We start from the raw sequence: 72089 nt of genomic DNA, 5'->3' as shown, positions 1-72089 counted from the left end.
CTAAAATTGTTGATGCAATGGGCAATGGAGAACGTTATTTCACTGTGCAGCGTGACTTTGATCAGATGGGCCAATGGCCAGAATAGGCAGATGGAATGTAATTTTGAAAATATAATGTGTTGCATTTTGGAAAGGCAAATCAGGGCAGGGTTTATATACTTGAGGGAAAGCTCCTAGAGAATTCTACCGAACAAAGACACCTTGGAGTGCAGTTCCATAGTTCTTTGAGCGCGGAGTGACAGCTAGACAGAATAGTGAAGAATGCGTTTGGTTGGCTTGCCTTTCTCTGTCAGTGCATTGACTATCGGAGTTTGGATGTCATTTTGCAACCGTACAGGTCGTTTGTTCGGGTAGTTTTGGGATACTGTGTTGAATGTTTGCCTCCCTGCTACAGGAAAGATGTAGCCTAACTTGAAAGTGCAGAAGACGTTTAAAAGGATGTTGCTAGAATTGGAGAGTTTGAGCGATAGGGAGAGGCTGAACAGGCTGTGGCTGTTTTCCCTGGAGCGTCTGAAGCTTCTGGATTACCTTCTGTGTGGAATGCTCTGCCCCAGAGGGCAGTGGAGGCCCAGTCTCTGGATTCATTTCAGAAAGAATTGGATAGAGCTCTTAAAGATAGTGGAGTCAAGGGTTATGGAGATAAGGCTGGAACAGGATACTGATTGGGAATGATCAGCCATGATCATATTGAATGGTGGTGCAAGCTCGAAGGGCTGAATGGCCTACTCCTGCATCTATTGTCTATTGTCTATTGTCTACCTTCAAGTGGTTCATGAAATCATGATGGGGGGGGACGGGTTAAACTTACCCCAGTGGGAATCAACGCAGCAGGTTCACATCTGGAGGGGTCCCTGGAAAAATACGAAAGAATGACAGGGTAGGAGAACTCAGCTTAGACACAAATGGGACAGTGTTTGGAAAGGGTTAGAAATCAAGCACACTGGACAAACGAATGACAATGGGAAGAAGGTATTATTTCTGAGCACACGCAGTACAGGAGCAAGGTAAATGAGCTAGTGGAGCAGATCGAAATTGGCAAGTCTGTCGTGGTGGGCATCATGGAACCGTGATCGCAAGGGGATCAAGAGTTGGGAGCTGAAGTATGTAATCCAATCGAAAACATAGGCAGGTGGGGAGAGTGGGCGGGGTTGTCTTAATGGGTGAAAAAGGAAATTAACTCAGTCGTGAGAAATGAAGTTGGGTCAGATGGTGTAGACTCTGTATGGGTAGAATTGAGGAAACGTAAAGGCAAGTAAAAATATAGTTGGAGTTAGGTACAGGCCTCCAAATGTAGTCAGGAGCCGGGGGGGGGGGGGGGGGCAAGATACACCAAGGAATAGAAATGGGTGTGTAAGAAAGGCCAAGTTACAGTGATCATGGGTGATTTCAATATGCAACTGGACTGGGAAAATCAGGTTAGTAGTGGATTGCAAGAAAAGAAATTTGTGAAATGTCTACGAGATGGCTTTTTGGAGCAGCTTCTGGTGGAGCCTACTAGGGAACAGGCAATACCAGATTTAGTGTTTTGTGATGAGGAAGAGCTGATAAGGGAGCTTAAAGTGAAAGGATCCTTCGGAGGCAGTGCACATAATACGATTGAGTTTAATCTCCAATTTGAGACGAAGATAGAAACAGAGATAACGGTATTACAGCTCAATAAAGGGAACTACAAAGGCATCAGGAAAGTGCTGGGAAGAATTGATTGGTCGGTAGCCATACCAGGAAAGACATTGGAACAGCAACTGCAGGACTTTCTTGGAGTAATTCGGGAGACACAGCAATAATTCATTCCTAGTAAAAACAAGCATACAAAAGGGAGGATGAGCCAACCATAGCTGACTAGGGAGGTCAGGGATAGTTCAAAAGCAAAGGAGAATGTGTATGATGTAGTGAAGGGCAGTGTAAAACCAGAGCCTTGTGAAGCTTACAAAAAGCAACAGTGGGCAACACAGAAAAGAAATTAGGAGGGAGAAGATTAAATATGAGGATAAGCTAACCAGTAATACAAAGGAGGGTTGTAAGAGTATCTTTAGATATACAAAGGGCAAAAGAGAGATAATCGTTGACATTGACGCTAGAGAGATAGCATTGGGAGCAAGGGAATGGCTGAGGCACTGAATAATTACTTAACATCAGTTTTCATGGTGGAAGTCGTGAATAATATTCTAATCATTCAAGAGGGTCGGGAGCAGAGCTGAATACGGTGGCCACCACCAAGGAGAAGGTGCTAGAAAGACGGGAGAGACCAAAACTGGATAAATCACCTGAACCACGACACCACAGGGTTCTCAAGGAGATAGCTGAAGAGATAGTGGTGGAAACACTAGAGTGAGGAAGGTCCCAGAGGACTGCAAAATTGTTAACGTGACTCTGCTGTTTAAAAAGGGAGTAAGGCGAAAAGATAGAAATTTACATGATGATTCATCTAACCTCCATCAGGGTAAAATTTTAGAGGTCTATTGTGAAGGATAAGCTTTCTGAATACTTGGAAGTGTGTGGTAAATAGGGCAAATTCAGCATGGTTCCATCAAGGGGAAGTCATGCCTGACAAATCTGCTAGAATGCTTTCAGGGATGTATAAAACAGGTTAGACCAAGGAGAGCCAATAGATATATCTACCTGGACTTCAAGAAGACCTTGACAAGGTGCCTCCGTGACAAGGAGGCTGCTGAGTAAGATAAGGGCCCATGATGTTAGAGACAAGGTATTCCATGAATAGAAGATTGGCTGTCTGGCAGAAAGCAGAGAGTGGGTCTGTTTTTGGATAGCAGCTGCTGACAAGTACTGTTCCTCAAGGGTCACAACTTTTCACTTTATGCATTAATAATCTAGATGAAGGAACTGAGGGCGCTCTGGCTAAGGTTGCAGATGACACAATGATAGGTAGAGGCACAGGCAGCATCGAGGAGGGGGCGGGAGGCTGAAGAAGGTTTTGGACAGGTCAGGTGAGTGGCCAAAAAAGTGGCAGATGGAGTACAATGTGGGAAAGTGTGAAGTCATGCAATTTGGTAAGAAGAATAGAAGCATGGACTGTTTTGTAAATGGTGATAAAGTTCAGAAGTCTGAAGTGCAAACAGACTTGGGAATTCTCGTCCAGGATTCTCTCAAGGTCAACTTACAGGTTGAGTCAGTAGTTCAGAAGGCAAATGCAATGTTGGCATTTATTTTGAGGATTTGAATTTAAAAGCAGGGATGTATTTCCAAGGCTCTAAAAGACTCTGGTCAGGCCACATTTTGAGAATTGTGCACAGTTTGGAGCCCCACATCTCAGGAAGGATATATTGGCCCTGGAGCAGAGGAGGTTCATCAGAATAATCCCAAGAAATGAAAAGTTCAACATGCGAGCAACATTTGAGGACTTTGGGACTATATTCGATGGAGTTAGAATGATGAGGGTAATCTAATTGAAACCTACAGAATACTGAATGGCCTGGACAGAATAGACGTTGGGAAGATGTTTCCATTGGTTGGAGAGACTAGAATCGGAGGGCACAGCCTTAGAATAAAGGGAAGACCATTTAGAACAGAGATGAAGAGAAACTTCTTCAGCCAGAGAGCGGTGAATCTCTGGAATTCACTGCAACAGAAGGCTGGGGAGGCCAGGTCACTGAGGATATTTAAGACGGAGATAGATAAGTTTCTGATTGTCAAGGGGATCAAAGGTTATGGAGAGAAAGCAGGAGCACGGGGTTGAAAAACCTATCAGCCATGATTGAATGGTGGAACAGACTCGACTGGCTAAATGGCCTAATTTCTGCTCCTATGTCTTATGGTCTTGTGAAAGGGTGAATAGCTAAAGTCTTTATTCTAGGGTAAGGGAGTCCATAACTCGAGGACATTGGTTTAAGCTGAGAGGGGAAAAGTCTAAAAGGGACCTAAGGGGCAACGTTTCCACACAGAGAGTGGTGCATATGTGTAATTAGTTGCCTGAGGAAGTGATGGAGCCTGGTACAATTACAAAATGTAAAAAGCATCTGGATGGGTACATGATTACAAAGTACTTAGAAATATACGGGCAAATGCTGGCAAATGAGTTTAGATTAATTTCTGATAATTGGGTGGAATGGATGAGTTGGACTGTTTCCTTGCTGTTCAACTCTATGACGCTATTTCAAAATAAAATGAGTCACACCTCCAATCAGTCACTTCGGAATATTGGAATTTTCCACCCCATAGAATTCGGATGCTCTGTCGTTGAGTACATTCAGGACAGAGGTTTGGGTTCTGTCAGAAATAAGAAATATGAGGCTGATGCAAAAAAACCTGATGTTCAGGTACCCAGATCAGCGATTGTTGCAGTGAATCATGGAGAATGTTAGAGGTATTGAATGGTCCGTACTGTCCCTATTCCCAATATTCTTACTTCCTTGATTAAAGGTTTTCAAAATGAATGAGGGAGGAAGGCATCTATGTCTATGAAGTTATGTGGAACATGCTGCAGTAGACTAGCACTTAGGGAAGGTAAAAATAATGTCTGCAGATGCTGGAAACCAGATTCTGGATTAGTGGTGCTGGAAGAGCACAGCAGTTCAGGCAGCATCCAAGGAGCGTCAAAATCAACGTTTCGCGCAAAAGCCCGATGAAGGGCTTTTGAACGAAACGTGGATTTCAAAGCTCCTTGGATGCTTCCTGAACTGCTGTGCTCTTCCAGCACCACTAATCCAGAATAGCATTTAGGGAACACTGATTATGATATCATCCGGTACTACGGTGCCATAAGAATATGAATGAGAAGCTCAAGCCTTAAGATACTGAATCCAAGATACTGAATCCAAGAGGGCTAGCAGTGGTCAACTGGAAACAGGTCTTACCTGAGAGAATCGGAGTGAATAATTTGGAGGCAAAACCGTAACTAGACAATGAAAGCTCTTCAAAGAGGAGATTGTTCAGCTAAATAGCAGGACAATCACCTGATGAAGGAGCGTCGCTCCGAAAGCGAGTGTGCCTCCAATTAAACCTGTTGGACTAAAACCTGATGTTGTGTGATTTTTAACTTTAAGGAAGAGGATGACAGCCAAGTCTGGTAATCACCAGATCGCAAAAAGGGGTGCAGTGGAAAATAAGAAAGATACTAATGTTCAAAAAAAAACGCAGAATGCAGTCGGGAATCGAACTGAATGCAGAAAAGAAGTGCAGATCTTCAAATCTTTGATTAACTCGATTTTAATTGTGCGTAAGGACAGAATCTGAGGACATGAAGAAAAGCAGGTACAATTTATTGAAGGACATCAGGAAATTTCACAGGTTCCAAATCAAGGGGAAAACCAACACTTGCAATGAATGAAAGAAAGATACTGATTGTTTGGCTACGGGACTTTGAGTGATAGGTGCAGAGAATACACACACTGATGGCGATTGACAGTTAAAGGCCAGGCTTTGCTAAATTTCAAACCAGTCCAGTTGACTCTGATCATTGAGGCCATTGCCCTCAGCACTGAACAAGTAAATAGCTGTCACTTCTGTCGAATTGAATCACATTCAGTGCATCCATGTGTCCTTCCTGCCTGCAACGAACAGCCATCTGTGTGTTATTTTACAGACCATCCAGCACACCCATGTGGATTTGACACTGAACCCAACTGATCCTTAATTGGTTGTCAACATACACTCAGATATCCCTTTAGCTGTTTATAATAAACAAGGTAATAGACTCAACCAGCCAGTGTTTGTGAAACTTGAAATACTGTTGTTGGCATCAGATGTCATTCTGCAACTTGACAGCGTTTTCTGGATATGAGAATGTGAGAAGAATTACACTGACAGCCAGGTTAGCATTCAATTCCATGAAATGAAGAAGACAGGGCCAGCATTTACATTAAATGGCTGAAAGAACAGAAAACAGAAAGATTGCTGGATAAGCTCAACAGGTCTGGGAGTAAACGTGGGAGGAAAAAACGAATTTAAAGTTTCGAGTACAAGGTGGAAATGTGATGGCATTTATGCTGAAAAGGGTGAGTGCATGTGAAAAGAAATGGAAGGTCAAGGAAAGGTCATTTAGTGAAGGAGATGAGAGATCAAAGTTGGTGTAGAACAAAGGCAAAGGGAATGTTAATGGCTGTGAACAAGGGATAAACTATTGATCGAGAACAGGAGTTAAGAATCGAACTAATTCTCTCAGTTATGCTCTCACGCCTTTTTCTCCCTCCCTCAATACCGATACGGTCCCCTTGGTCCTCAGCATCCGAATTGGGAAGATCAGAAGCCAGCATCTCTACAACTTCCAATTGGATGCTAACATCAGACACTCTTCCCTTCCCTCCCAGTCAGCCTTCTGCAAGGATCTTTCCCTCCTGGATACCCTAGCCCATTCAAATCCCACTCCCAATATCTTCCCACAACCCTGTGGTACCATCCCTTGCAATCTCAAAAGATGAAGTACCTCACCATTTACATCTGTCCTCTTCACAGTTACGTTGATCAATTTACGTTCTCAGAAGTATTTTGTTGAATGTCTTTAAGATCACTTTGCACACTGCAGATGAATGCACTCTAAAAACTTGATCAACTTATTTTTTTGGCTTTAAACAAATGTGTCCCTTCGGGGAGCAGACTCTTTGTATATCCTTCGATAGGAGAACTAGTTTTCCTTTATTTTGTATCTCAGTGTGCACACAAAATCTTCTACAGTTCTCCACCCTTGATTGGTTTCCATCTTTTATCAACATATCTGGCAACTTGTTCATTGCCAATAAATGTCACAATCGCAGGTGGAGAATGCATGAGGACATGGCAGCAGCATCAGACATATCAAAAGTAAGATGTTGACCTAGTGAAGCTAAGAAACATCTCTCATGCCAAACAGCATAAGCAGCAAGAGATAGACAGGGCTAAGCAATTCCACAACTAATAGATTAAATTTAAGATCTTCTGTGCTGCCACATCCACCAGTGAGTGGTGATAGACAATTGTCACGAAGCTAGTCCCTTTTTTTTCTAAAAGCTGTCTCCTTTTAGAGATTCTGTCCTTGATTTTTCTCAGAGGGGCAATAAACCGGGCCGGACTCTGATCAGTCTGGTTTGGTACAAAGACAGGCCTTTTGCTTATATGTAAACAGATCAGACTTCAGGCCAAAGTGGTCATGTCTTAGAAGTGACCTGTATAATGAAAGAGGAGTGGTCAGTTTTCTAGCTAGCTGAGCTGAGCTGTTTTTAGTTGAGTCTTGAACTGGGATGTTTAACAGGGAGCTGTGTGGAAACTCTCTCTCTTTTCTGCCCATGAACATTAACCTGTCAGCATGTGTTCCATTTATACTGTTTTGTAAAGGGAGTTTGCTTATTGGGACTGTTGTGTATATTCAGAACAACATAATTAAGTCTAGTTGGATAGGTTGAGTTCTGCAGGGGTTCTTTATTCTGTTCTTTCTGTTCCATTGTGTAATTTTGTGAATAACTTTTTTGCCTGTTTTAAAATCTAGTAGTCAACCTAGCTACCTTACTATGGGTAATATTGATTGTACACTTACTGAAACAAATTGCAAAGTTAGGTCTAGGGCTGCCTGCTTAAGAATGTTTTGAATGGTCTGGCGTAGTCCATAACACAATCAATCAGTTTTGGAGAAGGCTTCACAAATATTGCTACCCTCAATAATAGAAGAGTGAATTACATCAGTGCACACAATAAGGCTGATGCATTTGTAATTCTATCTCAGCGTCTTCCTGAGATCCATGATATTGCAGATGCCAGTCCACAACAAATTCAATTCACTCCACACTGCAAATTGTATGTGCCCTGACACCAGTATTACTGAAGATGTGTATCTCAGAAGTGGCTTTTCCCCCTAGCAAGGCTGTTCCAATACAGCTCCTGATATTTCCCTGAAACTGGAGCAGATTGTCCAAGTAGGTCCTGTACACAAAAGAGAAAATCTCAGGATAAATCCAATCTGCGTGTCAACCTTCCACCATCTGTAAAGTGATAGAATGTGTCATCAACGGTGCAATAAAGCAGTGTCTGCTCAGCAATCCAACAATTGAGTCGTAGAGGTTAATAGCACAGAAATAGACCCTACAGCCCAACTTGCTCATGCTAACCAGCTTTCCTAAACTTTAATAACCCTCTGCTCCTGTGTTTGTCCCACATCCCTATCAACTTTTCTAATCTATGTATGTGTCCTAATGTCTGTCAAATGTTGTAATTCCGCCCGTCCCTGTCACTTACTCAGGTAGATTCTTGCATTTACAGATCACCCTTCATGTGAAAAGTTGCCACTCAGATTACTTTTAGATCTTTCTCAGAAATATTTAGGATTAGGGTTAGGGTTAGGGTGATTTTATAACCCTCTATAAGGTCATCCCTCGACCTCTTGTGCTCCAAGGAGAAAGATACTAGCCTATCTAACCTCTCCTTATAACTCAAACCTTCCAGTCCCGGTAATGTCCTTGTAAATTTTTGTTGCACTCTTTGAAGTTTAATAACATCTTTCCTATAAGCCTGGCAACCAGCTTTGCACGCAGTACTCCAAATGTGGCTTGACCAATGTCTTGTACAGCTGTACCATAACATCCCAACTCTACACTCAATTCTTTGACTAATGAAGGCAAATTTGCGAAACAATTTCTTCACCAGCCTGTCTACCTGTGACGCCACTTTCGAGGAACCTGCACCCCTAGGTCTCAGTGCTCGACAGCACTCCTCAGGGCTCTATCATTAACTATGCAAGTCCAGCCCTAGTTTGTCTTACCAAAGTCCTACCTTGCCCTGCCTGCCCTGACTGTTTGACTCGCTTCTGTTCTCAACTATATCAGTCTCATATTGACCTCTTTCCTCACTATCTCCCTGGGTCCCACCCCCCACCTTACTAGTTTAAATCCTCCAGAACAGCTCCAGCAAATTTCCCTGCCAGTATATTAGTCCCCTTCCAATTAAGGTGCAATTCATCCTTCTTGTACATTCACTTCTACCGCAAAAGCGATTCTAATGATCCAAAACTCCTTCTTCCATACACCAGCTCCTCAGCCTTGATTTCATCTTCTGTATCCTCCTATTCTTGCCCTCATTGGCTCGTAGCACCGGGTTTAATCCAGATATTACTACTCTCGAGGATCTCCTTTTTAAATTCCTGCCTAACTCTCTGTAATCTCCTTCAGACTCTCAACCTTGTCCCTTCCTTTGTCGTTGGTTCCAATGTGGACAATGACCTTTTGCTGGCCCCTCTCCCCCTTGAGAACATTCTGCACCCTCTCTGAGACATCCTTGATCCTGGCACCAGGGAAGCAACACATCATTCTGATTTTTCGCTACTGGCCACAGAAACGTCTGTCTATACCTCGGACTAGACAATCCCCTAACACAATTGATCTCTTGGAACCCAACGTTCCACGCGTTGCATTATAGCCAGTCTCAATACCAGAAACTTGGCTGTTCGTGTTACATCACCCTGAGAATCCGTCCCCCCGCCCCCAACATTTTCCAAAACAGGGTACTTGTTTGAAATGGGTATAGCCACAAGGCTCCTGCACCAGCTGCCTCCTCTCTTACCCTTCCTGGAGTTAACCCATCTATGTGACTGTATCTGAGACTTTCCCCTCTTCCTATAACTGCCATCCATCACATACTGTTGTTGTTGCAAATTCCTCATCGCTTCTAACTGTCTCTCCAACTGATCCACTCGATCTGATAAGATTCGCAACCAACAGTATTTACGGCAGATATAATCCGCAGTAACCCTTAAACTCTCTTTAAACTCCCACATCTGACAAGAAGCACATTTTACTCTACTAAAGGCCATTTTTTGCTTCTTCACAATCTACAGACCCAGAAAATAATACCCTCTACAAACACTGCCCCAGGTTGAATTAATAGTTTTGGCTTATATTTTAAGTTTAATCAAGACACATATCTCCAAAAACATATAGTCAAGAAAGAACTCACTCTACTCACGACTGCAGCCTTTCTGTAGGTCACACTTAAAACAACAATACACTTATCTGTTTCTGTGCAGTGAAATTCACCCAACTTTTCCTCCAAGATCAGTTGCGAAATTCAATGTTTATTAATTTTCCCAGACACACTCCGATGTCCAGCGATCCATGAATTCAAACAGCAAAGGCAGCGTCAGTTTCTTTCTTTCTCTCTCTCTCCTGCACTGACCTCACTATGTGCTTCCTTTGTCTGTCCTTCTCCCTTTTAAAACTGCTGTTGTTTTGAATTTTTTTCCAAAGTTCCAACACAATGCGACAGCATATGAAACAGTAATTGCTGCTCCTGGAATTCGAGGAAATCACCTCCAGCTCCTAAAATACCTCCAAAAAGGGAGCAGCTGTTACAGTCAGAAATTTTTCCCGTCCTCCATCTTGGATTACCCAGAATCCTTTATCAATGCAAGGGGTCGAACAGGGAAGGCAGATGAACTCAATGCATGGGTTAGGAACATGGGACTGGGATATCATAGCAATTACAGGAACATGGCTCAGGGGTGAGCAGGACTGGCAGCTTAATGTTCCAGGATACAAATGCTTCAGGAAGGATAGAAAGGGAGGCAAGAAAGGAGGGGGGGATTGGCGTTTTTGATAAGGGATAGTGCTGAGGGAGGATATTCCTGGAAATACATCCATTGGAATTATTTGGGTGGAACTGATAAATAAGAAAGGGATGATCACCTTATTGGAATTGTATTATAGACCTCCTAATAGTCAGAGGGAAATTGAGAAACAAATTTGTAAGGAGAGATCAGCTATCTGTTGAATAATAGGGTGACTATGGTAGGGGATTTTAACTTTCCAAACTGTGACTGCAATAGTGCTAAGGGTTTAGATGGAGAGGAATTTGTTAAGTGTGTACAAGAAAATTTTCTGATTCAGTATGTGGACGTACCTACTAGAGAAGGTGCAAAACTTGACCTACTCTTGGGAGATAAGGCAGGGCAGGTGACTGAGGTGTCAGTGGGAGAGCACTTTGCGGCCAGCGACAATAATTTAATATATTTCAATTAATGATGGAAAAGGATAGACCGGATCTAAAAATTGAAGTTCTAAATTGGATAAAGGCCAATTTTGACGGTTTTAGGCAAGAACTTTGGAAAGCTGATTAGGGGCAGAAGTTCACAGGCAAAGATACAGCTGGAAAATGGGAAGCCTTCAGAAATGAGATAACGAGAATCCAGTGAAAGTATATTCCTGTTAGGGAGAAAGGAAAGGCTGAGAGTTATGGGAAATGCTGATGTCTAAAGAAATTGAGGGTTTGGTTAAGAAAAAGAAGGAAGCATATGTAAGGTATAGACAGGATAGATCGAGTGAATCCTTCGAAGAGTATAAAGAAAGTAGGAGTATACTTCAGAGGGAAATCAGGAGGGCAAAACGGGGACATGAGATAGCTTTGGCAAATAGAATTAAGGAGAATCCAAAGGGTTTTTATAGATACATTAAGGACAAAAGGGTAACTAGGGAGAGAATAGGGCCCCACAAAGATCAGCAAGGCGGCCTTTGTGTGCAGCTGCAGAAAATGGGGGAGATACTAAACGAGTATTTTGCATCAATATTTACTGTGGAAAAGGATATGGAAGATATAGAATGTAGGGAAATAGATGGTGACACCTTGCAAAATGTCCAAATTACAGGAGAGAAAGTGTTGGATATCTTGAAACGCATAAAGGTGAATAAATGCCCAGGACCTGATCAGGTGTACCCAAGAACTCTGTGGGAAGCTAGAGAAGTGATTGCTGGGCCTCTTGCTGAGATATTTGTATCATCGATAGTCACAGTGAGGTGCCTAAAGACTGGAGGTTGGCAAACATGGTGCCACTGTTTAAGAAGAGTGGTAAGGACAAGCCAGGGAACTATAGACCGGTGAGCCTGACCTCGGTGGTGGGCAAGTTGTTGGAGTGAATCCTGAGGGACAGGATGTACATATATTTGGAAAGGCAAGGACTGATTCGGGATAGTCAACATGGCTTTGTGCGAAGGAAATCATGTCTCACAAACTTGATTGAGTTTTTCGAAGAAGTAACAAAGAGGATTGGTGAGGGCAGGTTAGATTGATTCTTCCTCACGAAATACAGGGAGAACTAGCCATTTGGATACAGAACTGGCTCAATGGTAGAAGACAGAGGGTGGTGGTGGAGGGTTGTTTTTCAGACTGGAGGCCTGTGACCAGTGGAGTGCCACAAGATTCTGTGCTGGGCCCTCTACTTTTTGTCATTTACAAAAATGATTTGGATGTGAGCATAAAAGGTAGAGTTAGTAAGTTTGCAGATGACACCAAAATTGGAGGTGTAGTGGACAGCAAAGAGGGTTACCTCAGATTACAACAGGATCTGGACCAGATGGGCCAATGGGCTGAGAAGTGGCAGATGGAGTTTAATTCAGATAAATGCGAGATGCTGCATTTTGGGAAAGCAAATCTTAGCAGGACTTATACACTTAATGGTAAGGTGCTAGGGAGTGCTGCTGAACAAAGAGACCTTGGAGTGCAGGTTTATAGCTCCTTGAAAGTAGAGTCACAGGTGGATAGGATAGTGAAGGAGGTGTTTGGTAAGCTTTCCTTTATTAGTCAGAGTATTGAGTACAGGAGTTGGGAGGTCGTGTTGCGGCTGTACAGGACATTGGTTAGGCCACTGTTGGAATACTGCATGCAATTCTGGTCTCCTTCCTATCGGAAAGATATTGTGAAACTTGAAAGGGTTCAGTAAAGTTTTACAAGGATGTTACCAGGGTTGGAGGATTTGAGCTATAGGCAGAGGCTGAACAGGCTGGGGCTGTTCTCCCTGGAGCATCGGAGGCTGAGGGGTGACCTTATAGAGGTTTACAAAATTATGAGGGGCATGGATAGGGTAAATAGACAAAATCTTTTCCATGGGGTTGGGGAGTCTAGAACTAGAGGGCATAGGTTTAGGGTGAGAGGAGAAAGATATAAAAGAGACCTACGGGGCAATTATTTCACACAGAGGGTGGTATGTGTATGGAATGAGCTGCCAGAGGAAGTGGTGGAGGCTGGTACAATTGCAACATTTAAGAGGTATTTGGATGGGTATATGAAAAGAGGGGTATGGAGAGATATAGGCTAGGTGCTGACAGGTGGGACTAGATTGGGTTGGGATATCTGGTCGGCATGGACAAGTTGGACCAAAGGGTCTCCATGCTGTACATCTCTATGATTCGATAACTCTAATTCTATCTGCTATCCACCAGCCCACTGGCCCAGGTGATCAATATACCATTGTACTCTAAGATGACCTTCTTCCCTATTTCCTATAGCATCACTTTTGCTGTTAGTGGCAAACGTACTATGTCTCCTATATTGTAACCTGTTCGGTGATGCTCACTTTGGGTTTCACAAGGATTATTCAATTTCTGACTTCAGTACAGCCTGCATAAAATATAGACAAAAGTGTTCAACTCCAGAGGCAATGTGAGGGTGACTTCCCTTGATGTTAAGAAAGCTTTAGGTCTAAAGTGGCATCCAGGCCTCCAGCAAACTAGAGAGTCAATTGGGAAAACTCATCGCAGGTTGGAGTCAACCAAGCACAAAAGAAGATGGTTGTTAAGAGATTGGGCAAAATCTTGGCAGATGTAACGTAATGTGGGAAAACATTATGTTATGTGATTTGGCTGGAAGAATAGAAGATATTAATGCGATTTAAACGAAGAAAGCTGCAACACAGAGCGATTTGGGGCCTTCCAAGTTCATTGGATAACAGACAAGTTTCACTTTTATCCTTCAGGGGTGGAAGTGTGCTATCCTTACTTGGCCTGACCACTACGTGACTGCAGACCAACAGCAACGCGGTTGACTCTGAAGTGCCCTCTGAAATGGCCAAAAAAAAGCATTCAGCTGTATCAATCGCTACTATGTCTCCAAGAAGACATGAAGTTGGATGGACCACCTGGCGTCGACCAATGAATCAGCAAAGAAAATTGAAGAAACAGCCCTCTAAGCGGAGCCTTCAAAGCCCTTCTTATAAACATTTACAGGTAAGTGCCAAAATGAGAGAGTTGTTTCGCAGACTACTCGAGCAGCAGGCTGACATCGGCACACTCACGGAATCGAGCAGACAGACAATGTCCCAGACACCACCATCACCATTCCTGAAAATGTCCTGTCCCATCGGAAGGACAAACCAAGCAGAGATGGCTGCACTTTGGTGGGCAGCCGAGAAGGGGTGCTCAGCATTGAACTCTGGGCCCCATGAAATCTCATGGCTTCAGGTTAAATAAAGAATAGTCCTGATGATTACCACATACTGTCCTTCCTCAGCTGAAGGATCAGTACTTCTCCATGATGAAGAATACTTGGAGGTAGAACTGAGGGTGTCAATGGCGTAAAATAGACTCTGGGTGCGGTACTTCAAAGCCCAACACCAAGAGTGGTTGGGCAGCAACAGTACTAATCAAGCTGTTTGGGCCTTAAAGGACAAAGCTGTTCGACTGGGTCTGTGGCAGGTGATGAAGTTATAATATACATTTGACCAAATTCCTACTAATCTGCATTGACAAGAGTGACTATCACGACCATCAAGTGCCAGCTTCACATTGACAGGACACTCCGTCAACTTGTGAGCTACTAACACCACGTGAATGAGCCAGATTTCGAAGAGATCTAGCAGCTCAAGTCTGGCCATCTGGGAGCTGCTGTTGGTCATCAATAACTGCACAATTGTACTTGACTACAATGTGCAAACACATGGGCCAGCCTATCACCCACTCAAATATTAACACTAGAAGCAGCACTGGGCATACTAGAGAATGAGGGGTCAACCTGGGGAAGCCACCAACTACTTCCGTGCCCAACGGCATGAACACCAAGTGACAGGCAAAGTTAAGGCACCCCACAGCCAATGGATCAAATCTAAGCTCCTGCCCCATCCAGTGCTGGGCAATTAAATAAGTCACTGGAGCAAGATGCTTCACAAATATCCCAGTTTTTAATGATGGAACTGCCCGGCCAATCAGTGCAAAAGATAAGGCTGAAGCACACATTAGGGACATTTTAGGGATTCTTGGATAGGTACATGGAAGTTAGTATAATGAAGGATGTGTAAGTTAGTCTGATCTCAGAGTAGGATAAAAGGCTGGTACAACATCGAGGACTGAAGGGCCTGTACTGTGCTGTGTTCTATGCTCGCACACAGCAATCTTCAGCTGGAAGTGTCAAGTGGCAAATTCATCCAGTGGTCCTCAGTGTCACAGCCTTCAGCCAATTCCATTCACTCCATGTGATAACAAGAAACGGTTGGACACTCCGCATACAGCAAGGAGTTCGGACCCCTGGCAAGATTTCAGCAATAATACTGAAGACTTGTGCTCCAGAACCTGCATCCCTTCTCGCCAAGCCATTCCATGGCAGCGACAACTGACACCTGCAGGACAACGTGGAAAATTGCCCAGGTATGTCCTGTACACAAAACAAAACAGACGAATTTAACCCAGTCAATTATGGAATTACAAATCGACTCTCAATCAGCAGCAAAGTGATGGAAGGTGTCAGCAGTGCCAATGAGCATCACCCGCTCAGCAATAACTTGGTCACTGACACCGAACTTTGGTTCTGCCAGTCCACACAGTTCCAGACCTCATTCCAGACTTGGTTCAAACATGGTCAAATGAGGTGAATTATAGAGGTGAGATGAGGGCGCTGGCCTTTGACATCAGACTGCATTCAACCAAACGGAGCATCAAGGAGCAAAACTGAAGTCAGTGGGAAACGAGGAGGCAAACTCTCTGTTACTGGGAGTCAAATCTGGCACATAGGAAGGTGGTTGTGGTTGCTGGAGTCGATCATCTCCAGGCTCCAGGATATCTCAGCAGGAGTTCCTGAAGCTCAACCATCCTCAGCTTCTTCACAAATGACCTTCCACCATCATAAGGCCAGAAGTATGGATGCTCGCCAATAATTGCATTACATTAAGGATCTTTGGGAAGTTTTCACATGCTAAAGCTGGACACGTTCAAATACAACAAATCCTCGACAATATCCAGGCTTGGGTTGACAGAGTAACAAGTAGCATAGGCGTCACACAAATGCAAGGCTATGACCATCTGTAATAACAGACAATCTAGCCAGTGTTCCTTGACACGCAACCGTGTTACCAAAACTGAATCCCCCAATATCAATATCTCGGGGAGGGAGGTGACCATTGATCAGAAACTAAATTGGAATAGCCATATAATTACAATGGTTTCAAAAGTAGGTCAGAGGTAAAGAGAACTGCAGCAAAAACTTCACCTTCTGAAACCCCAACGCCTGTCTTAGAGTCAGGGAATTCTACAGCATGGAGACAGAGCCTTTGGACCAAACTAGCCCATGCCAACCAAAATGTTCATCCACACTAACCCCATTCCCGGCACTAGCCCTATATCCTTCTCATTCTTTCCTAACTATGTACGTGTCCAATGGCCTTTTAAAAATTGTTAATGTGCCCACCTCAACCATCTCCGCTGGCAGCTCATTCCATATGGGCAGCACCCTCTGTGCAAAGTTGTTGCTCCTCAGGTTGCCTTTTAATCATTCCCCGCTCATCAGGAATGTGAAGGAATACTCTCTCCTTCCCTAAAGCTTCACACCATAAAGGCCAAAGCAGCCCACTTCATTGGCACCACAGCCACACGCAACTACTCCTTCTACTACTGATACTCAGTAGTATCAGATTGTAACATCTGCAAGACACAATGCAGATATTTACCAAAGCTCCTTCGACTCTTTCCAAATCCACGACCACTTCCATCTAGAAGGACAAGCGTGCAGCATTTACATTGGAACATCACCACCTGCATGATCCCTTCTGAACACCACTCTGACTTGGAAGTATACTGCCATGCCTTCAGTGTCACTGGATCAAAAGTATTGAATTCCTTTGCTTCTAGGATTGAGAGTCTATCGACAGCAGGTGGGCTGTAGTAGCTTGTTACAACAAGCTTGGGAACTAAGACCATCAGCAAAGTCCACTCACTCTGGCTTGGTTCAATAATGTCCTTGTCGCGCATGGCCTCCACCTCCATCTGGACCTGTCCGGCTTTGAAAGGATTAAGCCGATAGGTGTGTTGTTTTATCGGAACAGTATTCCCTACGTGTACTTCATGTACAATAACATTGGTGCTCCTCATTGGATTCTTACATATGCCCTTATACTGCAGTAAAAAATCTTTCAACTGCATCTATTCTCCTGAGTCAGATAGCTTACTAACCTATCCTGCTACTCAAGGACTTCTTCATATTTTATCTATTTTGGGGCACATCAAAATCCACATCATCTGGATTTGATTCCTCACTCTGTGGGTCAATAACTAACACCTGTTTCTCCAGTTCTTTCTCTCTTGTGTAATACAGTTTCAACATGTCCACATGACAGACCTGATACCATTTTTTTTTCTATCTGGCATCATTACTAGGTAGCTCACCTGACTCAACTTTTTTCTAAATTTGATAGGGACCACAAAACCTGGCTTTGAAGGGATCACCTATCACTTGTAACAGTACTAACAGGTCATCCCTTCAGGAAAATGTCAGAGTCTCAGAAGTTTTATCTGTTACCTGCTTCATTCTACACTGTGCTCTCTTCAGGTGCTGTTTAGCTAACTCACCTACTCGATTTAGTCTCTCCCTCGCCTTCAATACAAAATCTAAGTGTGAGCTCTCCGACTTCGGTCCTGTCAATTTTTCTTTAATTAATTTCAAAGGGCCGCTCATGACCGAAAATTAACTCAAAGGGAGTGAACTAAGTAGATCCATTTGGGGTGCCTCTAATGACAAACAATACGAATGGGATAACTTTATCCCAACCATTCAGGTTGTGCTGACAGTGTGCTCTCAACATGGTCTTCAAGGTCTGATGCCACCATCTTTCTAAAGCTCCCTGAGATTCAGGATGATATGCACTAGATTTAAAGTGCTGTATACCTAAGCTATCCATAACCTCCTTAAATAGCCTAGCAGTAAAATGTGACCCCTGGTCCGACTGAATCTCTCTGGGTAGCCCATACCGCATGAAGAAAGCTACTAAATCCTTTCCTACCCTTTTTGCCTTGCTACTGTGTAGTGGAATTGCCTCCGGAAATCTGGTAGAAGTATCCATTATAGTTAACAAGTACTGGCTCCCACTTTTATAACCCATGTGAAAGGTTCTTCAAATGCAGGAATTGGCAACAAACGGGCTGGTTTTACTACCACCTGTGGCTTATCTACCATTGGCATGTATAACACATACGGCAAATGTTAACCACATCCTTGTGCATTCCAGGCCAATAAAAATGTTTTTGTACCTTAGCCTGAGTCTTTTATACCTCTAGATGACCTCATGTACTACCCATAATACCTCCTATCTCTCTGCTGCCGGCAACACAATCTGGTGCACTTCTGCCCATTTCTTTTCTGCACTAACCTGCCGTGGGCTCCATTTCTGCCTTGGGATTCTATCTTTCAGATAGCAACCCTCCGGAATGTTGTGTGCCTTCTTTTCAGAAGACACATCCACATATACATCTTTTATTGTCTTGTCCTGCTGTTGCAAGTCCCTCAGCCTTTCAGGAGTAAACACTACTGTCTGACCCTCTGCCTTTTCAGGTTTTTCCTGTACCATTACGCTAAACAGGGTATCCGCTAACTGAAGCTTAATCCCTTCATCTTTCTCTTTACATTTCACTTCATGCCATGACTTATGACAGTGGGATCTGGTTACCACACAGTTTCTTGGTCTTCCTTTGGCTGCTCCACAACAAAGGGTGTCACTCCCACCTTGTATCCTGCCAAATTATTCCCAAGAACAAACTGAATCTCTGAAACTGACACTCTGTCAAACAGTCCCACTGTAACGTCCCCAGTCTTAAGATGGCACTCCAACCTGATCTTACATAGGGGAATGCTAAATTTATCCCACAAATATCTATCTCACAAATTACCACACTCTGGGGTAACAGATCAGAAACAGAGCATATTTGGTCATCTCTTACTATCAGCGATTGGTGAGATCCTGTATCTCTCAAAACTCTGTAACACTGTGTCCTTCTCCCCCTGTTCTTTCTGAGTAAATGTTACCCACAGAGGTGAATTATTTGTCGAGATCAGGTACTAACTCCATACCCAGCCCCTGCCTAGGCTGTGCATTCCCCTGCAGCTCCTCAGCTCTTTTTGGGGTCTCCTTTACTACCTTCACTAATTGGCTTATCTTCTTTCACCACATCTTTTTCCTACAGCGCCTTTCTTTAACGACCGGCACTGTGACTTTACATGTCCCACTTTCTGGCAGTGAAAACACCTTTTTTCCCAGTGATCTTCTGAAACCACCAGCACTGTAATTTTCTGTGTCCCACTCCATTACAGTGAAAACACCCGTGGCCTTTCACCTCCTTTCCACCCTCTTCTTTTTTTATCCTGTGGTAAATTCTTACCAGTGCTCTCAACTCTTGGTTTAGTAGTGTAGGATCTCCCCTTCTCCCAACTTCTAACCCTGACAGGACGAAATTCTGGCCGGTAGCTTGTCTTATGCAGCAACATGTCCTCATCTGCCAATTCTGCTGCACTTCTCCCTCCTTGAACTTTGTGTTCCGCCGCGTGAATTCTTACCATCTCTGCAAGTGAGTTTTTAAACTCCTCCAGCAGAATAATGTCTCTTAGAGCCTCAACGGTCTTATCTATTTTCAAACCATGTACCCATTGATCAAAATGACTGTGTTGAATTCGTTAAAACTCAACATATGTCTGACCTGGCTCCTTCTTTGTGTGTCTGAACCGCTGTCTATATGTTTATAAGCACATAAATTAGCTTGTTTAACCTCTTCATAATCCATTAACACTTCATCTGACAGTGCAGCAAATACCTCACTCGCCTCTGCCTACTCGATAAAAACAATGACTGCAGATGCTGGAAACCAGATTCTGGATTAGTGGTGCTGGAAGAGCACAGCAGTTCAGACAGCATCCAAGGAGCAGGGAAATTGACATTTCGGGCAAAAGCCCTTCATGAGGAATAAAGCTGCCTACTAGATTAGTTTGAACTCACATTACCCATAAATCCTCGGACCACACCATCTGCCTAGGCAATTTTTCAAATTAAATAAAGAAGGCATCAGCATCTTCCTCATCAAAATGTGGCGGCGTTTTGACATATTTATATATAAAACATGTATCACTATCGTCTTTTTAAATTTCCATCCTGTTAACTTGACTTTGCTGACTAAGTCGCAATTTCTCAAGTTGAAATTCTCTCTGTTTTTGCTCAGCTAAGAACTTTCTCTCTCTTTCTGTTTCTTCTCTCTTTCTCTCTCCTCTCTTTTCTCTCTCCCTTTCTTCTCTCTCTCTTTACTCTGCCAAAAACCTTCTCTCTCTTTTTCCTCCTTCTCCCTCTGTTCTCCCTCTTTCTTTCTCTCTCCCTCTCTCTTTGTTTATCTTCTAACTCCATTTTCATCAATTGTAATTTAAGTTTTTCTACCTCAACTACACTTGTATGTTTCTCTGACACACCTAAGTGTTTGAGTAATTTCCTGACAATTTCAGTTTTACTTTTGTCCTTGATTAAACCCAAATCTAACTTATTTGCTAATTCTAAAAGTATGGCCTTTATCTTTCCTTCTAAACTTTCTTGGCAAATTTGAGATACATCTTCAAATCCCAGAACCTCTTGAGCAATTTTAAGAGCCATTTCTCTCACTTTTAATTTACTCAACCACAAGTCACCGAAAGTCAACAAATTGCCTCACCTACATTTTATTTAAAGATCTATTACACTAACCTGCAAGTGCATAAAATGCTGGGATCTTTCATACTCCCAAATCTATTCAAATCTGTTTAAACATGGTCAAATGATGGTGCCAGCCCCGCCCCCCCAAACTGTAACGATGTGCGGTAAACTCTCCTGCTTAATTTAAAACCAGCAACACAGAAAAGATTTGTCCCATGCAATAATCAGTGAAAATTCAATAGGTCATGAACTAGTTATAGTAAAAATTAACAGCTTTAAAAGTATAACAGAGAATAAGTAATTAGCCAATATCTACAATTCCTTCATCTAACTTATCTTTTACCTTCCCTTCTATAATACTAGTCAGATAAAACTCCCAATTAAGATTTACAAAACAACACTTATCTCAAAACCAGGCAACTTTTGTTTCTCCTCTGCATTTCGGTCTTCTTTTCTTCTCCATGGGGATTGTGCTTCACAGTTATTGATCGATAAAGTTACCTTTTAAGAGAGCTATTTTCCTGGGAAGTGTGCAGATGTTATTGGCTTGGCAGTTCTCCTCTCAACTGTTCAATTTTCCCCAGTCTTACAGCCCCTAAAGCATCAGATTGTGTCATTAGCTTTTAAGATTGTCAATATATTAAATTCAAACTGATTTGGAGTTTGGTATTTTTCGGGTACAATTTAACCTGATTTGCCTAATTTGAATCTTTTTTTTGTTTCCAGGCAACCAGCAATCCCAGTAGCTGGAGCACATTTTACATTGTGTCTTCTTGAGAACACTTGGTGCTTTAACTGCTAGCTTTTACTCTCTTAAAGGTACAATACACCCACATCTTCATAACAGGCTCAGGAAGGCAGCTCAACAGTCCCTTCTCAAGCGGCAGCTAGGGATGTGCCATAAATGCTGGCCCAGTCAGCCATGTCCATGACTGAATAGAATGAAAGGCAAATGGTAGCATTTATTTCAATGGGAATGGATCATAAAGATGGAGAGGTCTTGCTAAACTGAGTCAAGACAATAGTCAGACCACAGCTGGAATACCGTGTGCAGGTTTGGTCCCTTTCTAGAGAATGATATACAGACATTGGAGGCAGTAGAGATAAGGCTGTATTGGTGGATCCAGTGTGTGGAGTGTGAGAATGCAAACTTCATAACTTCATTAACTGTTCATGGATTGGAAAAATCAACAAAGTTAAACTATTGCACATGGATTGAAAGAATCAGCAATCACACTTTTGCCAGTGAACTGTTTCTTGAGGTGAAAGGGACAATGAGAAACTGTCATACAGGACTTACAGCAACATGTGAAGTTACCACTTCCAGGGAGAGTGTGAGATAACACTGCTTGATAATCTGCTGCATCATGACAAATGTACAATTAAGACCTGCCTGCAGAAGCAATGTTCTCAGGTAAAGGGGTTTAATTGCAGCGAAAAGCTGTGTTTTAAACAGGCAACTAACACCAAATGCAAGAAGGAACAAAGGAGTGATATTGGACAAGAAGCAAGTTACAGATTTGAGGTCTCCAAAAGGTGTAACCAACGTTGGGGGTGAAAGGATCTACTGGATCGTGAATGATGTCACACTGAAATCTTGAAAAAGAGAAAATTGTATAAGAATCCAACAGCAGAATAACTCAACACCAGAACTTAAAAGAACAACACTGCACAAAGACTGAGCACTGAACATTTACAGAGACAGATCACCGTCGGCTGAAATCATAGCCAGATGTCACCATTAATCAGGTAATAGCTACGTTGGCTTGCAGGTTTATAGTTGCTTACTTGAGGAGTCTGAAGAAAACCTTTAAGTCAGTGTTTCAGTACTTGGTTCTCTGTGAAAATCCTTAATAAGTAGGCAAATTAAAGGTAACTTGTGGTGATTCACCCACAACAGGAAGGATCATCGTACGAGAAGAGGTTGGGTAGGCTATGCCTCTACTTATTGGAGTTTAGAAGAACGAAAGGTGACTTTATTAAACAGGGTAGGTGTGAAAAGGGTGTTTCCTCTTATGGGAGAGACTAGGTCTAGGGGCATCATCTCAGAGTAAGCAATTGCCGATTTAAAACAGAGATGAGGAGAAATTGCTTCTCTCAGAGGGTGGTAATTCACTGGAAATCTTTACCACAGAGTGCCATCAAGACTGGGTTGCTCAGTATATACAAGGCTGGGATTGGCTAATTTTGAAACGGTAAGTGAGGCAAGGCTTATGGGGCAGAAGCAGGAAAGTCAAGTTAATGATTATACAATCGACCATGATCTCATTGAATGGTGGAGGCCAGATGGTCCGAATGGCCCAGTTCTATTCCTGTCCCTAACTGGCCAGAGGGCAGTTAAGAGTCAACCACTTTGCTGTGGGTCTGGAGTCACATGTAGGCCAGACCAGGTAAGCGTGGCAGCTTTCTTCCCTAAAGGGCATTCGTGACCCACATGTCCTTTTTTCAACAATGGATGCAAGGTCATCATTCAACTTTTAATTCCAGGTGCTTGTCATTGAATTCAAATTCCACCATCTGCTGTGGTGAGATTCAAAGAAAGGTCTCCAGAAGATTGTCTGGGTCGCTGCATTAACGGTCTGGTGAAAAAGCCGCTAGGCATGCCATCTGCCAGACTTTTCCCCACTCACTTTACCTCTCCCAATACCATTAACGTGTCTTTGCATCCTCCTGACCACTCATGTGCCTACCTCATTTTGGGTCATCTGCAAACTTCGAAATGCTGCATTTGAACTCCACATCGATATCATTATTACATGTTATGAATAACTGGGAATCCTTGCAATATCCAACTCGTCAGATCATGCCTATTTAAAACTGATTGATTTATTGCTACTTCCTGTGTTCTGTTAATAAATTGTCAATTCATGCTAGAATATTTCTCATGGTCCTATGTACTCATAATTTGCTTCTTAATGTACTGCATGGACATTTATCAAAAGCTTTCTGAACATTTCAGTATACCAGCTCCTTCTATTTTTCCTTACATATATAGCACATTTACATCCACAATAAAATATGATTATGAAAGAACTGAAACCAACATGGTCATTCTAAACGATGAGAGACTTAACAAAAAAATCAGTCTTTTTCAATATATAATTTCAGTTACATCACGCTGTAAACGTTTGCTATGAATTCTGTGTCTTACAATCTCATTCTCGACAACTTCCTAACGAAGGAGCAGTGCTCCAAAAGCTAGTGCTTCCAAATAAACCTGTTGGACTATAACCTGTGTTGTGTGATTTTTTAACTCAATGAAATAAATATGTCAAACATGCATTTCCCTATATATATTATATATAGAGAGTGTTGACTCTACCCAGTCCTGTTCTTATTTTTCCATTGTCCTGCTATCACTTCTTATATGATAGATTCTAACATCTCTCTATGACTAACGTTAGTGAACAGTTCTGCAATTGCCCGTTTTATTTCTTCCTCCTTTCTTTAACAATGTGATTACATTTGCCACCTTTTAATCTGTAGAAACCATTCCACGGTCTGTCGAGTGAAGACAGGGAGAAGAGTTTTGAATTACTTCAAATTTATAGAGGGTACAATGTGCCAGTCTGACTCGGAGTATGTTAGAATGGTTGCAATCTTAAAGGTTTCAATGAGGTTTCCAGCAGGAACTGGAAAGTGGCAATGACATCTGGTCAGAAGCTTTCAGGTTCGCCATAACAGTAAGATACCAATCAGTTTGCTTCAACACTGGAGAGTTGCCATGGTCATTTCGTCATCAAGAATAGTCTAATCTTGACTATCTCTTCCTTATAACGAAACGCCCTCATCCCAGAAGATATCTCAGTATTGGCAGGGTGGAAATTTCATTGGATCAATAATCTGGAAAACCAAGTTACAGTTTTGGGCTTGGATTCCACAATGGTGGATGGTGAAGCTTGACCTCAATTTATTAAGGTAATTTGGACTAAATAGCCAGCCTAATGGCATCTGCGTAACCACTGCTGATTGCCGTAACAAACCATATGATTTGCCTGCCTTCCAGAGAAGAGAAATCTGCCATCTTCAACTGATTTTGTCTACACTTGACTCCAGACAAACAGCAATGCAGTTTTACTCCTAAGTGCCCTCCAAACAATGAGGGATGGGCATCACAAAAAGAAGGGTGAGAGGGGAAAGGTATAAAAGAGACCTCAGGGGCAACTTTTTCACATAGAGGATATGTGTATGGAATGAGCTGCCAGAGGAAGTGGTGGAAGCTGGTACAATTGCAACATTTAAATGGAATTTGGATTGGTATATGAACAGGAAGGGTTTGGAGGGATATGGGCTGGGTGTTGGCAAGTGCAACTAGATTGGGTTGGGATATCTGGTCAGCATGGACGAGTTGGACCAAAGGGTCTGTTTCCATGCTGTACATCTCTATGACTCTATATACACCCAACAACTTAATATCTTCCTTCTTATATAGAGAAAATAAAATGGCAGAGACCAAACTAGTGATTTATAAAGGTTTGGTATGAACTCTTGGCTTTAATATTCTATTAAGACACCAGTACACCCAGATACATTTTTGACCACCATATCAACTTCGTTGAAATATTTAAGGATTAGTGTATATAAATACCAAGATTGTACTGCATGTCGATGTGAAATCATTTCATTTAGAAGATTTTTTTAATCTAATTTCTCCCACTTACTACTGATATTTACCACTTCACCAAATTTAGATTACCTGCGATCTTTGGTGTGCTGTTTCCTATCTTAGTGGAGGCCATTCATAAAAAATATTTCAAAGACTATTGAATAAAGAAACAAATCACCACAAGATCAAAAGACATAAGAACAGAAGTAGGTCATTCAGTCCATTGGTCTGCGCTACCATTCCTTTAGACTATAGCTGATATAATAACACTCCACTTTCCTACCTTTTCCATCTAACAATTGTACGTTAAAAGCAATCTGTCTCTCTGTGCCTTGAATATAATGAATGATGCATCTTCTACAGCCCTCTGTAGTAGAGAAGTTCACAGATTCATTACCTTCTGAGAGAAGAAATTGCTCATTGTTAACTGGGTGAGTCCTTATTCTAAGATTATGGCATCTGGTTCTACACTCCCCAAACGGGCAGCACTGTGGCTCAATGGTTAGTACTGCTGCTTCACTGCGCCAGATACTTGGGTTTGATTTCAGCCTTGGGTGATTGTCTGGAGTTTGCAATTCTCTCTCCATGTTGGAGCGGGTTTCATCCCACATTCCAAAGGTGTGCAGATTAGGTGGATTCGCAACGCTACACAAGGTGCAGGAAAGTATACGTTCGGTTAGCTAGTCATGGAAATGTAGAGCAAAAGGGTAAAGGAATGGGGCTGCATGGAATACTCTTTGGAGGGTCTGTGTGGACTTGTTGTGCCAAAATGGACTGTTTCCACGCTGTAGGGATTCTGTAAGTCATATGGGGAAACAACCTTTCTGCATTTACCCTGTCAAGGCATTTAACAATCTTGTATGTTGCAATGAGGTCACATCTCGTTCTTCTATATTGCAAAGAGGGGTCATGTTACCACTACCATGCATCTGTGACCACTCTGCTTCCAGACGCTGGCATCTATCCCACGGGTTTCCTCGCTCCCAGGTTGCACAAGTTAATCATGGGAAAGTGACAGACCCGTCCTTTGCTACCTGAAGGAGCGGTGTTCTGACAGCTTGGACTTCCAAATAAATCTGTTGGACTAAAACCTGGTGCTGTCTGATTTTTAACTTTGCAACATGGTCAAAGGATGGGAGTTGGGGTGGGGGTGGGGGAAGATGGATTAAGGGAGCAAGGAGGGATCCAGTGCAGTTTAGTTCTGTGTTTCATGTATTGCTTTTCCAGCAGCAGCACAGTGACTCCGTGGTTAGCACCGCTGCCTCACAGCGCCATGGACCCGGGTTCCATTTGGGTGATTGTCTGTGTGGAGTTTGCATATTCTCCCCAAGTCTGTGTGGGTTTCCTCCGGGTGCTCCAGTTTTCTCCCACAATGCAAAGATGTGCAGATCAGGTGAATTGGCCATGCTAAATTTGCCATAGTGTTCAGGGATGTGTTGATTGGTGGATTCGTCAGGGGTAAATATAGGAAAATAGGGTCTCTCTGTGTTGGAGCGGGTTTCCTCCCACAGTCCGAAGATGTGCAGATTAGGTGGATTGGCGATGTTACATCGCCCCATGTTCAGGGATGTGTAGGTTAGGTGAGTTAGTCTCGGAAATGTACAGCAATAAGGTAGGGGAATGGTACTGGGTGGGATACACTTTGGATGGTGTGGACTTTTTGGGCCGAAGGGCGTGTTTCCACACTGTAGGGATTCTGTGCTTTCAACCTCAATGGATATTTTTTAATAAAACAAAATCCAGAAAGCCTGTCGCATCTTTCAATGCCACTTTACTCAGAGTTTCTCGAGAAGTGGCCAAGTGCCCCATCAATGACAACAGGCTCCCAGTGCGCCTGCGCCGGCTCTGGCTGCCTTCTCCGCATGCGCGGGCCTGGCCGTCGGGGCGGCCTAAGCAAGAAGTGGTGAGTCGGGAAGTTGTCGGCGTTTGTGAGGGGAGGGGCGGGAGCGGACCGATTGTACGGTGCCGAAGGGGTTTATAAAGATCGTGTCGACCGGAATTTTCGAGTGACGGCCGACGGGACTCGTCTCCGTTACCGCCGTGGCCGGGCCTGGCTCGCCGCCGGCCGTGACCGAGGGTGACCTGTCGCCATCTTGGTAAGGGAACGACGGGTGCAGGGGCGGCCATCTTGGTAAAGGGACCAGACCTGTCCCATTCGTGTCCATGTCGTAATGGGCAGGCCCTTGGAATCGAACCCAGCCAGAGGACATTGGGATACAACAGATAAGCAGCACTGGCAGCATCTGTGGAGCAGGAAACATAATTTAACGTTTAGTCCAATAGCACCGACATGTCCACTGTTGCGAAGGATGGCCTTCATCTCACTCGAAACGCCAATGGCGTTCCTCTCTCGACGGATGCTGCCAAGTTTCTCCCGCACTTTCAGATCATAATTCAGGTCTCCGGCATCTGCACTATTTTGCGTTAAGAGTCATATAGTCATAGAGATGTACAGCACAGAAACAGACCCTTCGGACCAACTCATGGGCAGCACGGTGACACAGTGGTTAGCACTGCTGCCTTACAGCGCCAGAGACCCGGGTTCAATTCCCGCCTCAGGTGACTGTCTGTGTGGAGTTTGCACATTCTCCCTGTGGCTGCGTGGGTTTCCTCCGGGTGCTCCGGTTTCCTCCCACAGTCCAAAAATGTGCAGGAGAGGTGAATTGACCATGCTAAATTGCCTGTAGTGTTAGGTGTAGGGGAATGCGTCTGGGTGGGTTGTGCTTCAGCAGGTCGGTGTGGACTTGTTGGGCCAAAGTGCCCGTTTCCACACTGTAAGTAATCAAATCATCCACGCCGACCAGATATCCTAAATTTATCTGGCCCCATTGTCAGCACTTCGTGCTTATCCCTCTAAACCCTTCTGTTCATGTACCCATCTAGACACCTTTTAAGTGTTGTAACTATACCAGCCTCCACCACTTCCTCTGGCAGCTCATTCCATACATGCACCACATTCTGTGTGAAACAAGTTGCCCCCTTAAGTCTCTTTTAAATCTTTCCCTCTCCCCCTAAACCTATCCCCTCAAGTTCTGGACTCCCCACCCCCAGGGAAAAGGCATTGTGTATTAACCCTCTCTATGGTTGTTCAAGAAAAAGGGGGATATGGTGCCACAGTTCAGATTTCAGTGTGGGGAGGGGTGTGGGTGATGGGATTTACAGCTCTACATATGAACAGAACAGTGATGACTTTTGTCTTTTCACAGAGTACCAGAAGGAAAGGACCTGCAGTTGGGAGATTCAAAACCAGCTCAACATCAGGTCCCAACTATGTTCGTGTCACTCCATTCTTCAGGAGCTCAGTCCTTGAATGGGGAAGGAGAAATGTTTGTTCTGTCTGTGAGAAAATATTTCTAACATCACTCTGACTGGAAAGGTACCACGATACACATATACCTGAGTGACTGTTTTGCAGTGAACTGTCTGCGGAAAGAGCTTTAACCTGTTGACACATCCTGGAAAGAAATCACAGCAAGGAGAGGCCATACGTGTGTTCCATATGTGGACAAGGCTTACGTTGGTCATCAAACCTACAGAGAACACACGCACATGCTCACCATGGAGAAACCGTGTAAATGTGGTGATTGCGGGAAGGGATTCAGTTACCCATCCCAACTAGAAACTCATCGACGCAGTCACACGGGGGAGAGGCCGTTTACCTGTACCCTGTGTAGGAAAGGATTTGCTTTGTCATCCAGCCTGCAGTTACACCAGCGAGTTCACAGCGATGAGCGACCTTTCAAATGCACTTCCTGCGGGGACTGCTTCAAAATCTCTGCCGATCTCATTAAACACCAGCTCGTTCACACTGACGAGAGGCCATTCGGATGCTCTTACTGTGAGAAGAGATTCAGACAGTCATCCCACCTCATTCAACACCAGCGGGTTCACACAGGCGAGAGGCCTTACACCTGCTCCGTGTGCGGGAAGGGATTCACCCACGCCTCTAACCTCCGGACGCACCAGCGGGTTCACACCGGGGAGAAGCTGTTCACCTGCTCAGTGTGTGGGAAGGGATTCACGCAATCATCCAACCTCCGGACCCACCAGCGGGTCCACACAGGGGAAAGGCCATACACCTGCTCTCGGTGTGGGAAAGGGTTCACTAATTCATCCCACCTTCTGACGCACCAACTCGTTCACTTTGATCAGAGAGCATTCAAGTGTCCCGACTGCGAGAAGAGCTTCAAAAGCAAAAAGGATCTGCTGATACACCAGCGAATCCACACCGGCGAGAGGCCATTTATGTGCTCGGTGTGCGGAAAAGGATTCACTCTGTCGTCCAACCTTCTGACCCATCAACGCACCCACAGCGGGGAGAAGCCGTTCACCTGCTCCATGTGTGGGAAGGGATTCAATCGATCATCGAACTTGCTGAGACATCACCGGGTCCACACCAGCGAGAGGCCATTCAACTGCTCGGTGTGTGGGAAGGGATTCACTCGATCGTCTCACCTGCTCAGACACCAGCAAGTCCATGAATGACTTTAGAATGTTATAATCTGTTTTGAATTATATTCTTTATTTCCTTTTTGTTACTCCTTCATGGAATGTGCATGTTACTGGCTCGGCCAGCATTTATTGCCCATCCCGTGTTGCCCTGGGGAAGCGGCCTTTTTATGAACCATGTGCTGCAGGAACACCTGCGATACCGTTATGGAGGGAGTTCCGGTTTCTGACCGACAACACTTCGGGAGCCACAATGCAGTCAGTGATGTAGAGGAAAACTTGCAGAGGGTGGTGTTCCCTTGTACATGCTAGTCTTGTCTACCTAGCTGAAAGTGGTCATGGATTTGGAAAGTACTGTCAGTGGCACTTCTGCATTGCGCCTTGTACATGGTACATACTTTTGCTACTGCACATTGGTAGTGGAGGAACTCGCACCTGTTGGGTACCTGGGTATTGCACATGAGGATCAGTGGTGGAGGGTGTAGATGATTGTGGATGTGATGCTAGTCAAGCGGGCTGCTTTGTAGATAGAGATAGAGGGCATGGAACAGACCCTTCAGTCGAGTTCATCCATGCCAACCAGATATCCTCCATATATCTAGTCCCATTTGGCCCATCTCCCTCTAAACCCTTCCTATTAATATACGCATGCAGATGCCTTTCAAATGTTGTAATTGTACCAGACCGAGCTCCTCGAGTGTTGTTGGAGCTGCTCTCATCCAGACAGAAGTGGAGTATCTCACCACTCTCCTGAACTGTGTCATTTCGAAGCTGAACAGCTTTTGAGGAGTCAGGAGGTGAGTTACTCACTGCAGAATTCCAAGTCTCTGACCTGCTCTTCTAGCTGCAGTATTTCTACGGCTGGTCCAGTTCAGTGTGATTCTGTTCAACGCTAACCCCAAAGATATTGATAGTGGGACATTCAGTGATGGGTGGTGCCACTAAAGGTCAAGAGGTGATGGTTAGATTCTATCTAGTTGACTGACATTTGTGTGGTCCAAATGTTATTTGCCACTTCTCAGCTCAAGCCTGGATTTGATCCGAGTCTTGCTGCATTTGTTCATGGACTGCTCCAGCATCCGAGGAATTCCAAAAGACGCTGAGCATTTTTCGATCATCAGCGAACATCCCCATTTCTGACCACCCGGTGGAGGCAAGGTCGTTGATGGAGCAGCCGAAGATTGTTGGGCCGAGGACACCATCCTGAGTTTCTGCTGGATTTGTTAACCACTGTAACTGGACTGCAGTTGAAAGCCCACAGCAAAACAGGCGGTCTGCTGGATGTGCAGCACGTGGGAGTTTGTAGAGAACATTGTGGTGACTGTCTACAGTTCAAGGTACATCGGCTCTGCATACAGTTGGCTGATCAGGAGTTCCTGATGAAGGCCTTTTACCCGAAAATGTCGACTCTCCTGCTTCTTGGATGCTGCCTGACCGGCTGTGCTTTTCTCCAGCGCCACACTTTTCGACTCTGACTCTCCAGCATCTACAGTCCTCACTTTCTCCTGGGTATAACTTCAGAAATGGCTTAGGGACACATCGCAGTATCTCAAAGAAATTAGTTTTACTGCAAGCACAACGTTGTAACATTTTGGAACTCTCCCAAGTTAATCGTTGTACTGTTGCTTCATTTTAGGGCCCTTTTTCTCTTTATCCTTTCATGGGATATGGACATCGCTGGTGAAGCCAGTATTTGTGACCCATCTCTAATAGCCTAGCAAGCCAGTCAGTTTAAAGGCAATCTCAGAGAGCAGTTAAGAGTCCACCACGTTGCTGTGGGTCTGGAGTCAAACATAGCTCAGATCAGGTAAGGACAACAGATTTCTTTTTCTAAGTGAGCCTGAATGATTGAATCACAGACAATTTTTATAATTCCAGATTTTATTACTTGAGTTTAAATCCCACCAGCAAGATTGCAAGGGCTTGAACCCATGTCCCACAATCGTACGTCAAAGACTCAAACAGTACGGAAACGGACCCTTCAGTTCAACTCATCCGGGCTGACCAGACATTTCAATCTGACCTTGTCCTACTTGTCAGCAATTTGTCTGTATTGCTCTAACCCTTTCCCATTCATATTCCTATCCACATGCCTTTTGAATGTAATCGTTCCCACTTCTGCCACTTTCTCTGGTAATTCGTTCTCCGAAACAGTTAGCTCTCAAGTCCTTTTTAAAATCTTTCCGCACTCACCTCAAACCCACGCCCTGTAGTTTTGGACTGCCCCATCGTAGGGAAAGGACCTGTCTCAAAGTTGCCACCCATGTTGATAGGGTTGTTCAGAAGGTGTGCTGGGGGATTGGGTTTAAGAGCCCACAACGTAATGCTGCAACTCTGTAAAGTCCTGGTTTGCCCACGCAAATATTGTGTTCCGTTCTAGTCGCCTCATTATAGGAAGGATGTGGAAGCTTTGCAGAGGGTGCAAATGAGATTTACTAGGATGCTGCCTGGACTCAAGGGCATGTCTTATGAAGAAAGGTTGAGGGAGCGAGGGCTTTTCTCATCGGAGTGAAGGAGGATGACAGGTGACTGGATCGATGATGATAATGATGATGAGAGGCATAGATAGGGTAGACAGCCAGAGAACCTTTCCCAGGGTGGAAATGTCTATCACAAGGGGACATAATTTTAAGGTGATTGGAGGAAGGTTTAGAGGAGATGTCAGAGGTAGATTATTTACACGGAGAGTATTGGAAGTGTGGAACGCAGTGGTAGTAGAGTCAGATAATTAGGGTCGAGAGTGTGGTGCTGGAAAAGCATAGCAGGTCAGACAGCAACCAAGGAGCTGGAGAATCAGAAGGGCTTTCGCCCAAAACATCGATTCTCTTGCTTCTCGGATGCTGTCTAACCTGCTGCGCTTTTCCAGCACTACACTCTCATCTCTGATCTCCAGCATCTGCAGTCCTCACTATTGTTTCAGATACATTCGGGACCTTTAAGGGACTCTTGGATAGGCACATGGATAATTGTAAAAAGAAAGGTATATAGGTTAGTCTGATCTTAGAGTAGGATAAAAGGTCAGAACACCATGGAGGGCCAAAGGGCTGTGCTGGACTGTTCTATTCACCCAGCCCTCATAATGTAACAAACTTCCAGAAGATCACCCCCTCTGCCTCCTGCCCTCCAGGGAAAATTTCCCAGGCCTATTCGGTCTCCTCCTATAAGTCAAACCCCGCCCCCCCAGTCCCAGCAATATCCTTATCAACTTTTTCTGCACCCTCTCAAGTGTAACAACATCATTCCTACAGAAGGCACCCAAAATTGTATGCAGTGCTCCAAATGTGGCCTTACCAATGTTGGGTACACCTGCAACGCAACAGCCCAACTCCTATTCTCAACTCCTGAAGGCACGCATGCCAAATGCCTTCTGCGCCACCCTGTCCACTCCACTTTCAAGGAACTATGCACCTGCACCCCTCAGTCTCTTCGTTCAGCCACAATTCCCAGCATCCTATCATTAACTGTACAAGTCCTGCCCTGGTTTGTCTCACTGAAATGCAACACCTCACATTTATCTAAACTAAACTCCACCTGCCACTCCGATATCCATTGGTCCATCTGATCCAGCTCCTCTGAGATAATCATCGTCACTACCCACGACACCACGGATTTTGGTGTCATCTGCAACCTTCCTAACCATACCTCATAAATTCGCAGCCAAATCATTTATACAAATGAGAAAAAGCAGTGGACCCAGCACCAATCCTTGTGGCACACCACTGGTCCCAGGCCTCAATGATATCACCCCATAACCTAGCGCGCCCCCTGGTTTTCCCCGTTCTAACTCCAGATTATTTCCATTTTAAGACGTTTGTTCACTCTCGTGGACGAGTCCCAGCTCCCTCTACTGTACAGCCTTGGGAGCTGGGGAAGGTATTGTGATCACACCTGAGATCATGAAACACAAAGTCATGTCTGTTTATCAGACTCAATGACTCGACTCAGGGTGAGTCCCACTGCATCTCTCCCACCTCTGATGTGTGAATAAACATCCTGCCTGCGAGCCTGTAATTCCATTCAGTACATATATGAGGCGGTTGACAAGTCTGATACCTGGAATCAGTGAATCATAAAATCCCTACAGTGTGCAAACAGGCCCTTCAGCCCGGCAAGTCCACACCGACCCTCCGAAGATTATCCCACCCAGGCCCATTCCCCTATTACTCTACATTTCCTCTGACTAATCTTCACATCCCTGAACACTCTAGACAATTTAGCACAGCCAATCCGTCCCAACCGGTACATCTTTGGACTGTGGGAGCATACCCACGCAGACACGGGGAGAATGTGCAGACTCCACACAGACAGTGGCCCAAGGCTGGAATCGAACCCGGGTTCCTGGCGCTGTGAGGCAGCAGTGCTAACCACCGTTGTGACCCATTAGGGTAGATAGGGTATAGAACGCATTGTCTGGAAATGTGATGAAGGCAGGTTCAATTGAGGCATTCGGACTGTGGTGGTCGATCATAGCACCCCCTGTGGTGTGTGAAACAGGCCATTTGGCCCAACAAGTCCACACCAACCTTCCAAAGAGTATCCCACCATTCCCCTACCACTCTAAATTCCCCTGACTAATGCACTTAACCTTCACACCCCTGAGCACAATGGGGCAATTTAGCATGGCCACTCCACCCTAACCTGCACATCCTTTGGACTGTGGGAGGAAACTGGAGCACCCGGAGGAAACCCACACATACAAGGGGGAGGGGAATGTGCAAACTCCACACAGACAGTCGCCCAAGGCTGGAATCAAACCCGGGTCTCTGGCGCTGTGAGGTAGTAGAGCTGACCGCTGAGCCATCGTGCCACCCTGGTGAGTTGGACAGACTGGGTCTGTTCCACTGGAGCCTTGAAAGGTGAGGGGTGACTCGATGGAGGTCTGCGAGATCAAGAATAGTCTTGACAAAGTGGGCAATGTTTCCCTCTTGTCGCTCAGTCCAGAACGAGGACTTTTTTTTAAAATTAGAGGGTCAGCCTTTCGGGACAAAAGGGAGAGTAGGGAAGAGAACTCCCTCCGAGGGGTGTGCATCTTTGCACCTCGCTGCCTCAGGAGGTGGTGGAATCATCTAATACGTTTAAAGACGGAGGAGTACAAATTCTTGATTTGGGGAGATGGGGGTGAACACAGGTTGATCAGGGGGGAATTGGAACGTGGGATTCGAAATGCAGAAACGCCAAAATCTGATCGGATGGCAGAGCCGAATGGTCTACTAATCCTATTTAATGTGTCTGTGTGAAACAAAATGGTCAGTGAGACCAGTGTCAGTTTGCTGCTGTAATGCACTGCCAGCCTGTTTCATTGGGTCACGGTCTCATCTGGACCAAGAGATTGTGGAGGGATGTCCCACTCCAGATTCAGGGGCGCAAAGACCCTCCAGTGCAGTACTGAAGGAGTATTTTATCTCCATAAGTGCCGTTTTTAATGTATGACATTATACCAAGACCCGATCCATCGCTCTAGTGGATGTGATTTACCCCATAGCTATTATTTAAAAGAGCAATGCCGTGATCTCCACCACCCTGGTAAATATTTATCCCTCAATCACCAACGTGTGCATCTAATCATTGCTGCTTGTTGTGTCTTGCTGTGTGCAAATTGGCCGCTGCATTTCTTGCAATCTGACCGTGACTTTATTTCAAAAGTACCTAATTGTCATAAAACGCTTGGGGGTGTCCCAAGGTTGTGAGAGGTGCTATGTCAATTCGAAACCCTCTTATTCTGAGTATTTTAACCACGATGAAAAAGCTCTGACGCTTTCTCCAAGTGGGACCTGTAGGTGTTATGAAATGTGGGTGTAGATTAACAAATCTCATGTCTTTGCTCACTGTATGGGAAGGAGATGTGGAATGGACTGATCTGTGTGTGGAGAAGGGTAACAAATAAGTGTGTGTGAGTGTGTGTGAGAGACAGAGAGAGAGAGAGAGCGCGAGCGCCTTGTGGCTGACGTCAGAACATTGCACAGATATCCTTGTGGTTATGATTAGAGAGGGCCAGATCACAAACATAATGAACAAATTCAACATAAAACTCTACTGCAGCCACAGTCTGTTAAAAGTGTCTTCTCGTCCTTGATCTGAATCCACTGAATTATCTGTGTTCTCTCAATGGGTAATTATCCTCTCTCTGTATTATTAACAGCACTCAGAGCTCTGAATCCAGTGTATAATCCCTGTTCTCTGGAGGGGGGAGCTATGCTGTCTCTCATTACAGAGCCCAAAGCTCTGAATCCCCTGTATTATCCCCGTTCCCTGGATGGGTAACTGCCCTCTATTATTGTGTTGCTGTTAATAAAGTCAGTAAAAGACAGTCTGTTGTTGCAAGTTTGATTATCTGGTGTGTGAAATCACAAGGTTCAACGTTTAGAGTCAAAAAGACAAAGAATGAAGCACATCACAGCCCAAATCGATACTCACAGGAGAGAGTCTGTTATCTAACACCTCGAGAGGACAGAATAGAGGAAGGTCCCTGATTATGTCCACAGTCACTGTAGCTTCTTGGACAGCACCTTCCAAAGTCAAGACCTGCACCTACCTGCAAATGTAAGAGGCTTCAGACACACGAGAACGTCACGACTTTCAAACCACGTGCCATCCTGACTTGGAAGGCTATCACTGTTACTTCACCGTGCTGCAACTGCTCAGTAGTACTGAGTGTGTAACTTCACCAACATGGAGTGCAGCGGTTCAAAAGGGTGACTCATCTCAACACTGCCCTCTTGAGGGCAACGAGGAAGAGGCAACAAACACTCAACTCTCAGGTGCAAGCAGGTATCCACCAACCGAGCAGGCATATCTTGTCCTCCAACCAATGAGAGTGCATGTTAGTTGGGCGGGGAGGGGATGTGTAGGGAGCTGGGCCCGGAGGTCCCTCTGTCTGATAATACCTGCGTCAACGTGAACCTGATTGGTGTCAAATGCCAGGAGGAAACTGGACCTGCTTGTGGATTGAAACAGAGGAAACCTGTAGTGGTTATAATGCAACCAGCCAGGTCGACCTCATACAGTATTAGTCTCCTGACTGGGGCTGTTAATCTGGTCCAAACAGGGAGCCCCGCTGACAGATATAAACAGGCACATCAGAGGTTCTGTTCAGCCTGAGAGCTGTCTCTAAGGGAGCTCAATCAATGTCAAGGTCGGTCCACGTGTACGTAAAGGACAACTTGGTGACGGGACTCCGGCCCCCGTGGAGATGTTTCAAATCCCTGCAGGTCTGGATCAAACACTTCAACATCTGCCAGCAAGTGAAGGGTCCGAAAGCCATATGTCCATGCTGGTGAGCGGGTCACCATGAACACTGGAGACGCCAGCCAAAAGTGTCAGTGGACAACGATAGGTCAAGCAAATGCACAGAACTGAGAGTTCACCAACTTTGGATCCAAGAAAGTTAGATCAGAATGCAGGTACACCACATTCAAACCCAGCAGCCTCAGAATTGAGGCCATGCCACACCTTGAGTTTTGATTGATTTTTTTTCAGTCAGGCACATTGGACCGGGGACCAATCAGGGTTGGGTGAGTGGGTGAGGTCACAGATCACTTGAAGCACAGGATTAGACCAAGACCCAACTAGTGAAATATATAACAAGTCAGACGCTCAGCGAAATCTACCCAAATAGTCCAGCTAAGTTCATTTTAATTGAGTTAATTGTATGCACTTTGATACATGTACAATCGATGCAGAGGACATTTGTGCCCAGTTTTCGGGTCACTCTAGATTTTACACAGCCAGCTTGACAGAGCGTGCCTACATTCTCCAAATGTGGAGCTTTGAAATGAGAGTGGTCAGTGATAAATATCAAGGTCGAAATATGGTAGTCAGTAAAATCCAGTGCAGAAGCATCAAAACTATTGAACAGAACAGTAAATCAACTGTTGAACCTTCTCTCCATGACCTGGAGAACAAAGACTTGGAAGATGATGTCTTCGTCCAGTAGAGGGGAATTGCACCTCGGAAAGAAGATGTTAGCCTTGGAGTGGATGCAGAACAGATTCAACAGTATGGAACCAAACGTGTAATGGGTTCAGTTACGGAGATGGTTTGCATAGTCCTGAATTTAATCGTGGCAATCTAACCAAAGGGTTGCATGCAACTGGGAGTAGGAGTAAGCCTCTTCTGGGCTCCACCACTCCCTCGTATTAGTTGACAAATTTCTGATTGTAGCCAGGACTCCACTTTCCTGCGAACTTCAGAAAACTCTCGACTCCCCCCATGACTTCCACCTGGGTCAAAGGGAGCTTATGATGATCAGGGCAGTTTGTAAGGTAGACTAATGCTTGGGGCATTGACAACAACTTTACAACTGGAGTCTGGTGGTTGAAAGGTCAAAGCAAAGTCAGAAAGATGATGATCGGTCAGAATCTGAAATTCTAATTCCCCTCAAAGCTACTGAAGCAAGGGCTTACAGAACCAAGTCAAGATAATGATGCAGTGATCGAACTTGATGGTGACATTAGCTCCAGGGATGGCATGCTTCCACCTCTTTGTGTTTCCAATGTCACGAGCAGATATTTTCCTTTAAGATTCCAATTGAAATAGTAAGTATGAAAATGTCTACAGATGTGGCTTATATTTATTTCCAGAAGGTATTTGATAATTGTTATCCACAAGAGACTATCAGTTGAAAAGAAATTAGACTTAAGGAAAAGGTGGATAAGTTCGGATTGTTTTCTTTGGAGCAAAACAGGCTGGGGGAACCTGATCGAGATGTATAAGATTATTAGGGCCACGGACAGGATGGATAGAAAGCAGCTTAATTGAAGGAATCACGATCAAAGAGACATAACTGTGGCACAATGGCACGGTGCTTAGCACTCATACCTCACAGCATCAGGGACCCGTGTTTGATGCCACCCTTGGGTGACTGTACAGAGATTGCACGTTCTTCCCATGCCTGTGTGGGTTTCCTCTGGGTGCTCCAGTTTCCTCCCACAGTCCAAAGAAGTGCAGGTTAGGTGGTCTGTGTATGTTAGGTTGTTCAGTGTTGTAGAGGTTAGGTGGATTAGCCGTGGGAAGTGCAGGGTGACAGGGATAGTGTAGGGACCTGGGTCTTGGTGTGATGCTCTTCAGAGGGTGGGTATGAGCTGAATGGCCTGCTATAATGTTAAGGTGAAAGGCAGGAGGTTTAAGAGAGGGGTTGAGGAAATTATAATCCCCCTTAGGGAGTCGGCAATCGGGAATGCACTGCCTGGGAGGTTGGCTGAGGCAGGAATCTCACAACCTTTAAAAAGGTACCTGACTGAGCACTTGAAATGATATAACATTCAAGGCTATGGGAGTAGTGGTGGAGGGTGGTACTAGTGTAGTTTTGGTAGTAGAGACAAGGTGGGGCAAAGGGTCTTTTCTGTGCTCTATGACTCAATGATTCTATGACAGTCATAGAATTGAGAGCACGATATTGGTGTACTGGAGATGTAATTGGACTCATATTGCAAAACCCCAGGCTAAAAAGGGCAGGAGCACAGATTCAAATCCCACCATGGCAGATGCTGGAACTCAAATTCAAGAAAAATCTGGAATAGAAACGATAGCCTAACAGTGACCATGCAACCACTGTTTGTTACCATTAAAAACCAATCGGGTTCATTCATGCTCTTTAGCGAAGGAAATCTGCTGTCCCTACCTGGTCTACACGTGACTCTCAGCAATGGGGTTAACTCTTAAATGTCCTGAGCAATTACGGATAGGCAATTAATGCTGCCCCAGTCAACAAAGAAATTCCGTGACTGAATTGCTAAAAACAAATACCCAGACTGCATTGATTGTGCTTTAGTGCTGGGGAGGGACTATAGTCAGAGAACTTGACTGGTGTCTGAGAAGCTACCAGGTCACATATGGGCCTCTCTCCTCCGAACTGTCAACTCGCTGGCGTGTCAGAGGGCTCAGACAGATCACTGAGTCTTTGCCCACACGAAGAGCATGTGAAGGGCCTCTTCCCCAGTTGCCCCAGAAACTGAGAAAGCTGAATAAATCCCTGCCCATGCAGGAAACAGGTCAACAGTTTCTCAACAATCTGAACAGTCTGATGTTTGAGCAGAGACGATCATCAATAGGTTACAGCGATAGACAGGACATTGCAGCTGGGAGAGCTCACAGAGATATTGGAGGTTTATAATGCTTGAAGATGTAACACAGATGTTGGGCGGTTACAGGGCTAAGAGACAGTCGAGAAAATTTCCTGCCACTACCCACATTGCCTCCATTGACACACACGCTCCCTGACCCACTCCCCCCGTTTCCTCCATTGACACACACGCTCCCTGACCCCCTCCCCCGTTTCCCCCATTGACACCTACTCCCTGACCCCCTCCCCCGTTTCCTCCATTGGCACCTACTCCCTGACGTACTCCCCCCGTTTCCTCCATTGACACACCTGCTCCCTGACCCATTCCCCCCGTTTCCTCCATTGACACCTACTCCCTGACCCACACCCCCCGTTTCCTCCATTGACCCCTACTCCCTGACCCACTCCCCCCGTTTCCTCCATTGACCCCTACTCCCTGACCCACTCCCCCCGTTTCCTCCATTGACCCCTACTCCCTGACCCACTCCCCCCGTTTCCTCCATTGACCCCTACTCCCTGACCCACTCCCCCCGTTTCCTCCATTGACCCCTACTCCCTGACCCACTCCCCCCGTTTCCTCCATTGACCCCTACTCCCTGACCCACTCCCCCCGTTTCCTCCATTGACCCCTACTCCCTGACCCACTCCCCCCGTTTCCTCCATTGACCCCTACTCCCTGACCCACACCCCCCGTTTCCTCCATTGACCCCTACTCCCTGACCCACACCCCCCGGTTCCTCCATCGACACCTACTCCCTGACCCACTCCCCCCGTTGGCTCCATTGACACACGCTCCCAGACCCACTCCCCCTGTTGGCTCCATTGACACCTACTCCCTGACCCACTCCCCACGTTCCCTCCATTGACACCTACTCCCTGACCCACTCCCCTCTGTTGCCTCCATTGACACACGCTCCCAGACCCACTCCCCCTGTTGGCTCCATTGACACCTACTCCCAGACCCACTCCCCCCGTTTCCTCCATCGACACCTACTCCCTGACCCACTCCCCCCGTTGGCTCCATTGACACACGCTCCCAGACCCACTCCCCCTGTTGGCTCCATTGACACCTACTCCCTGACCCACTCCCCACATTCCCTCCATTGACACCTACTCCCTGACCCACTCCCCTCTGTTGCCTCCATTGACACACGCTCCCAGACCCACTCCCCCTGTTGGCTCCATTGACACCTACTCCCAGACCTACTCCCCCCGTTTCCTCCATTGACACCTACTCCCTGACCCACTCCCCCCGTTTCCTCCATTGACACCTACTCCCTGACCCACTCCCCTCTGTTGCCTCCATTGACACACGATCCCAGACCCACTCCCCCCGTTTCCTCCATTGACACCTACTCCCTGACCCACTCCCCCCGTTTCCTCCATTGACACACGATCCCAGACCCACTCCCCCCGTTTCCTCCATTGACACACGATCCCAGACCCACTCCCCCCGTTTCCTCCATTGACACCTACTCCCTGACCCACTCCCCCCGTTTCCTCCATTGACACCTACTCCCTGACCCACTCCCCTCTGTTGCCTCCATTGACACACGATCCCAGACCCACTCCCCCCGTTTCCTCCATTGACACCTACTCCCTGACCCACTACCCCCGTTTCCTCCATTGACACCTACTCCCTGACCCACTCTCCCCGTTTCCTCCATTGACACCTACTCCCTGACCCACTCCCCCCGTTTCCTCCATCGACACCTACTCCCTGACCCACTCTCCCCATTTCCTCCATTGACACCTACTCCCTGACCCACTCCCCCCGTTTCCTCCATTGACACCTACTCCCTGACCCACTCCCCCCGTTTCCTCCATTGACCCCTACTCCCTGACCCACACCCCCCGTTTCCTCCATTGACACCTGCTCCCTGACCCACACCCACGTTTCCTCCATTGACACCTACTCCCTGACCCACTCCCCCCGTTCCCTCCATTGACACCTACTCCCTGACCCACTCCCCCCGTTCCCTCCATTGACACACCCGCTCCCTGACCCACTACCCCCGTTGGCTCCATTGACACCTACTCCCAGACCCACTCCCCCCGTTTCCTCCATTGACACCTACTCCCTGACCCACTCCCCCCGTTTCCTCCATTGACACCTACTCCCTGACCCACTCCCCCTGCTGGCTCCATTGACACGTACTCCCTGACCCACACCCCCCGTTTCCTCCATTGACACCTACTCCCTGACCCACTCCCCCCGTTTCCTCCATTGACACCTACTCCCTGACCCACTCCCCCCGTTTCCTCCATTGACACCTACTCCCTGACCCACTCCCCCCGTTTCCTCCATTGACACCTACTCCCTGACCCACTCCCCCCGTTTCCTCCATTGACACCTACCTCCTGACCCACACCCCCGTTTCCTCCATTGACACCTACTCCCTGACCCACTCCCCCCGTTTCCTCCATTGACACACGCTCCCTGACCCACTCCCCACATTTCCTCCATTGCCACACGCTCCCTGCCCCACTCCCCACATTTCCTCCATTGACACACGCTCCCTGCCCCACTCCCCACATTTCCTCCATTGCCCCACGCTCCCTGCCCCACTCCCCACATTTCCTCCATTGACACACGCTCCCTGACCCACTCCCCCACATTTCCTCCATTGACACACGCTCCCTGACCCGCTCCCCCACATTTCCTCCATTGCCACACGCTCCCTGACCGACGCAACACAGCCCATCCACCAGGGCGTCTCCCGCTCGTTTGGCGTCTGAGGAGGGGAATTGGAAAACCCTCCTCTTCCATTCAGGTGAATGGTAGCCACTGTCTCGTTAACACTCAGGACCGTGTCCCCACTCGGCATTTGTAATATGTGCGTGAACCCATACCCCCCTCCCCGTTCCGGCGCTGACTCTTACCTGGCTCCACTGCACCTGAGGCCATGAATTGAACATGCGCGTCGAGCTGCCCCCGGCGAATGAACGGTGCGGGGCTTGAGGACTGATTGGTGGGAAAGGGATGTGGGGGGGGGGGGGGGGGGGGTTGCAGGTATTGTCCTCCAACCAGTGGGAGTGAATGAGACGGCGCTGGAGGACCAGTTGGTCCTCCAACCAATGGGAGCGAAAGAGACGGACCTGGGGGGGGACAGAGCTGGTGATCCAACCAATGGGAGTGAAAGAGACGGAGCTGGTCCTCCAACCATTGGGAGTGAAAGCGACGGATCTGGATGACCAAAGTGGTCCTCCAACCAATGAGAGCGAAAGAGACGGAGCTGGATGACTAAAATGGTCCTCAAACCAATGGGAGTGACAGAGATGGAGCTGGAGGACCCGAAATGGTCCTCCAACCAATGGGAGTGAAAGAGACGGATCTGGATGACCAAAATGGTCCTCCAACCAATGGGATTGAAAGAGACGGAGCTGGAGGAGCGAGCTGGTCCTCCAACCAATGGGAGTAAAGAGATGGAGCTTGCGTACCGTGCTGGTGCTCCAACCAATAGGAGTGAAAGGGACGGCGCTGGAGGACCGAAATGGTCCTCCAACCAATGGGAGTGAAAGAGACGGATCTGGATGACCAAAATGGTCCTCCAACCAATGGGATTGAAAGAAAGGGCGCCTGGCGGACCGTGCTGGTGCTTCAACCAATGGGAGTGAAAGAGACGGAGCTGGAGGAGCGAGCTGGTCCTCCAACCAATGGGAGTGAAAGAGATGGAGCTTGCGTACCGTGCTGGTGCTCCAACCAATAGGAGTGAAAGAGACGGCGCTGGAGGACCGAAATGGTCCTCCAACCAATGGCAGTGAAAGAGACGGATCTGGAGGACCGAAATGATCCTCCAACCAATGGGAACGAATGTGGGGCGGAGCTAATCCCGGAACTCCTTCATTGTCTGAGCGTTTGCTTCATTGAGAGAAAGTGGAAAGCTGTACTTTTATGTTTCTGGGTTCATCCAGAGGAAACCGTGTAGGGCTGGAGCAAAAGTATCAGAAACATCTGTAACTGAGATACATTATTTTATGTCAGATTGGAGGAATTGTCTGATGGAATAGCACTGTGTTCGGTGTTGCTGGAAAAGCACAGCAGGTTAGGCAGCATCCGAGGAGCAGGAAAATCGGAGCCCTTCATCAGAAAGGGCTGATGCAGGGCTCCGGCCCGAAACGTCGATTTTCCAGTTTCTCGGGTGCTGCCTGACTTGCTGTGCTTTTCCAGCAACACACTCTCAACTCTGATCTCCAGCATCTGCAGACCTCACTGTCTCCTCCCTGATAGAATAGCACACACTTGTGATTGTTTCCCTTGTAGAGAATTACTGAATGAGCACAGTATACTGTAGGTACAAAGTCAGCGTCTGTGGAAAGAAAGCAGACAGCAGAACCGAAACGTTAACTCTGTTTTGTGTCCACACGTGCTGCCTGACCTGCTGCGTTTCTCCAGCAGTTTCTGATTTTGTTTCTGATGTGCAGCATCCACAGTTCTTTTTTTTTCCCAAAGTACTGAAGGTGGCCGCTCAGCCCAATGCCTGTGCTGACTCACCGAAGGATCATATACTGGATTAGTGGTGCTGGAAGAGCACAGCAGTTCAGGCAGCATCCAACGAGCAGCGAAATCATTTCGCTGCTCGTTGGATGCTGCCTGAACTGCTGTGCTCTTCCAGCACCACTAATCCAGTATTTGATTTTCAGCATCTGCAGTCATTGTTTTTACCTCCCCGAAGGATCCGTTCACTTCTGCCCAATCACCTGTCTTGTCCCCCTAACTCTACGCATTGCTCATTTCAGCTAATTATTCAACCCCCTCTTGACTGCTGAGGGGTGATCTTATACAGGTTTATAAAATCCATGAGGGGCATGGATAGGATGAATAGCCACGGTTTTCTTCCCAGGATAGAAGAGTCCCAAACTAGATGGCATAGGTTTAAGGTGGGAGGAGAAGGATTTAAAAAGAACCTGAGGGTCACGTTTTTCACACAAGAGGGTGGTGTGTGTATGGAACGGGCTACCAGAGGAAACGGTGGAGGCTGGTGCAACTACAACATTTAAAAGGCATCTGGATGGGTTTATGAATAGTACTGGTTTAGAGAGATATGGGCCAAATGCTGACAAATGGGTCCAAGTTAGATTGCGAAGTCTGATCAGCATGGACGAGATAGACCAAAGGGCGTTCTGTGCTGTATAACTCCGTGACTCCATTTCATTCACAGTTAACAGATTTCAAATCCTTTCGACTCACTGCTTGAAAAAGAGTTTTTCATCACGTTGCCATTTCTTCTTTTGCCAATTACTCTCAATCAATCTGTTCCAAACTGACTCCAACGCTGGATGGAAAGATGGTGCCGGAGGATCAGCGGTGTTCACATTTGTTGGGTTTGGCAGGATGGTGTGGTTCTGAGCTGGCTCAGGGCTTGAACATAGATGGACTTCTCATTTTTCCTTTTCTCTTATTCTCAAACTAACAATATGGTGCTGGATTATGGCAACAAATGAAAGTTTTTCACTGTATTTCACTATAAAATATACTTATAAATAAAACCATTCATTCATATATTTTCTCGATCTTTGTACTAATGGGAACAAAATCTCCCCTATCTGTTCCGTCCAGAACCCCCACCATTAATACTAAATGTATTTTGTCTTATTCATTTCTGGGGCATGGGTGTCATTGGCTGCACAACATATTTAGCCTTTATCAAGCTCAATATTATTGTTTGTAAATAATTGACACCCAGCACCAAATCTTGTGGCACTCCACTCATTACAGCTTGATAAACCAAAAAAAGCTACTCACTGTTTCATGTTAGCCAACTAATTCTTTGCCTACACTAATGTGTTAGCCCCCTGCACTGTGTGCTCTTCTGTTGTAGCCTTTCATGTAACTGTTTATCAAATGCCTTTTGCGACTCACCGTACACTTCATCTACATGTTTAATTTTATCCACTTTATTTGCTATTTCCTCAAGAACTCTAATAAACCCCAATTAGTCAAGTATGATTATGATTTGCTAAGTATTCTGCAATTACCTGCTTAATGATGTTAGAATACCAAACTGACAGTTTTCTGCTTTCTATCTCCCTCTTTTCTTGATAAAACATATTATATTTGTCACTTGCCAATCTGCTGAAATCTCTCCTAAATCTAAGTGATTTTATAACATATAACCAATGCCTCTACAATAAGCTTCAATCTGCAATTTGAGAGGGAGTGGGTACAATCTGAAGTGACAATATTTCAGTTGAATAAAGGGAAATATGGAGCTATGAGGGAGCAACTGGCCAAAGTTCAATGGTTCAATACCTTAACAGGGAAGACCGTGGAGGAACAATGGCGGATATTTCTGTGTATAATGCAGAAGTTGCAGGATCAGTTCATTCCTAAAAGGAAGAAAGATCCCAGGAGGAGACATGGGCGGCCGTGGCTGACGAGGGAAGTAAAGAAACATATAAGGTTAAAAGAGAAAAAGTATAACTTAGCAAAGATAAGTGGGAAAACTGAGGACTGGGAAGCTTTTAAAGAACAACAGAGGATTAGTAAGAAGGAAATATGCAGAGAAAAAATGAGGTACGAAGGTAAACTGGCCAAGAATATAAAGGAGGATAGTAAAAGCTTTTTTAGGTATGTCCAAGGCAAAAAAAATGGTTAGGACAAAAATTGGGCCCTTGAAGACAGAAGCAGGGGAATATATTACTGGGAACGAAGAAATGGCAGAGGAATTAAATGGGTACTTCAGATCTGCGTTCACTGGGGAAGACACAAGCAATCTCCCTGAGGTAACAGTGGCTGAAGGACCTGAACTTAAGGGAATTTATATTTGCCAGGATTTGGTGTTGGAGAGACTGTTAGGTCTGAAGGTTGATAAGTCTCCGGGACCTGATGGCCTGCATCCCAGGGTACTGAAGGAGGTGGCTCGGGAAATCGCGGATGCGCTGGTGATTATTTTCCAGAGTTCAATAGAATCGGGGTCGGTTCCTGAGGATTGGAGGGCGGCTAATGTTGTGCCACTTTTTAAGAAGGGTGGGCGGGAGAAAGCAGGAAATTATAGACCAGTTCGTCTGACCTCAGTGGTGGGAAAGATGCTGGAGTCTATTATAAAGGATGAAATTACGGCACATCTGGATAATAGTAACAGGATAGGACAGAGTCAGCATGGATTTATGAAGGGGAAATCATGCTTGACTAATCTTCTTGAATTTTTTGAGGATGTAACTCGGAAGATGGACGAGGGAGATCCAGTGGATGTAGTGTACCTGGACTTTCAGAAAGCTTTTGATAAAGTCCCACACAAGAGGTTAGTGAGTAAAATTAGGGCGCACGGGATTGGGGGCAAAGTACTAGATTGGATAGAGAATTGGTTGGCTAATAGGAAACAAAGGGTAGTGATTAACGGCTCCATTTCGGAATGGCAGGCAGTGACCAGTGGGGTACCGCAGGGATCCGTGCTGGGACCGCAGCTTTTTACAATATATGTAAATGATATAGAAGATGGTATCAGCAATAACATTAGCAAATTTGCTGATGACACAAAGCTGGGTGGTAGGGTGAAATGTGATGAGGATGTTAGGAGATTACAGGGTGACCTGGACAAGTTAGGTGAGTGGGCAGATGCATGGCAGATGCAGTTTAATGTGGATAAATGTCTGGTTATCCACTTTGGTGGCAAGAACAGGAAGGCAGATTACTACCTCAATGGTATCAAATTAGGTAAAGGGGCTGTTCAGAGAGATCTGGGTGTTCTCGTCCACCAGTCAATGAAGGCAAGCATGCAGGTACAGCAGGTCGTGAAGAAGGCTGATAGCATGCTGGCCTTCATAACAAGAGGAATTGAGTATAGAAGCAAAGAGGTGCTTCTGCAGCTGTACAGGGCCTTGGTGAGACCACACCTGGAGTACTGTGTGCAGTTCTGGTCTCCAAATTTGAGGAAAGACATTCTGGCTATTGAGGGAGTGCAGCGTAGGTTCACGAGGTCAATTCCTGGAATGGCAGGATTGCCTTACACGGAAAGACTGAACCAACTGGGCTTGTATACCCTTGAGTTTAGAAGACTGAGAGGGGATCTGATTGAAACGTATAGGATTATGAAAGGACTGGACACTCTGGCAGGAGGGAACATATTTCCGTTGATGGGGGAGTGCCGAACCAGAGGACACAACTTAAAGATACGGGGTAGACCATTTAGGACAGAGATGAGGAGAAACTACTTCAGCCAGAGAGTGGTGGCTGTGTGGAATGCTCTGCCCCAGAGGGCAGTGGAGCCCAGTCTCTGGGTATGGAGATAAGGCTGGAACAGGATACTGATTAGGAATGATCAGCCATGATCATATTGAATGGCGGTGCAGGCTCGAAGGGCTGAATGGCCTACTCCTGCATCTATTGTCTATTGTCTATTGTTTGCAGCCACTTGCTTAAAGATCCTAGGATGCAGGCCACCTGGTCCTAAGGTCCCCACGCTTGACTCAAAATGTTAACTCTAATTCTTTCACTGTAAGTGCTGCCAGACCTGCTGTGTTCACCAGCATTTTTTTTGTGTTTGGAGCTGCTCCTGGTGATTTGTCAGCATTTACATCTTTCCTAACACCTTCCTGGTCATGGTGACTACGTTATGTTCTTCTTTCTCTTTCATTTCTTGACACTCAAGTATCTTTGGACAGTTTTTCAAGCCTGCTGCAGTGAAAACAGAAACAAAATACCTGTTTTTAAAAATGTGCTCTGTGCTTGTTCTATATTATCACATCGCCAGTCTCACTCTCGAGACAACAACACTAGCTTCAGTTCCTATTTTCCTACTTCAATGTTTGCAGAAATGGTTACTGTTATTATAGCTAGCCAGCCTTCTCTCATACTCTGCTTAATGCCTCTCTCTGTCCTGTCATTCTTCACTGTCTCTTCGAATCTAACCAGTAATCTGTGCAAATTTGTAAAGTGTTTAACACGAGCATAATTTCCTTAGTTAGTCATTCTCAAAAAGATTCTTTCTTCTTCATACTGGGCTAAACGTTTGCTAAGCTATGAACTGTCTCCGAAATGCTGTGCTGCCTTACGAAGCCACAGATGGAACGTTTGTCTTATTGAGGGAGATTGAACAGTTTAGGCCTTTTCTCTCTCTGGGATTTAGAAGAGCGAGAGGTGATTGAGGTATATAAGAAGCCAATTAGCAAAGTAGATATAAAGATGATGTTTCTCATGTGAGACAATCTGGATACAGGATAGTAGTTTTAAAACAGAGCCAAGGAGAAATTACATCCCTCAAATGGTGGTCAATCTGTGTAACTCATTTGCCCAGACTATGATGGATGCTGGGACGTTGAATAAATTTAAGGAGGAGATAGGCAAATTTATAATTTGTAATGATTGTAAAGGTTTTGGAGAGCAGGCAGGAAAGTGGAGTTGAGGCTGAGATGAGATCAACCATCATTGTATCATGTGGCAAAGCAGGGTGGAGCTGCTGAATTGGCCACTTGTGCTCCTACCTTTATTATCTTATTTCTACCCAAACAGATTCTACATCTTGTTGTTGTGAAATCAGGCCATCTTTTCCTATTATGCTCAATCTTAATTATGAGAGCGGTGTCACCATTTTTTTCCTAGCTTCTTGGCTTTTCAAAATGTCTGAAAATGCTTCAATATCCAGGCCCTAGCTTCGGTCACCTTGCAACCATGTTCCCACAATAGCCATCAAGTCATACTCATTTATATCCATCTCTGATAACAGTTGCCTTTTCATGATGAATGCTCAGAGACAGAAAAGTGGGCAGGACTGAGGACATCTTTATGGGACTGCCTTGCATCTCTTCTGTGGATTTTCTTTTTCTGCATTCAGATGTCCCTGGTGAAAAAGCTTAAGGTCCCCTACAACCACTGAACATCAGAGGCAACACATTTGGGAAAGTTAGTATGACAAACAATGTTTCATTTGCAGTTTTAGTGTTCTTCATTTTAGTTTATTGAGGAGTCACCATTCAAAGTGGGGACACTAATACATACTTCTGTTGAAAAGAAACAAAGAGGCAAATAGGAAAGCTGTGTGAAAACAACTTGAACGACAGCAACTGCAAAAGCCCTGAGATGCTCACACCCAAATGACTGTTCCACTGGACCAAGAGCTGGAATGTTTAATTAGGCTAATGACTCTCTTTAGGCTAGTCCAGAAACAACGGGCCCAAAGGACTATTCTGCATATTTCCACGATTTCAATGAGACTAGTGCCAGGATTAAAGATTACAGGCAATCAAGCTCACAAGAACAGGATTTATTTAGAATGTTTGGAAGTACACCGTATTCATACACACTTAGAGTCATAGAGTCACAGAGATGTGCTGCATGGAAATAGACCCTTTGGTCCAACCCGTCCATGTTGACCAGATATCCTAACCCAATCTAGACCCACTTGCCAGCACCTGCCCAATTTCTCTCCAAACCCTTCCTCTTCATATAACCATCCAGATGCCTTTTAAATGTTGCGATTGGAGAAGCCTCCTCTGGCAGCTCATTCCATACACGCATCACTCTCTGCGTGAAAATATTACCCCTTAGGTCCCTTTTATATCGTTCCCCTCTCACCTTAAACCTAGTTCTGGACTCTCCCACCCCAGGGAAAAGACTATGTCAACTTATCCTATCCATGCCCTTCATGTCTCAAGTCTGTTTCAATTGATCAGAGCCAAAGTGGACTGTTCTGATGAAAAAACTCAGTCCTGGCTCAAAACATGGGAGTATTTGGGCTCATCTGTTGCCTGCCATCTGTGGTCATGTTCTTTTCTTAGTGGGCGGGGAAGGAAGGGGGGTGGTTGTGAAATTATTGCATCTCGGGCTGGGATTATAAATACGAGCCTATCCAGTTGACACAGCGACGCAGTCTGCAACATCATTATTGGGTTCGCACTCATATATTGAATCTGTAATTGTCTGGCACTTTGCCCGTGAATACAAAAGGTTTCAGCAACGCTTCAGTGTCGGAAAAAGAACTACTGAAACACACTGGTCAGCTCCACAGAATCTCATTAGGTGAGATTCCAGGTGAAAATGTGTAGAACATGCTATCCCAGGGAGCGGTGCAGAGGTTAACATAGATGGGTTTGAGGAGGAAGGAGGGAGTGAAATGAATAAGAGGATGTAATGATGGATTGAAGTTGGCGAGGGGAGGGTGGAGGCTTTTTGCAGCATGAACAGGGAATTTTCAAGGATATTGTCAGGGCTGGAGAGTTTTAATGATGAAGAGAGGTTACATAGACTAGAGTTGTTTTCTTTGGAGTACAGCAGAATGAGAGCGGACATGACTGAGATGTATCCAATTATGACAGACCTAGACAGGCAACGAGAAGAAACTTCTTCACTAGGTGGAGGGATCAATATCTGGGGTACAGATTTAACGTCAGGAAAAGAAGGTTTAGAGGTGATGATTTGGAGATGCCAGTGTCGGCCTGGGGCGTACAAAGTTAAAAATCACACAACACCAGGTTATAGTCCAACAGGTTTAATTGGAAGCTTTCGGAGTGCCACTCTTGTGATCTTCACCCAGAGGTTGGTAGGAATCTTGAACTCAGTGCCTGTAAAGGGTGGGAGAGGCAAGAAACATTTGAAGAACTATTTAGATGTACACTTGCAAAGCCAAGGCAGACAAGACGATGGGCCAAGTGCTGAACAAAAGGATCCAAACAGTTAGGCGCTTGATTTTGACTGGTGCAGACTCGATAGACTGAAGGGCCTTCTTCTGTACTGGAGACCACTTAGGACTCTAATTCAGTTGGGTCAAACCTCCTGTTTCAATGCTATATATTTGAACTACTTCAGTGATTAACAAGCAAGGATCAAATCATCAGCACAACAGTTTAAGTAGCAGCACACGATACTGAAAGCCTTCACTTCATTCCAGACATCGGTCGGTGCGCAGTGTGAGATAACTGGTGCTTTAGCAGGTTTCTGGCTCTTTTAAAGCTCTTGCCACAGTCAGAGCACTTGAATGGCGTAGTCATGTGAACACGCCGGTGACTCTGCAGCGTCGATGACTGAGCGAAGCCTTTCCCACACAGGGTGCAAATGAATGGCCTCTCACCCGAGTGAACCCGCTGGTGTGTCACCAACAGCCACTGCCTTTTAAAGCCCTTCCCACAGTCCAGGCATTTGAATGGTCTTTCGGCCGTGTGAACCCGTTGGTGCATCAGCAGGTTAGACGACCGAGCAAACACCTTCCCGCACTCGGAGCAGCTGAACGGCTTCTCCCCGGTGTGGACCCGCTGGTGTGTCCGCAGGTTGGACGACTGCGTGAATCCCTTCCCGCACACAGAGCAGGTGAATGGCCTCTCCCCGGTGTGAACTCGCTGGTGGATCATCAAAGGGGTTGACTGAGCAAAGCCCTTCCCACACTCAGGGCAGGTGAACGGGCTTTTGCCTGTGTGACTATGTTGGTGCCTTTTCAAACACTTGAAGGTTCTGAACGTCTCCCCACATTCGGAACACTTGAAGGGTCTCTCATCCAGGTGAACCCGCTGGTGTGTTAACAGAGCGGACGATCGTGTGAACCCCTTCCCGCACACAGAGCAGATGAATGTCTGTTCTCCGGTGTGCTCACGCTGGTGCCCCTTCAACTTCTGGGCGCTATTAAAGCTCATCCCACAGTCAGAGCATCTAAGAGGTCTCTCTTCACTGTGGATTTGCTTATGTTTCACCAGGTGGGTTAGCCGACTGTAGCCCTTCCCACAAATGGAGCAGATGAACGGCTTCTCCCCAGTGTGAACTCTCTGGTGTGCCAGCAGGTTGAAGGACCGAGCGAATGCTTTCCCACACACGGAGCAAGTGAACGGCCTCAGCCCACTGTGCAGGTGTCGGTGTCGCCGCAGCTCCTGGAAGCTTTTAAAACACTTGCCACAGTCAGAACATTGAAATGGCCTCTCCTCTGTGTGAGCCATCTTATGCCTCATCAGATCCCGGGAGCTTTTAAAGGTCTTCCGACAGTCGGAACACTGAAATGGTCTTTCCTCTGAGTGAACAAGCTGGTGTGCCTGCAAATGGGACAGATAAGCAAATACCTTTCCACATACAGAGCAGGTGAATGGGCTACTCTTGGTCGGACTGTGCTGATGAACCCCCAAAGATGGCAGGGAACTGCAGCTCTTCCCATCACTTCCAATTTCACTACGGGCCTCTCCATTGTAACAATCCACATGATTCCCTGAGACGGGGATACAGCTGAAGGAGAGTCCATACGCAGAGGGCATCTTTGCCCGGTCCACTACACGATCACTGCTTTCTCCTTCCATCAGCAAGGTCGACGACAGCATTCAAGATCCTGATAAAGCCAGCCGACCTATCCAAGGTGCAGTACGCTGGAGGTGTTGGGAGTGAGTGACTTCCTGCCGTTCCCTGTGACGTGACACCGCCCCCCGCCCCCCCCAACACGTTTGGCCTTCCTCACCAACTTGAACTGAAGAAAAAGGCTTTCGGGTCCAGGATAAAAGCAGAGTAACACTGACGACAATGCGAATCCTGAGGCTGGAAAGGGAAATGCTGGATTTGAGCACTGGAATCTGTGGAGACAGGGAGTGACAAAGAACGAAAACAAAATAGAATTAAAGATAGAGCAGGAGCGATCCTCACCACGGCGAGTTGGGGTTGGGGGGGGGCGGGGGGGGGGGGTCAAGGCTGACCGGACCTCCCAGTCACCGCCTATTTTAATTCCCCTTCCCACTCCCTTTCCAACATGACCATCCGTGACCTCCTCCCCTTGCCACAATGAACCAAACTGCAAATCGGAGGAACAACACCTCATCTTCCGCCTGGGCAGCCTACAGCCCGGAGGACTCAACATTGAGTTTTCCAATTTCAAATAACCTCCCTCCCTCTCCCTCCCTTCCACTCCTCCCAGCCACCTACCGGACTCATTCCTCCCACTGACCAACCAGGTCGTACCCCCTACCTGTCTTCACCCATCCCCACTTCACCAGCCTGCCCCCGCGACCCCCTTTGTCTGCCACTTCCCATACACCCACCCCCAATCCTGAAGAAGGGTTACACCCGAAATGTCGACTTCTCCACCTCCTGATGCTGCCTGGCTTGCTGTGTTCTTCCAGCCTCCTGCTTGTCAAGCTTGGGACAAATGGCATCTGCCCCTACCCAGAGTGCTCAGCGCGCTAGAAACCGCTCTATGTCGGTCAGCCCCCAGCGTTGGCGGCCCCGGCAGAAAGCGAGCTCTGTGACCAGCTGGGCGAAGAGAAATAAAATGAATGCATCCAACCCGGACCACCCGAGAGATCCTGCGCTAATCCCACACCTTCCATAGTCAACAGAGCCTCCACTCCCCTTCCCGCAGCCGCGGCTGGGACAGTAATGGCGACCGCGGCGATGATTGACGAGCGCAGCGACCAATAGGAAAGCTTGGAGGGCTCAGGGCACCGTGGGTCCTCCAATCAATAGAGAAAGCTGGAGGACCTGGCTGCACTGGGTCCTCCAACCAATGGGAAGTCTTGGAGACAGGAGGCGGGTGTTGTGGGTGTGTCAGCATAAGGAGGCTGGAATGGGACTGAACAGAGAGGCTTGGAATTCTCAGCATTGACTCTGGATCCCAAATGTCTCTTGGCTTCAGGTTAAACATGGGTCAGGAAACGTCCGAGTGATTACCACCCCTATTGGCTGATAAGACAGTACTAGGCAAAAGTGAGGACTGCAGATGCTGGAAATCAGAGTCTAGATTAGAGTGGTGCTGGAAAAGCACGGCAGGTCAGGCAGCATCCGAGGAGCAGGGAAAATCGACGTTTTGGGCAAAAGCCCTTCATCAGGAATAAGACAGTGCTGTTCCATGTTGAGCACCTCATGGAGGAAGCACTTTTGGTTGGTGAGTATGTACTCTGGTGTGGGAGATTTCAATATCCATCATCAAGAGCAGCTGGACGGCAGTACGAGTGGTTCGATCCTGAAGGTAATTTATTTTGATAGGACTTGAATATAAAAGCAGGCATATACTTCTGAGGTTAAAAATGTGTTGCTGGAAAAGCGCAGCAGGTCAGGCAGCATCAAAGGAGAAGGAGAATCGACGTGAGATAGATAGATTCTTGATTACCAAGGGGCTCAAAGGTTAAGGGGAAAAGGCAAGAGAATGGGAATGAGAAACGTATCAGCCATGATTGAATAATGGAGCAGACTCAATGGGCTGAATGGCCTAACTTATGCTGCTATGTCTTATGGTAATAGATGCCAGGATGGGTCTGCTGCAGGTGATGGAGAAACCAGCTAAAGAGAAAAGCATCCTTGACCTCTTCCTGACCAATCTGCCTAATGCTGATGCATCTGTATATGACAGTATCAGTAAGAGTGATCACTGCACAGTCAGTCATTGTGGAGACAAATTCATTGAGAATGCTGTCCATCGGGTTACATAGGAACAGGAGTAGGCCATTCAGCCCTTCAAGGCTGTTCCACCATTCGGTTAGATCATAGCTAATCTTCAGCCTGACTCCACATATCTGCCTTAACAAGTATAAAATTAACAGCTGATCCAGAACACACTGCCATTTGTAGAAGAGAGTTCCAAATCGCTACCATCCACTGTATGAAGAAATGCTTCCGAAAATCTCTGCTGAACAGTCTGCACCTAATTCTCAGACTATGCCCCCTTGTTTTAGAATCCCCAAATAGCGGGAAAAGTTTACCTTTATCTCGCTTGTATTCTCATGTACATTTCTTGAAGACTTCAGTCTGATCATCCTTTAACCTTCTGAGTTCTCAAGAAAAATGGCCAACTTTATGTAATCTCTCATAACTTAACACCGAAAGTCCAGGTGTCATTCTTGTAACCCTACAGTGCAGTCCCTCCAAGGCCAGTATATCCTTCCTAAGGTGTGGTGCCCAGGTATGCTCACAGAACTCCAAGTGGGGCCTAACCTGGGATTTGTATAACAGCAGCATAACATCTGGATCCTTGCCCTCCAGGTATATAGAATAGCATTCCATTCACTTTTTTGATTATTTTCTGCACCTGGTAGTGACATTTTGAATCTGTGCACCTGAAGCCCCAAGTCTCCTTGGACATTCACATGATTTAACTTCATACCATATAGAAAGCAGAGTCGAGAGTGTGGTGCTGGAAAAGCAGTGCATGTCAGGCAGCATCCGAGGAACAGGAGAATCGATGTTTCGGGCATAATGAAGGGCTTATGCCCAAAATGTGGATTCTCCTGCTCCTTGGATGCTGCCTGACCTGCTGTGCTTATCCAGCACCACACTCTCGACTCTGATCTCCAGCATCTGCAGTCCTCACTTTCTCCATATAGAAAGTACCCTGATCTATCCTTTGTTTGTCCAAAATGAATAACCTCACACTTGCTTACATTGAACTCCATCTGCCACAGTTTTGCCCATTAGGTTATTCTATCAATATCTCTTTTGAAACTTTATACTATCATCTATACTGTCTACAATGCCACCCAACTATGTGTCTCCAAATAAATTTGGATATTTGACTTTCTGTACCATTATCCAAGTCATTAATAAATAATGTGAATCATTGATCCTTGAGGAACATCACTGGCCACATCTTCCCAATTTGAGTTCCTACATATTATCCGTACTTTCTGTCACTAGTCACTCACCAATTTCCCAGCCATGTCAGTAATTTGCCCTCAATTCCATGCGCTTCAACCTCAGTTTACAGTCTCTCCTGTGTGACTTTCTTCAATGCTTTCTGGAAGTCCACGTAAACAACATCTATTAACATTCCTCTGTCCATTACCATAATCACCTCTTCAAAAAAATGCAATGAGGTTTGCTGGGCACAACCAACCGTGCCACTGAGTAACTGAAAATTTTAAAGGTGTTTGGTTACCTCATCCTTGAATATAGATGTTTCATTTATTTCCAATTTCCAGCATTTGCAGTATTTTGTTTTTATTAACAGAGGAATTAATAATAGAAATAAAGTGATATTTTCTGTCTGCTTTAACTACAGCAGAACAAAAACACCCCACAGAATCATAGAAAGCCAAGAATGAAAAAAGATGAATGGAAAAAGCAACAGACACAATCACTAGAGAACACGTCATAGGTATCCCAGTGAACAAAAGGGAGAAAAGTCCCTGTGTGGAATCCCAACATCATAGGGTCTTAAAAGAAGCACCTTGAACAATAGTAGATGCATGTTTTGTAATCTTCCAAAATTCCTCAACATCTGGAAAGATCCCAGCAGAATGGAGAATTGCAAATGGAGCATCTCTTTTTCCCGAAACGAGAAGGACTGAAATCGAGGAACTAAAGGCCAGTCAGCTCAACGTTTGTCATTGGGAAGTTCTGCAGTCCATTTTTAAATAGGCAGTAACAGGACATTTAGAAAAATGTGCAGTCAAGGAGAGTCAACCTGGCTTAGCGAAAAGAAAATTTACTTTGACAGCTTTATTAAAGTTTTCTGAGGATGTCGCCAACATTTTACAATACTGAGACAGAAAGAAAAACAAGTTGTGAGAAGCATACAAGCAGCCTGGAAAGTAATATGGATCGGGGTGAGTGCGCACATATTCAGTTGGCCGAATGCCATGTAGAAAGGTGTGAGGTCGTCTGCTTTGGCATGAGGAATAGATAAGCAGAATGTTATTCAAATGGAGGAGAACTGCAGAATGGATGTGTTGAAAAGCAAGCTGGATGTCCTTGTTGGTGAGTTACAAGACAACATGTAGGTCAAATGAATTTGAAAGAAATCTGAAAGAAAACAGAATGTTGGCCTTTATTACAAGAGGGGATGGAGTATAAAAATTCCATCTTGCTATAGCTGTACAGGTTATTGTTTGTTACATTTGGGGACTGTGTCAGGTTTACATCACGTTACCTAAGGAGAGGATGTACATTTATTGGATGCAGTTCAGAGAAGGCCCAGTCTGGATTGAAGGAGTTATCTTTAAATGGAACATTGAGCTGTTTCGTCCTATGCTTACTGGAAAGTAACAGTGATCTCACTGAAACATATGTTGTTCCGATGGGTACAGAAAGGCTTGTAAGGGAATCTAGAAAATAAAATGCAGCGTTGTTTGAAAATAAAGGTTCCTTTTAAGAGGCATTTCTTCTTGCTCGTGTTTGGAATTCTTTCCTCCAGCGAGCTGTGGTATCTGGGTCATTGAATACAATCGGGGCTAAGTTAAACAACTGTTGATAACAAGGGAGTTAAAGATTATGATAGACAGGCAGACAAGTGTATTTCATAGAATCGTCAAATCCCTAGTGTGGAAACAGGCCATTTGGCCCAACAAGTCAACAACCCTCCGAAGAGTATCCTACCCAGATCCATCCCCCTACCTTATTGCATGCATTTCCCCTGATTAATGCACCTAACCAACATATCCCTGAACACTGTGGGGCAATCTAGCATGGTCAGTTCACCTGACCTGAACATCCCTGAACACTACGGGCAATTTAGCACGGCCAATCCACCCTAACCAGTACATCTTTGGACTGTGGGAGGAAACCAGAGCACCTGGAGGAAAGCCATGCGGACACGGGTAGAATGTGCAAACTCCACACAGACGGTCGTCCGAGGGTAAATCTGAGCACCACACATCAACAGTGGGCAGGGGAGAATCATGAGTACATTTTGTGAGAAACCAGCAGTATAAGGATACATGGAAGAGCTGTTCTCCTTCCATCACCATTTAAGGGAGGCAATGACCAAGTGGTATTTCTATAACTGTCCACATCCTGCGAGGGTGGAATTTAAGTTCAATAAGACTCTGGAATTCAGAGTTTAAATGATAACTATGAATCCATTGTTCATTGGGAAGAAAAGCCCATTTGGTTCATAAGATCTAGGAGCAGACCTAAGCCATTTGGCCCATGGGGTAGCACGGTGGCTCAGTGGTTAGCACTGCTGCTTCACAGCACCAGGGTCCCAGGTTTGATTCCTGCCTCGGGCGACTGTCTGTGTGGAGTTTGCACATCCTCCCCGTGTCTGCGTGGGTTTCCTCCGGGTGCTCCGATTTCCTCCCACAGTCCAAAGATGTGCAGGTTAGGGTGAATTGGCCATGCTAAATTGCCCGTAGTGTTAGGTACATTAGTCAGAGGGAAATGGGTCTGGGTGGGTTACTCTTCAGAGGGACGGTGTGGACTTGTTGGGCCGAAGGGCCTGTTTCCACACTGGAGGGAATCTAAAGTAAAGAGTCTGATATGCTCCTCACCCCTATTTTATGCTTTCTCTCCACATGCCCTCAAACTGTTACCAACTAAAAATCCAACTCCTCCTCAAATTTACTCACTGTCCCAGCATCCACTCTACTGTGGGGTCGCAAATCCTACAGATTCACAACCCTTTGGGAGAAGTAGTTTTTCCTCGACTCTCTTTTTAAATTTGCTGACCCTTATTCTGAGGTTATGACCTTTTGTCTAGAATGCCCCACAAGAGGAAGTAACCGCTCCTCATCCTTTTTTTCCACACCCTTTTATCGTCTTGAATACCTCCATTTGACCTCACCTCACTCCTAGTATCTTATGTTTCTGAATGCAGTTGTGTGCAAGTTTTCCGTGCTTTTGCAACAGTCTGTGAAACCCCACGTGCAGATTGACTGCAGTCAGACCATAAATAGATAAATAATCCTTGCAGTCTGTTCTCAACATATGCATTTCATGAGCAAGTGTTGAAATGTTTGTTCCAGCCCCACAGTTTCCTTTGTTTAAAAGTCACAATCAGAAAGATCCAGTTTTTCCTCTCGTTTGAAACGAATGACTCAATCGATTAGATTTTCATGATAAGGAGATGCCAGTGTTGGACAGGGGTTGGACAGAGTTAAAAATCACACAACACCAGGCTATGGTGCAACAGGTTTATGTGGAAGCACTAGCTTTCAGAGCGCTGCTCCTTCATCCTGATGGGGCAGGATCATAAGACATAGGATTTATAGCAAAAGATCACAGTGTCGTGCAACTAAAACGATAAACTGTGATCGTTTGCGATAAATTCTGCATCTTATGATCCTGCCCCACCAGTTACCTGATGAAGGAGCAGCGCTCTGAAAGCTAGTGCTTCCACATAAACCTGTTGCACCATAACCTGGTGTTGTGATTTTGTTTTAAGATTAGACACAGATATGGGGGGGGGGGGTGGAGTTCTGAGATCAGCCCCACCCCTCATTCACTCCCATTGGTTGGAGGACCACCCGCCTCAGCTCAGTCCTCCAGCCCCACCCACTCACCTCCTTATTGACCCAAAGCCGCCGTCAATCAAACGCCTCGCCAAGCCATGATCTGAGCATGCTCAGACGACCAGGGGGCAAATGAAGGTAGAGGTTAAAAAATATTTGGAAGAAGCCCAGAGGAGGAGGTGAAGAGAGGGACTCGCCAGAGGCACAGGGACAGGAAATATTATCTTGGTGGAGGAATGAGGACAGGTTCAGGGAGCGTCTGTCAATTGGAGCAGAAACTGGGCTTGAGTAAGGGAGCGTCTGCTAATGGAATAGGAATGGGTTCAGAAAGCATCAAGGCGAAAGTGAGGACTGCAGATGTTGGCGGTCAGAGTCTCGATTCGAGTGGTGCTGGAAAAGCACAGCAGGTCAGGCAGCATCTGAGGAGCGGGGAAATCGACGTTTCGGGCAAAAGCCCTTCATCAGAAAGCATCTGTCAGCTGAAGGGAGGATAAATAATTGAGCTTTTTTTCCCCCCCCTATGAATGAAATATGTACAGATTTCAATGAGACTTTGTTCCCCCACCGCGAGCAACTGCTGCAAAATACTGGGGTAGTTTGTCGGCACTGGAGAAGGGTCACACCCGAAACGTTGACTTCTCCGACTCCTGATGCTGCCTGACCTGCTGTGCTCTCCCAGCTTCCTGCCTGCCTGAGGGAAAGGCACACCGACTCAGGTGACCTTTTAACTAGCTACACAGACTGGTTGAGAGTGTTGCATGAACTGATTGTGGAGAGAGCTTTAACCGGTCACACCACCTCAAGGGACATTGCATCATTCACAGTGGGAAGAAACCGAATGCGTATTTTTCTGTCTGAGAGTGCTGGCGAACAAACCAAACTACAGGATTGTTACAAGTGCGAGTCATGTCTGCACGGGGATTGCACCCCAGAGTGGCACATAACGCGAGGAGAAACCCTGTAAGTGCTCCGACTGTGGGAAGGAATAGCTGGAAATTCACCGGCGCAGTCACACTGGGGACAGGCCGGACAACTGTCCCACCTGCGGGTTCACAAGTGACGCCCCGGGGGATTGTCGGGATGGGATGGGACTCACCTTTGCAGATTGTATCACATTCAGCTGTTTCTAGGGGGATGACTCCACCGGATTGCAATGCAGAGTGACACGAACAGAATGGGTTCAATTCCCGCCCCGGCTGAGGTTACCATGTCCTTTTCAACCTCTTCCCCCATCTGTGATGTGGTAGTCCTCAGGTTAACTTCGCCATTAGTCATCTCACTCTCTCTCTACTGAGAAAGCAACCCTAAAGTCCTCTGGAAATACACTGACTTTACTTAAGTGTGTAGCCACTTTTGATGTGTGCGTTAACCCAAAACTAGGCGGGAAGGTGGATTTCAGGTATCCTCTTAACCTGCAGGATTCTGACAGAGTTTAATATTCAGAGCAATTTTGTAAAAATGAAGAGTGTTTCACTTGTTTGTCACTTCGTTCTACGGCTTGAGAATTCACACTCTGTCAAAGGCACTATTCAGTACTGAAAATTAATAACCTCAACAGAACCTCAATGTGTCCTCCACGACTTTTCTGTACCCTATGTTCGACATGAACGTGAATCTGCAAACCTGAGTGTTTTTTTTTTAAAAAAGCCCACCAAACATATTAACCAAAAGATGTACATGTGAACAGTTCATGGCACAGTTTCTTTTTAAAGCTGAAAATGTGTTGCTGGAAAAGCGCAGCAGGTTCAGACAGCATTCAAGGGGCAGGAGAATCGATGTTTCGGGCATGAGCCCTTCTTTAGGAATGAGGAAAGTGTGCCAAGCAGTTTCTTTTTAAGACTAGACTAGATTCCCCACAGTGTGGAAAGAACAACCCACCCAGACCCACTCCCCGACATTTACCCCTTTGTCTGGTTTGACATGAGAAAGCCATAATGACATTGATTCTGTGACTTGAGGAGGAGTCTATATAAACCATAAATGTTTGGAGTCACAATGAGAGTTGTGACTTAGAAGAACAGTTAAAAGGCATCTGGATGGGTAAATGAATAAGAAGGGTTTGGAGGGATATGGGTCGGGTGCTGGCAAGTGGGACGAGATTGGATTGGGATATCTGCATGGCGTGGACAAGTTGGACTGAAGGGTCTGTTTCCGTGCTGTACATCTCTATGACTCTATGAGTCAATTCAAAGTTACAAACATATCAGCTATCAAACAAATGGTCCAGAAAAGTAATCACACATCAATAACCTTTAACTCTAGTCCTTGTTGTATTTATCGTAAGGTAGTGGCTGAGAAGCACTTAAGTCAGTCCAAGACCAGGGCAATTCATTCAAGGGAGAGAGAGGTTCATTTTGAAGGGAAGAGAATTTAGTTAGAGAGGGGTCATTGAGAAGAAAAAGTGATGACATAAAATAAACTAACTTTTTTGGAGTTCATTGGAAAAGTAACAAAGAATGAACAAAAGTCAAGTAATAGATGTAACATATGGATTGTTTTTAAATATATTAGGTAAGTACCACTACATGATGGACTCATGATTAAGACGTGGGGTGAGATGACAAGCGAGAGAATAGATAGCAAGCTGGCTACACTGGAAAATAGAGTGAGAGTCAAGGCAAAGGCTATCAACTTTACTGGCGTAGGGTGGCAAGTGGAGATCATCAGGCATCAGTGCTGGGACTACTGTTGTTTACCATTTACTTTGACAATGTGGAGGTGGAAATCAAAAGTACATCTTCAAAACTGGTAGGCGATACAAAATTGGAGGCTCAGCTAACACTGAGGAAGACAGCCATGTAACATAAGGTGTTAATAAAGTGTATGGGCCAGGTTGCGTAAATTGCAAATTAATTTCAAAACGTTTTAAGTGTGAAATGGTGCATTTTGATGGGAAGAACGAGGAAACTTGATTTCAGTCTTTGGACTTTACCTGGGTAAGGTATCTGTCCAAGGAGTGGCCTATGGTTAACCGAAAAGATTGCTTATGAGCACAGGAATGGGAACTTATAGGAACAGCACGGAAACAGACCCTTCGGTCCAACCTGTCCATGCCGACCAGATATCCCAACCCAATCTAGTCCCACCTGTCAGCACCCGGCCGATATCCCTCCAAACCCTTCCTATTCATATACTCATCCAAATGCCTCTTAAATGTTGCAATTGTACCAGCCTCCACCACTTCCTCTGGCAGCTCATTCCATACCCGTACCACCCTCTGTGTGAAAAAGTTGCCCCTTAGGTCTCTTTTATATCTTTCCCCTCTCACCCTAAACCTATGCCCTCTAGTTCTGGACTCCCCAAACCCAAGGAAAAGACTTTGCCTATTTATCCTATCCATGCCCCTCATAATTTTGTAAACCTCTAAGGTCACCCCACAGCCTCCAACGCTCCAGGGAAAACAGCCCCAGCCTGATCAGCCTCTCCCTATAGCTCAGATACTCCACCCTGGCAACATCCTTGTAAATCTTTTCTGAACCCTTTCAAGTTTCACAACATCTTTCCGATAGGAAGGAGACCAGAATTGCATGCGATATTCCAACAGTGGCCTAACCAATCTCCTGTACAGCTACAACATGACCTTCCAACTCCTGTACTCAATACACCGACCAATAAAGGAAAGCATACCAAACGCCTTCTTTACTTTCCTATCTATCTGCAACTCCACTTTCAAGGAGCTATGAACCTGCACTCAAAGGCCTCTTTGTTCAGCAACACTCCCTAGGACCTTACCATTAAGTGTATAAGTCCTGCTAAGATTTGCTTTCCCAAAATGCAGCACCTCACATTTATCTGAATTAAACTCCATCTGCCACTTCTCAACCCATTGGCCCATCTGGTCCAGATCCTGTTGTAATCTGACGTATCCCTCTTCGCTGTCCACTACACCTCCAATTTTGGTGTCATCTGCAAACCTACTTACTGTACCTCTTATGCTCGCATCCAAATTATTTATATAAATGACAAAAAGTAGTGGACAAACTGGAAACATATTCCTGGAGACCTTCTGCAAGGTTGCCAATATGGAGGCCTCAAACGATTGCAAGTCCATGATGTAGATACCCGGTAATGTTTTGTTGCAGCAGTCAGGGCAAACAAAAGAGTGGGAAACGCAAAGAGAACTTGTTATTCCCACCACAATTACTACAAGACATGGTCAGTAAGATTGAGCAGAGCTTGACAGAAACTTAAGTACAAGACACTGTTAAAGTACAGGTTTGAGACGGCCCAGGGAATCCCTTGTGGACTCAGACCTGTAAAGCCTCTCTCTTGGTTCGTCCCGGAAATTGTACTGTTTGGAAGTCTGGAATAAAAACTTCTTACAGACAGTTTAGTATAATTTTAGTCATCCTCTTTATTCACTAATAGCATCACTGTTACAACATAACACTGACACCTATATACGCTAAACTAGCTAGGTGCTAATAACCTCGGAGAGTAGGGTACTGGTCCTCAGTGCCCCAGCAGACTACTCCGATGTACTGATACTAAGTGGCTTCCTTTACACAAAGTTTACAAAAACATTGTATGTTCTTAATTAGACAGAACAGTGAAGACAATAATTCGTAAGGAAGAAAAGTTAATTGACAGATCTGTGTGCACTTGACAGATCACTCCTACAGGCCTTGAGCTATCTATCAGGTGGGAAAGACATACCCAGCTTGCTAGCGAGATGAACTCCTATCATAAAGAGGTCCAGTCTGCGCTAATTGGAGTGTTCATAAAGTAACCTTGCACAGCTCACATGTCTGATATCAGTGTTTTATGAAATGGTTTCTTAGCAAGGAGGGCAAACTTTCGACCATGAAATGGCTTCCCGACAGATTGTTCAGAAGCTCTTCAATGTTAGGTTCAGAATAATTTTAAGCTGGGAGCAGATTCCTGCTTTTTATCTTAAGCACAGAATCATTCTGTACCTGAGGCTGAAGTGTTACTGCGAGGTTGTATTTAAAAAATGATGAATTAGTCTTGAATTAAACATGCCTTCCTATCAAGTTTGTGATTCAAATTCAAAGAAGACATAAGATCTGGCTAGTTAGAATTAACATTGGGGCAGTCTTGGTCTGTAAAAAACAGCAAGTTAAAGCCTTATCAACATTACCTTTTACAGAGTTTGCATTTCATAACCAGTAATAGGTATTCAAAATCATCAAAAAGTCTCAAAATGCAATTAAATTCAATCCATAGCAGATAAGTATGAAGAGTTAATTTTCTACTAGTACCCCCAACAGCCTCAGCACTAAAATGGTCTCTCTCTCTAGGTACTTTTGAACTCTCAAGTCAGCAAAGATTTTTTTCTCTCTCTCTGTGTCTGCCTTGCTTGCAAGGAGTAATAACAGTCCATTCTAGTGAACATGATCCAACCGTTAATTACAAAGCTTTTGATACCACCGAATTTCATATTGGGGTCAGAATCAAACACTGTCATTAATTTCACAAGGGAACGGCTGTGAATGTTATCACTTGGTGTCCTGTTCATACAGGTTCACCGATGCTAAGGCAAGTGTTCTTCATGGTTTTACAGCCCAGGTGTCCCAATCTTTAAGTTTCCCCTCTTTTTTCTAAGCCTTCCTGCCAGTCTATTTTCTAGTGCAGTAAATGTGTTCTATAATTCAGCATTGCCTTTAAACATTCAGACTAAAATGTAAGTTTTAAGGCTATAGACTTTCTCAACACCAGAACCCAATGGATTGTTAACTCTTAATGTATAGGATTTTGACGGTGTTAAACTTTCAGAAGTCATTTTACGAGGGCAAAGGATGTATTCACAATAAGAAAACTTAACCTTACGCTAACAGGATAAGACCTGTATGCGTCACAGGCCTGGACAATACGTAAAGAACTGTGGAATAAAATAGTGACCTTTGAAGCGTAAATGTTGGGATGTATGCTAAACATTCCACGTGCAGATGATGTATTTGAAATTGCTGGGGCATAGTGAACTCTAAATGATTTCGTCCAGGAGAGAAAAGGTCAATATCTTGGCCATTCGGTCAGAGCAACCCGGAAGGGGAGATCTGCAGGAATCGGAGTCTGCGTGGTTTTATTTTGATTTTGGCTGTCACGAAATGATTGCAGATGAGCCACAGTGGATATTTGAAAACGGTGAAAGACAGGCAATAGTGGAAGACCCATGGTCCTGAGCAGTTTGCAAAACAAGAACAGCCATGCACCTGAGCTTGGACTTCGCGACGGATCTGACGACTGTGTGCTCTTTTATCTGCGTAAACTCACAATAAAACCCAACGGCGGCAAATTTGGTCTAATTTGACGCTCCCTAGAAGGAGAAGGTGTGACTGCAAGACTGGGAAGGTGAACACTTCCTGCAGAGTCTGGGACGGGTGAAGGAGGAGATGTCTTCCGCCTCTTAGCTCACAGGGAGTTCAGTAAAAAGCTGTTAGCTGCTGTGCGAGCAGTCCCACCTCCATTTTGCTGCTGAGCTTCCAAAACCAGGCCAAGCAACCACTGCTCCATTTCAACCAGGCTACACTGGCAGCCTGATTGACAGAGAGGACATCCTCACTTACAATCCGGTTGCAGTCTTAAGAAGTGCAACTTTAACCGAAACAGCTATGCTAGTCACACTGCTCCTATTACATCCAATGGAAAAGCTGTATTTAGGTTCTGGAGTTCCTTCCTTGTCAGAAAATGAAATGAATATCACAATGCCCTATATGGGGCAGCTCAGTGGCTAGCACTGGTGCCTCACAGCTCCAGGGATCTGTGTCCCATTCTGCCTGTGTCTGTGTGGAGACCGCACGATCTCCCTATTCTTCGAGGTGCACCAGTTTCCAGCCACAGTCCAAAGAATATGTTAGTTGGGCGGAGCGGCCATCCATAGTGTCCAGGCGAGGTGGATTAGCTGTGGGTAATATAGGGTTATGACGATAGGCGGTGGGTCTGGGTCTGGATGGAATGTTCGTTGGTGGTCGGTGTGGACTCGATGGGTCAAATTGTCTGTATCTGTGCTGTACGCGGCAAAATTAGATTAGATTCCCTACAGTGTGGAAACAGGCCCTTCCACCCAACCAGTCCACAACGATCCTCCGAACAGTAACCCACCCAGTCCCATTTCCCTCTAACTAAGGCACCTAACACTATGGGCAATTTAGCATGGCCAATTCACCCTAACTTGCACATCTTTGGGTGAGATGTTCTTCGGTGATCAGTGTGGACTCGATAAGTCAAATTGCCTGTTTCTGCATTATAGGGGTTCTATGATACACCTTACGTGGCTAAATTACTGTATTGATAATTTTTTGTATTCATTCATGGATTATTACCCATTTTGTAATTGCCCTGGAGAAGATGGTAATAAGCTGCCTTCTACAAACAACATGGTCTCTTTTGTGTTGGTACACCCATTATACTGTTGGAGAGGGACTTTGGGTTTTGACCCAGCCATAGTGAAGGACCAGTGATACATTGCCAAGTCAGGATGGCGTGTATTTTTAAGGGGAATTTCATGCCGATGGCATTTCCATGCACCTGCTGCCCTTGACTTCCTGGATGGTAGTGGTCGTAGCTTTGAAAGATGCTGTCTGAGGAGCCTTGACAATTTCTGTAAATGTTACACACTGCTGCTACTGTGCAAACTTTAGGTTAGAGACAAAAAAACTGCAGACTCAGGAATACAAAGTAGACAAGCAGGAGGCTGGGCGAACGCAGTAAGCCAAGCAGCACCAGGAGGTGGAGAAGTTGACATTTCAGGTGTAGTCAGTCTTCAGGACTGAGGGTAGGTGTAAGGGGGAGCTGCAGATAAAGGGTGTGCTGGGGGCAGGGTGGTGAAATGGGGATAGGTGAAGACAGATAAAGGGTACAACCTAGCTGGTCAATGGGAGGAATGAATCCATTTGGTGACCGGGAGCAATGGTGGTGGTGGGGTAGCTGGAAAGGGAGTCAGGGGACGGGAGGTTATATGAAATTGGGGAACTCTGTGTGGATTCCTCCAGGCTGTAGGCTGCCCAGGGGGAAGGTGAGGTATTGTTCCTCTGATTTGCGGTGTTGTTCGTTGTGGCAATGGAGGGAGCCAAGGATGGTCATGTCAGAAAGGGAGTGGGAAGGGGAATTAAAATGGACGGTGACTGGGAGGTCCGGACCTGGCTAAGATGCATGGCAATATGAACCATTCCCTAAGTTTACATCCGTATCCCCGACGTACAGAAGATCACAATTGGGAATGCCTGATGTAATAAACTAGGTTGGAAGACAGACTGGTGAATCTCGGTCTCACCTGGAAGGAATTGTTCAGGCTCTGGATGGACGAGAGTGGGGTGGGATGCCGGCAAGTTTTGCATCTTTTCTGGTTGGAGGAAGGTACCTGTGGAGGGCGGGGGGGGCGGGGTTTGGTGGTGAGAGACAAACCAGAGTCTGTCGGAGGAAACGGTCCTTGTGGAAGGCAGAGAGGGGTGTGGAGGGAAAGACGTTCTTCATGGCGGGGTCCAATTGGAGTTGGTGCAAGTGCTTAAGGATGATGCATTGGATGCGGAGACAGGTGCGGCGTAAGGTGAGGACAAGGGGTCCCTGTCTTTATTCCATTCAGAGGGGTGGGGTATAGATCAGTGGAACGGGGAATGAAGATGGTGCAGTGGAGGGCTGTCTGGATGACAGAGGAGGTAAAAGCATGTTGTTTGAAATAGGTGCACATCTGGGCTGCTTGGGAGTGGAATGTCACCTCATCCAAGCAGATGTAGCAGAGGCAGAGGAATTACGAAAACAGGATGGCGTTCTTGCAGGATATTGGGTGGGAGGTGGTGTAGTCCAGGTTATGGGAGTCTCTGGGTTTGTAATAAACGTCCGTCTGGAGACTGTCGCCAGGGATAGAAATGGTGAGGTCGTAGGGACGTGTCTGAGATGGGCCCAAGTGAACTTGAGGGCAGGGTGAAAGTTAAGGGTGAAGTCAATGAACTGCTCCAGTTCGGCCTGGGTCTAGGACGCTGCACTGATGCAGTCATCGACATAACGGCGGAAGAGTTGGGGCACAGTGCCTGTGTAGGTACTGAAGAGGGACTGTGCGACGTAACCAACAAAGAGGCAGGCGTAGCTGGGGTCCATCCGGGTGCTCATGGCCACCCCCTGGATTTGGAGGAAACGAGAAGAGTTAAAGGCAAAAGTTATTGAGGGTGAGGACCAGTTCGGCTAGGCGGAGGGGGACTGGATGGATCTGTTGGAGAGGAAGAAGCCAAGGATCTGAAGGCCATCCTTGTGTGTATGGACATGTACAAGTGAAGGTAAAGTGCTGGGGAACTGGAAGTTACTGAAGAGATGGGGGGGGGGTCCTGGTTGGTGTTGCAGACGTAGGTGGGGAGTGTCTGAACCAAGAGGGAGAGGATGGAGTCAAGGTAGGACGAGATACGTTCAGTGGGGCAGGTGCGTGCCGAGACGATGGGTCGGCCCGGGGTAGTTGGGCTGGTGGATCTTGGGGAGCAGGTAGTACCGGGCCGTGCGGGGTTGGGGAACTGAGATTGGAGGCAGTCAGGGCACAGGCAGAGTGAGCGATTTTGCCTGATGGGTTGCGGTGGAGTCATGGGCAAGGGGAAGGTAGGACGTGGCATCAGGAGTTTGTTGCTGTCCAAAGGCAGTGGAGGTAATGGTATTCATGGATGTAGTGCCAAACACTTGGGTTGCTCTGTCCTGGCTGATCTTGAGCTGCTTAAATATTGTTGGAGCTGCACTCATCCAAGCAAGACACATGAGGCATATAGCACAGAAACAAACCCTTCACTCCAACTTATCCATGCCAATAAAGTTTCCCAAACTCAACTCGTCCCACTTGCTTGTGTTTGCCCCATAGAGTCATAGAGATGTACAGCACGGATCCGATCCATCGGTCCAACCCATCCATGCCGACCAGATATCCCAACCCAATCTAGTCCCACCTGCCAGCACCGGCCCATATCCCTATAAATCCTTCCTATTCATATACCCATCCAGATGCCTTTTAAATGTTGCAATTGTACCAGCCTCCACCACATCCTCTGGCAGCTTATTCCATACATGTACCACCCTCTGTGTAAAAAAATTGCCCCTTAGGACCCTTTTAAATCTTTCTCCTCTCACCTTAAAATGATGCCCTCTAGTTTTAGATTAGATTATATCATTCCCCTCTCACCCTAAACCTATGCCCTCTAGTTCTGAACTCCCCCACCCCAGGGAAAGGACTTTGTCTATTTATCCTTTCCATGCCCCTCATGATTTTATAAACCTCTAAGGTCACCCCTCAGCCTCCGACGCTCCAGGGAAAACAGCCCCAGCCTGTTCAGCCTCTCCCTGTAGCTCAAATCCTCCAATCCTGGCAACATCCTTGTAAATCTTTTCTGAACCCTTTCTATCTCTCTAAACCTTTCCTATTCATGTAACTGTCCAAATGTCTTTTAAATGCTGTAACTGTACCTGCATCTACCACTTCCTCTGGCAGTTCATTCCACATCCTGTGTGAAAAAAGTTGCCCCTCAGGTCCCTTTTAAATCTTTCTCCTCTCACCTTAAAATGATGCCCTCTAGTTTTAGATTAGATTAGATTAGACTCCCTACAGTTTGGAAACAGGCCCTTCAGCCCAACCAGTCCACACCGACCCTCTGAAGAGTAACCCACCCAGACCCATTTCCCTCTGACTAATGCACCTAACACTACGGGCAATTTAGCATGGCCAATTCACCCTAACCTGCACATCTTTGGACTGTGGGAGGAAACCGAAGCACCCGGAGGAAACCCACGCAGACACAGGGAGAATGGGCAAACTCCACACAGACAGTTGCCTGAGGCTGGAATCGAACCTGGGATCCTGGTGCTGTGAGGCAGCGGTGCTAACCACTGAGTCACTGTGCCGTCCTGCTGAAGTTGCTGTTTCTTTAGTACACTATCTCATCTCAAAAGGAAAGCAGAAGTGAAGAGAGAGCGACGGAGGAAGGGATGAATTTTAATAGATAAAGCAGTTGCAGAGTGAAACTGGAAGAAATTCGGCTGGAGAGTGTCAGATGTGATTCAGTGGTCACCACTCTTGGTCGGGAACTTGCAACCCATTCAATCAGCCAGAGAACAGGTACAGCACAGGTCATATACAAACTAAAGCATCTTTTAAACTGAAAGTAAAGCTTCTTTTACTCTATTAAACTGACCTGAATTAAAATTCCCTCAAGATTGTCACCATCAAATACTCCCTGGACAGGGTCAGCACGGAATTAGACAGAGAGTAGATTTCCCTCGACTCTGTTAAACTTTTCACCTCACATTTAGTTTAAGGGGAATACACACAGCAAATACTTTACACAGAGAGTGGTGGGCGTCTGGAACGCCTTGCCAGCAAAGGTGGTAGAGGCAGGCACTGGAGATTCATTTAACATGGGTCTGGACAGATTCATGAGCAGGTGGGGAGCAGAGGGATACCGATCCTTAGGAATTGGGCGACAGGTTTAGACAGTAGATTTGGATCGGCTCAATCTTGGAATAGATACATAGATTCTTGATGGTCAAGGGGATTAAAGGTCACTGGATAAATCAGGAGGGTGGGATTGAAAACACTATCAGCCATGATTGAATGGGTGGGGCAGCCCCGATGGGTCATCTCACCTACTTTCTGCTCCTCTATCCTTAAAGGTCTTAATCTCCTCGACACTGTCCCCGTCATACAGTCCCCTGGGAGGCCGCGGGGCTGAGGGGAGGTCGGCGAGCGGGGCGGCCATTGGTGTGCGCGTGGGGGGGGGGGGCATTGGAGTGCGCGCGGGGGGGGCGGCCATTGGTGTGCGCGCGGGGGGGGGGCCATTGGTGTGCGCGCGGGGGGGGGGCCATTGGTGTGCGCGCGGGGGGGGGGGGGCGGCAATTGGTGTGCGCGCGGGGGGGGCATTGGAGTGTGCGCGGGGGGGGGCGGCCATTGGTGTGCGCGGGGGGGGGGGGGGGGGGGGGGGCGGCCATTGGTGTGCGCGGGGGGGGGGGGGGGGGCGGCCATTGGTGTGCGCGGGGGGGGGGGGGCGGCGGCCATTGGTGTGCGCGGGGGGGGGGGGGGGGGGCGGCCATTGGTGTGCGCGGGGGGGGGGGGGGGGGGCGGCCATTGGTGTGCGCGGGGGGGGGGGGGCGGCCATTGGTGTGCGCGGGGGGGGGGGGGGGGCGGCCATTGGTGTGCGCGGGGGGGGGGGGGGGGGGCGGCCATTGGTGTGCGCGGGGGGGGGGGGGGGGGGGGGGGCGGCCATTGGTGTGCGCGGGGGGGGCGGCCATTGGTGTGCGCGGGGGGGGGGGGGGGGCGGCCATCGGTGTGCGCGGGGGGGGGGGGGGGCGGCCATTGGTGTGCGCGGGGGGGGGGGGGGGGGGCGGCCATT

The 72089-nt window shown here is 46.1% G+C and overlaps 2 protein-coding genes across 4 annotated transcripts in view; one reads left to right on the top strand and one right to left on the bottom strand.

Annotated features, from left to right (window-relative positions):
- Window positions 1-27081: 27081 nt before the first annotated feature.
- On the top strand, window positions 27082-35967 carry LOC140460970 (uncharacterized). 2 transcript variants are annotated; one of them, XM_072555724.1, is made up of 2 exons: window positions 27082-27114; window positions 28418-35967. In XM_072555724.1, exon 2 carries the CDS (start codon window positions 28761-28763, stop codon window positions 29694-29696), a length of 936 nt encoding a protein of 311 aa, XP_072411825.1. In that variant the 5' UTR covers window positions 27082-27114; window positions 28418-28760; the 3' UTR covers window positions 29697-35967. The 2 variants fall into 2 exon arrangements, with proteins under 2 accessions (XP_072411825.1, XP_072411824.1); XM_072555723.1 differs by lacking the exon at window positions 27082-27114 and adding an exon at window positions 27125-27307.
- Window positions 35968-51130: 15163 nt separating this feature from the next.
- LOC140460965 (uncharacterized) overlaps window positions 51131-72089 on the bottom strand; it is a 21505-nt gene continuing 546 nt past the window's right edge. Inside the window, exons 1-2 of one of the 2 annotated variants that reach the window (XM_072555711.1) lie at window positions 53940-54054; window positions 51131-53196 (exon numbers count right to left, since the gene is read on the bottom strand). In XM_072555711.1, coding sequence (XP_072411812.1) covers window positions 51532-52950 — 1419 coding nt within the window. In that variant the 5' untranslated portion in view covers window positions 52951-53196; window positions 53940-54054 and the 3' untranslated portion in view covers window positions 51131-51531. Of the gene's footprint in view, window positions 53197-53939; window positions 54055-72089 lie in introns of those variants that run through there. The other variant, XM_072555710.1, reaches the window with a different exon arrangement.

The sequence above is a fragment of the Chiloscyllium punctatum genome, chromosome 36 (assembly GCF_047496795.1).
Source record: "Chiloscyllium punctatum isolate Juve2018m chromosome 36, sChiPun1.3, whole genome shotgun sequence".
NCBI lineage: Eukaryota > Metazoa > Chordata > Chondrichthyes > Orectolobiformes > Hemiscylliidae > Chiloscyllium > Chiloscyllium punctatum.
This window is presented reverse-complemented; position numbering and strand designations above follow the sequence as displayed.

Bases quoted from the DNA above. Each gene is read 5' to 3' on its own strand.
- LOC140460970 (XM_072555724.1), top strand. From the start codon at position 28,761: ATGCTCACCATGGAGAAACCGTGTAAATGTGGTGATTGCGGGAAGGGA.